The 64,038-nt window shown below is 47.4% G+C and overlaps 1 protein-coding gene across 1 annotated transcript; it reads left to right on the top strand.

Moving 5' to 3' along the window:
- Positions 1-33,181: 33,181 nt before the first annotated feature.
- Positions 33,182-59,263, top strand: RHCG (Rh family C glycoprotein). Its single transcript, XM_023553030.2, has 10 exons — positions 33,182-33,368; positions 44,257-44,443; positions 45,944-46,094; positions 49,349-49,496; positions 50,525-50,691; positions 52,169-52,306; positions 52,502-52,638; positions 52,945-53,069; positions 53,273-53,346; positions 58,963-59,263. The coding sequence occupies exons 1-10, from the start codon at positions 33,182-33,184 to the stop codon at positions 59,020-59,022; spliced, it is 1,374 nt and encodes a 457-aa protein (XP_023408798.1). The 3' UTR covers positions 59,023-59,263.
- Positions 59,264-64,038: the final 4,775 nt, after the last annotated feature.

Genomic DNA, 64,038 nt, shown 5'->3' with positions numbered 1-64,038 from the left:
ATTTAGATGGTAGTCAGGGAAGGTCTCTCTGAGAAGGGGCCTTTTATACTGAGATCTAAAGAAGGAGCAGCCACATGAAGGCAGGGAAGGGACTGGAAGGAGGACATTTATAGCCTTATAACTATACTGAATGTGGTCCCTGGCATCACCTGAGACTTGTTAGAAATGCAGGATCTCAGATTCCACTCCAGACCCACTGAATTAGAATCTGCATTTTAACAAGATCCCCAGTGAGTCATGTGCGCGTTAAAGTTTGAGAAGCTCATGACTTCCAGGAAGAGGGCAGAGGTGTGAGGGACAGGGAAGGAAAGAGCACAGCTAGCCATGCCAATTGAGTGCACACCTCACATCCTAGAAGTTTCTGCTGTGACCTGGCTACCAGACCAGGAGAGACTTTTGTCCTACTGCTCTGCACCCCCACAGGAGGGCCTCATATTTACAGCTCCCAGTGAGGATAGCCTTGGTTCAGCGGGTATCGCCAAGAGGGAAGCACCTGAAACCGGAGCTTGGCCAGGCTTGGCCAGGCACTTGCCCTCTAATATGTGGGGACAATACAATGGGGCCTCTGTTTATGCATACACAGCTCTGGGTGGTGACAGAGGCCAGTTATGGAGCACCCAGTTCTAGGGAAGCCCTGAAGACCCCTGGGAAGGCCAGACCCTCGGGGCTGTTTGGTCGTCTCGCCCCTCACCAGGTGTGGAAGGTGATAAAGAGTTCCCAGGTCCCTTCAGCCACAAGGCTCCAAAGAAGCTTTTCTGGTGGGTGAGTGGGTGACATTCAGCTGTCACGCTTGGGTGACCATATATCCCATTTGCCCAGGGAAGTCCTGTTTACACCTGCTGTCCTGGTGTAATTATTAATATTGCCTATTTTTACTCTCAAAACTGTCCCGGTTTGGATGATTAAAGGGTCACCCGCATCATAGCCCAAGTTTTTGCCACAACTGCAAGAAGATGACTCTGAGAGATCACTGGCCCAGGACTCAGGAATATGCACTCTTGGCTTGCCCTGCTGCTGATAAGCTGGGTGACTAGTTCCCTAGGGCAGCCATAACAAAAAACCACAAAGCGGCTGGTTTATAAGAATGGAAATTTACTGTCTCACAGTTTCAGAGATTAGGAGTCTGAAATCAGGGTATTGGCCATGTTGATTCCTTCTGAGGGATCTGAGGGAGAATCTGTTCCATGCTCTTTCCTAGCTGCTGGTGACGATGGGTGATCCTTGGCTTTTACATCACTCCAATCTCTGGCTCTGTTTTCACGTGGCCATATTCCTTCTGTGTGTTTCTGTGTCTCTTCTTTTATGAGGACACCAGCCGTATTGGACTGTTGTTGTTATTAGTTGCCATTGAGTTGGTTCTGATTCATGGTGACCCCATGTGCAGCAGAATGAAACATTGCCAAGTCCTGCACCATCTTCACGATTGTTGGCAATTCAAGTCCATTGTTGCAGCCACTGTGTATTTTGAATGCCTTCAAAAAAAAAATTTTTTTTTCCAATCTAGGGAACTCATCTTCTAGCACTACTTTGGACAATATTTTGTTATGATCCATGGGATCTTTACTGTCTAAATTTCAGAATAAATCACCAGACTAGGCCTTCTTCCTAGTCTGTCTTAGTCTGGGAGCAACCTGTCCACCATGAATGGTTCTGCTGGTATTTGAAATTCCAGTGGCATAGCTTTCAGCCTCATGGCAACACACAAGCACCATGGTATGATAAACTGACATGTTGGATTAGGATCCACCATATCCCAGTATGACTTCATATTAACTTAACTGATAACATCTTCAAAAACCCTCTTCCAAACCAAGTCACAGATACCGGGGGTTAAGACTTCAATGTATCTTTTGGGGGGACACAACTTAGTCTATCACACTGGGGGATCCTGGGCAAGTCTCTTTTCCTCTCTCACTGCCGTTACCTTATCTCTGAATTGAGGGATGGGTTAGAAGGCCCCTTATAGCCGGAGAGTTAATGAGTATGAGACCTTCACTCCCTGGAGATCCTTCCCTATTCATAGATTGATGAGGACTTTGCCCCTTCTCTAAGGAGCCCTGGTGGTACAATGGTTAAGCACTTGGCTGCTAACCAAAAGGTCAGCAGTTCGAAACCACCAGCCACTCCGCGGGAGAAAGATATGACAGTCTATTCCACAAAGATTACAGCCTTGGAAACCCTGTGGGGCATCTCTCCTCTATCTTATAGAGTTGCTATGAGTTGGAATCAACTCTATGGCAACACGTCAATGGGTTTGCCCATTCTTTAGTGTCTTTGACTGTATGTCTTCTGGGACCTCACATTCTGCTAGCTTTGCTTCTCCTGATCCTCCTTTCTTTGCCCGTAGCTCTCAGGGGCCCCAGACTGGTATCTCTGAGTCTCTGCCTCAGGGCTCCATGCCAGTGGAGGCTAACTGCCTGTCAGGCTGCCTTTGCACTCCTTCACTAGGTTCCAGTGGAGCCCTTCTTTACCTGCACTTTCTCATTGTGTTATGTTTGGGGCAAATTACTTAATCACCTGTGGCCATTTCTCCATCTGTCACAGGGGTTAATGATACAAATCTTGCAGGATTAGAGATAATGGATATAAAGTGCCCAGCTCAGAAAACATTTTTGGCTATTACAAATCAGACAAAGGTCTAATCTCTAAAATCTACAAGAAAATCCAACACCTCTACAACAAAAAGACAAATAATCCAATCAAGAAATGGGCAAAGGAAATGAACAGACACTTCACCAAAGAAGACATTCAAGTGGCCAACAGACACATGCAGAAATGCTCACGATCTCTAACCATTAAAAAATGCAAATCAAAACCACAATAAGATACCATCTCACCCCAGCATTATTGGCATGAATCAATAAAACAGGAAATAACAAATGATGGAGAGGCTGTGGGGAGATCGGAACTCTTATGCACAGCTGGTGGGAATGCAAAATGATACAACCATTTTGGAAAAAGATATGGCTCTTCCTTAGAAAGCTAGAAATAGAAATACCATATGATCCAGCAATCCCACTCCTGGGACTATATCCTAGAGAAATAAGAGTCATCACATGGACAGACATATGCATACCCATATTCATTACAGCATTGTTCACAATAGCAAAAAGATGGAAACAACCTAGATGCCCATCAACAGTTGAATGGATAAACAAACTGTGGTACATACACACTATTGTGTATTTATGCAATGATAAAGAACAACACTGAATCTGTGAGGCATCTCATAACATGGATGAATCTGGAGGGCATTATGCTGAGTGAAATAAGTCAATCACAAAAGAACAAATACTGTATGAGACCACTACTGTAAATACTCACGAAAAAGTTTACAATCTTTGATGGTTATGAGGGAGGGGAGGGGTGGGATGGAAAAACACTTAATGGACAATAGATAAGTGGAAACTTTGGTGAAGGGTAAGACAGTACACAATAGTGGGGAAGCCAGCACAACCTGTACAAGGCAAAGTCATGGTAGCTCCATAGGCACGTCCAAACTCCCTGAGGGACCAAATTTCTGGGCTTGGGGGTTGTGGGGACCATGACCTCGGGGAGTATCTAGCTCATTTTTATAAAGAATATGTTCTACATTTTACTTTGATGAATAGCATCTGGGGTCTTAAAAGTCTGTGAGCAGCCATCTAGGATACTTCACTGGTCTCACCCCTTCGGGAGCAAGGAAAACTAAAGATACAAGGGAAAGATTAGTCCAAAGGACTAATGGACCACGTATACCACGGCCTCCACCAGACGGAGTCCAGTACAACAAGATGGTGCCTGGCTACCACCACTGACTGCTCCGATCGGGATTACAATAGAGGGTCCCCGACAGAGCTGGAGAAAAATGTAGAACAAAATTCTAGCTCAAAAAGAAAGACCAGACTTGCCGGCCTGACAGAGACTGGGGAAACCCTGAGAGTATGGCCCCCAACACCCTTTCGGCTCAGTAATGAGGTCACTCCTGAGGTTCACCTTCAGCCAAAGATTGAACAGGCCCATGGAACAAAACAAGGCTAAAAGGGTGCACCAGCCCTGGGGCCGGGACTGGAAGGCAGGAGGAGGAAACATGAAAGCTGGTAATAGGGAGCCCAGGGTTGAGAAGGTAGAGTGTCGACATGTCGTGGGGTTGTTAACCAATGTCATGGAACAATGTGTGTACTGTTTGATGAGAAACTAGCTTGTTCTGTAAACCTTCATCTAAAGTACAATTTAAAATAAAATAAAATAAAGCACTCAGCTCATAGAAGGAATTCACTGGGTATCATCACTATGCCTTGTATTTTCTCCATTTTAATGGTAATGCCTTATATATCTCTATCTTAAACGTAAACCCCTGGAGGGCTAGGCCTGTGTCTTCAGGGTTGTTTGAGAACTAAAGGAGGTGATTTACTAAGAAGGTAAATCTCTGTGACACTCTGTAAGTAAAAGGATCTGTGAAAACTTTCATGCTTCAGCTCCACTTGAGTATAAATTCCTCCTGTCGTTTGGTTAATGAGTGAGGTGGAGCGATAATGACACCTTAATCCCTTGAAAATTATCCTATAGCTTCAGTAATCTTTATTCTGGTTTCCACCATGTTATTAAACTAAACTTTCTTCCCTGACCCTTGCTCTTTTAGTCTTGTTTTCAGGTGCTCTGCGCTACCAGAAAGAGCACCGCCTCTGCAGTCTGACATTTAACTAGCTGAAGATTTGCCATCTCTGAACCCCCATTTCCTCTTTTGACAAGGAAATAATTATCCACAACTCACAGAACAGTGAGGGTTACGTGAAGTGGTATGTGAAAAAGATTTGGCCCACAGTCCCAAAAAAACCCATTGCCGTGGAGTTGATTAGCACCCATAGCAACCCTACAGAACAGGGCAGAACTGCCCCCTAGGGTTTCCAAAGCTATATATCTTTATAGAAGCAGACTGCCACATCTTTCTCCAGTGGAGCGGCTGGTGGGTTTGAACCTCTGACCTTTTAGTTGGCAGCTGAGTGCCGCCAAATGCAGGCTTCCTTGCCTTTTATCCTGCTCCCTTTCTTATTGTGGAGAATATACTATTTTCTGTGGGGTAAGATGAGAAAGCAAACAAGTAAGAACCCTCCTTTGTTCTAGTTACTGTTGCTGCGTAATTTAGCAGCTTAAAACAATTCTTTTTTTGTTCCTGATTTTGTGGGTCATAAATTCTTAAAGGGCTCCGCTAGGCCTTTGTGCTGAGCGTCTTTCATACATTGTAGTCAGATGTTGGATGGGGCTGCGACATCTGAAGGCTCGAATGAGCTGGATGTCCATGGTGACTCACTCACAGGGCTGCAGTTGATAATGTCGGCTAGAAGTCCTATCTGGGACTGTCAAGTGGACTGCCTAGCTACTTGCCTCCCAGCTTGGCAGTCTCAGGGTATTTGGTCTTCTTACACACAGACTGACTTCCCGTTCAGGGTTCACAGAATCGATGCAGGTCGTAAGGCCAAAAATGGAAAATGGGCTGGAACCAAGGATCTCTGAAGGCTGGGCAACAAGTCTGACCACAAGACAGGAAGCATAAGGACTGCCTGGTCCAAATAGTCTGGCCCACCACTGCTAGAATAAACAGGACCTCCATGCACCCAACTTCCTTGCTGCGCTTGCTGAAGAGCAAAGCCCGAGGAGAGCAAGTTGATTGGTTGAGCCTGAGTCACATACTCGCCTCCTGATTGGGCCAGGAGAGACAGATGGTGGGTCTGTAGGGACTTTCAGCTTTCTTAGCGGGAGGTTTGGATGCCCTCTTAGGGAGATTTCCCGCACAGTGGTAGATTCGTCTAAGAAGCCAGGGTTGGGATTGGAAGCGGATGCTGGATATCACAAAGCCACAAATTTCCACTGCCTTAAACCCATGGATTCAGACACCCATTTGCACCAAGCACCCAGAGCTGAGAAGGAGCAACAGAGAGTTGAAGAGGATGCTCAGAGGGCACAGAGTAGAGTCTTAAAATATTAAAGGACTATCACTTAGAAGGAAACCCTGGTGGCGTAGTGGTTACAAGCTACAGCTGCTAACCAACAGGTCGGTAGTTTGAATCCACCAGGTATTCCATGGGTAAACCCTAAAGGGCAGTTCTACCCTGCCCTATAGGGTCACTATGAGTCAGAATCGAATCAATGACAACGGGTTTGGCTTTATTTGCTCACTTAGAAGAGAAATTTGACTGTTCTACATGGTCATAGGACAAATTTTTGGCTCCGTGTCAAGAAGAACTTTCTTTGTATTTTTATTTTTTTTAGGAAATTTTAAAAGAAAAAATTCCACCACTCTGACAAGATTGTTTTTATTTTTCCTTAATTTTCAGCCTTTATCAGATGAATATATAGTTTTACATTGTCGTAAGCAAATACTATATGAATATGTTCATTTTCACATTGTTTTATAAATAGCCACATGTCTGTTTAATTGTCTTTGTAGTATTTCATCTAATGGCCACATCTGTACTTACTTAACCAGTCACCTATTGTCAGACATTTAGTTGCCTTCCAATCTTCCACTATGGGAAGTAACACTACAGTGGATATCTTTTTTTAGGCTTTTTCTTTCTTTGAATTTTTTCCTTAGGAGGATTCTGTTCTCATATGATGCTTTGCTTTTCAGGAAAGCGAGGTCCATTCAAATTTTCTCCAGGAACTTGGGGAGGTAGCATTTATCATACAGATTTGTGTGTGAGGGGATCCAAGAAAAGCTAAACAGCTAGGCATGGCAGTGGAGGGGGTCATTTAATAAAGCCAGGCCACAGGGTCTTCTCTCGAGGGCTTTTTAAATTGTTATCATGGTAAATATATAGGTACGAAAACATTTGCCACTTCAGCAGTCTTCACATGTACAGTTCTGTGATGTTAAATATGTCCATCATGTTTTCAACCATCGCCATGAACCATTCCCAGTCAAGGGCTTGTCTTTTAACAGAACTACTCAGTTACTGCTCTGGCTGAGTGAGGCAGAAAAGGAATTTATTTAAGTGATTTGGGGTAGATCACAGAATTGGAAGAAAGAATGGAAGGAAAGAAGAGAAGAAAAGAAGGAAGGGAGGGAGCGAAAAAGGAAGGAAGGAAGGACTCTTTCCCTAAACTCATATGGATCAGAGAATTAGCATTGGAGACGTCACAAGAACACCGGCCAAAAGATCACATTATAGGACTGATCCAGGGAAGACCATCACAAGCCCTAGACACTACCACAACCTCATCACTACTGGATATGCCAAGAGACCGATGGCCACAACTAACCTGGACACCACATATGGTCACTGCTGCTACTCCCACCTGTCACCAGAGTGAATTGTACATGATCCCTGCTACTTTGGTTCCAGTTCCAAGTCTGAGGTTGATGCTTCCAAGCTGCAAGGGAAGCTGGGAATATGTCTGGCATTTTCCACTTCTGTTATAGGAGGTAAACACTATCTCATAAGAAAGGGCTTTCCCCAAATATTGGACAGGGATTCAGATGCTAGATAGCCAAAAAGAATGACAGATGTTTACTACAGATCACAAGCCCACTGAGGATGAAAGTCAACACAGCAATGGCAAACTCGCATGCCTACCGTGAGTAACCAGGCAGGTAATGTATGGGGTGAAGATGGCTGAGTGGACACTTGGGTAAATGTGTTGCCACGGGGGGATAAGCAGCCAGTGGGGCCACTTCTGGTTTTTTAAGAAAAGCCAGAAATTGAAAAAAATAGTATTTATGAGAAATCTCCTATTTTTAAATGTTGGCACCATGCAAGCCAAACAGGACACATCAGTAGGCTTGATTTGTTCCAAGGACAGCTGGTTTTTGACTTTTGTATAAACCAGGCTGTGTTAGTTATCTAGTGCTGCTATAACAGAAATACCACAAGTGGATGCCTTTAACAAACAGAAATTTGTTCTCTCACAGTCTAGTAGGCTATAAGTCCGAATTCAGGGTGCCAGCTCCAGGGGAAGGCTTTCTATCTCTGTCGGCTCTGGAAGAAGATCCTTGTCGTCACTCTTCCCCTGATCTAGGAGCTTCTCAGCACAAGGACTCCAGGTCCAAAGGACACACTCTGCTCCTGGCACTACTTTCTTGGTGGTATGAGGTCCACCTGTCTCTCTGCTTGCTTATCTCTGTCATATCTCGAAAGAGATTGACCTAAAACACAACCTAATCTTGTAGATTGAGTCCTGCCTCATAAACAAAGCTGCCACAAATCCCACCTCATTAACATCATAGAGGTAGGATTTACAACACAGGAAAATAACATCAGATGACAAAATGGTAGACAATCACACAATACTGGGAATTATGGCCTAGCTAAGTTGACACATATTTTTGGAGGGGCACAATTCAATCCATAACAAGCTCTTATTATCTGTTATAAAAAAAAAAAAAAAATTTTTTTTTTTTTAATTTTTTTTATAGCAGCAGAAAATTGATGACAAGGACCTTCTTCCAAAGCCAATAGAGAGCCTTCCTCTGGAGCTGGGACCCTGAATTTTGACTTCTAGCCTACCGGACTATGAGAGAATAAACTTCTGTTTGTTAAAGCCATCCACTAGTGGTATTTCTGTTATAGCAGCACTAGATAACTAAGACACAGGGAAAGTCCCTGGGTGATACAAAGAGTTAAAGCACTTGGCTGCTAACTGAAAGGCTGGAAGTTCAAGTCTACCCAAAGACACTTTGGAAGAAAGGCCTGGCGATCTACTGAAAAATCAGCCACTGAAAACCCTATGGAGCAAAGTTCTACTCTGACTCTCATGGGGTTGCCACGAGTGAGAATTGGCTCCACAGCAACTGGTTTGGGCTTCTTTTGTTTATAAACCAGAGTTTTACTAAAGGTTCAGGGGTGGAGCAGTTTCCCTTACAGAGGGCAGGCCTCATGATTGGCAGTCTTGTGCTCAGGTCCTAGGGCTTAATATGCACATTTTATAGATTTATCTGTTACTATATTTTGCTTAAAGAAATAATGTTCTTTTTTTTTCAGGTGGTAATTTATATACAGTAAAGTCATCTTTTTAGTGCACTGTTCTGAGAGTTTTGACAAACACATAGTTTTCTAACCATCACCACAAGCAAGATGTACAACAGTTCTGTCACCTCTCAGAATTCCCCATGCTCCTTGTAGTCAACCCCTCCCCCCACCTCCCAGTCCCTGGCAACCACTAATCTTTTTTTAAAGCTTATGGTTTTGCCTTTCCAGAATGTCATATAGTATGTAGTGTTTTGAATCTGGCTTCTTTCACTTATCGTAATGCATTTAGAATTCACACTTGTTTTATATACACACACACACACACACACACACACATAATATATACACATACATATATTTCCCTAGTCTAGGAGCTTCTCAGCACAGGGACCCCAGGTCCAAAGGACGCACTCACTCCCAGTTCTTCTTTCTTGGTGGTAGGAGGTCCCCTCCTCTCTGCTTGATTCTCTCTTTTATATCTCAAAGGAGATTAACTTAGATCCAACCTAATCCTGTAGATTGAGTCCTGTCTCATTAACATAATTGCCTTTAATCCTGTCTCATTAACATTATAGAGGTTAGGATTTACAACACAGAGGATAATCACATCAGATCACAAAATGGTGGACAACCACACCATACTAGGAATCATGGCCTAACCAAGTTGGTATACATTTTGGAGGGACACAATGCAATCCATAGCAACATATACATATATATACACATATATAATATACATATATATAATCATATATATACATATGTGTATATATATACACACAAATATATAAATATATATATATAGGAGCCCTAGTGGATCAATGGTTAAAAGTTCGGCAACTAACCAAAAGATCAGCAGTTCGAATCGACCAGCTGCTCCTTGGAAACCCTACAGGGCAGTTCCACTCCATCCTATAGGGTCACTAAGAGTCAGAATCAACTCAATGGCAATGGGCATATATATAAAAAACCAAAACCAAACCCAAACCCACTGCCGTCCAGTCAATTCCGACTCATAAGCGACCCTATTGGACAGAGTAGGACTGCCCCGTAGAGTTTCCAAGGAGCTCCCGGTGGATTCAAACTGTGGCCTCTTGGTTAAGAGCCATAGCACTTAACCACTATGCCACCAGGGTTTCCGGGTATATATATATATATAAATCAAACCCACTGATTTTTATTTTTTTATTTTTGGGGTTTATATATATATGTATATACCTGTTGCCATTGAGTCGATTCTGACTCATAGCAACCCTATAGGACAGAGAGCTGCCCCATAGGGTTTCCAAGGCTGTAAATCTTTACTGAAGCAGACTGCCACATCTTTCTCCGAAGGAGCATGTAGTGGATTTGAACCACCAAACTTTTGGTTAGCAGCTGAGCACTCTAGCCACCGTACCACCAGAGCTCCATGTATACCAAAAAAAAAAAAACCAAACACAGTGCCATGGAGTTGATTCCGACTCATAGTGACCCTATAGGACAGAGAAGAACTGCCCCATAGAGTTTCCAAGGACTGCTGGCGGATTCGAACTACCAGCCCTTCAGTTAGCAGCCGTAGTACTTAACCACTATGACACCAGGGTTTAGAGCTCCATATATACATGAGATTACATATATATATAAAAAAAAAACTATTGTTATTTATATATAAACAGTACTGAGATCTATATATATATGAGATTATATATGTAATCTCATATATATATAGATCTCAGTACTGTTTATATATATGTAGCAATAGTTTTTTTTTTTTTTTTTCTTTTTATTGGCTGCACCACAGTTTGTTTATATATTCCCCACTTGAGAAACATACATCTAGGATGTTTCCAGTTTTGGGTGATTATGAATAAAGCCACTATGAACATTCACATACAGATTCTTGTGTGAACACAAGCCTTCACTTGGGTTAAATATTTAGGAATAGCATTGCTGGGTTGAATGGTAAGTGTATGCTTAACTTTGTAAGAAACTGCCCGTCATGGATTGAATCGTGTCCCCCGAAAGATATGTGTATTGATTTAGGCCATGATTCCCAGTATTCTGTGGTTGTCCCCCATTTTGGGATTATAATTTTATGTTAGAGAAGATTAGGGTGGGATTGTAACACCCTTACCAGGTCACATTCCTGATCCAATGTAAAGAGATTTTTCCTGGGATGTGACCTACACCACTTTTTATCTCTCAAGAGATACAAGGAAAGGGAAGCAAGCAGAGAGTTGTGGACCTCATACCACCAAGAAAGCAGCCCTGGGAGCAGAGTGCCCCCTTTGGACCTGGGGTCCCTGTGCCTGAGAAGCTCCTTGACCAGGGGAACATTAATGACAAGGAATCTTCCTCCAGACCCGACAGAGAAAGCCTTCCCCTGGTGCTGACACCCTGAATTTGGACTTGTAACCTACTAGACTGTGAGAGAATAAATTTCTCTTTGTTAAAGCCGTCCACTTGTGGTAACTCTGTTATAGCAGCACTAGATGACCAAGACACTTTCAAACTATTTTCTCTAATAGTTGGACAATTTTTAGTTCAGTTACTCTGCATCTTCTGCAGCACTTGGTATTGTCAGTTTTGTCTTGTTTTTTAATTAGCCATTCTAATAAGTGTGTAATGATATCTCATTGTGGATTTAATTTGCATTTCCCTAACAGCTGATGACGTTGAGTATCTTGTCATGTGCTTGTTTGTCATCTCTATATCTTCTTTTATGAAGTATCTGTTCAAATCTTTTGCCCATTTATTTTTTTGGGTTGTGTTTTTTTTTTTTATTAGTGAGTTTTGAGAGTTCTTTATGTAGTCTGTGTTATGGATTGAATTGTGTCCCACAAAAATAGGTGTTGGAATCCTAATCCCTATATCTGTAAATGAGGAGCCCTGGTGGTACAGTGGTTAAAGTGCTTGTCTGCTAACCAAAAGATCGGTGGTTTGAACCCACCAGCTGCTCTGTGGGAGAAAGATGTGGCAGTCCGCTTCCTTAAAGGTTTACGGCCTTGGAAGCCCTCCATATGGGGTGGTTCTACTGTGTCCAGTAAGGTGGCAGTGAATCGGAATTAATTCATAGGCAGTGGGATTTCTTTGGTATACCTATAAATATGAACCTGTTTGAAAATAGGGTTTCTTTCTGCTATGTTAATGTGGTCATACCAGTGTAGGGTGTGTTCTAAATCTAATAACTAATGAGTTATAGAAAGAATAGAATAAATATACACACACACAGAGGGAACATAGGTGCCTTGTGAGGACCTGTCTTTAAGTAAAGGCATGCCAAAGATTGCCAGAGACACCAGAAACTATGACAGAGGCCTAAAGAAGGAATACACTCCGCCAGGACCCTGGTGTAGACTTTTAGTCTCCAAAACTGTGAGAAAACAGATCCTGTTCTTTAAAGCCACTCATTTGTGGTATTTCTGTTACAGTCTCCCTTTCCCCTCCTGGCCTCTCTCCCTCCTCCCTACCTTCTTTCTTCAGTCTCCCATTCTTCCTCCTTCCTTCCTTTCTCTCTCCCCAGTGCTTGCTTCCTTTTCCCATTCCCTCCACATCTCCAGAGCACCTGTCAGGCACGAGGAACACAATGATGAACCACCCACAGTCCCCTGTCTAGGGGTCTGCAGTGGGAACCCACTGAGTCCCAGGTTCATTGTCCAACACTCAGTGCCATGGTGGAGGGCCTCCTGGAGGAAGTAGTACCTGCACTGACTACTGAAGGATGCATAGGAGTTGGCCAGGAAAGAAGGTGGACAGGAACCCAATCCTGCTTCAGGTTCCCCACTGGCTCTCCTGCTCACAGAACCAGCCCTGTCCAGAATCCCTCCCTGGCTGGGGCAGGCTCCCTGACCATTGCATGCCACTGCCTCCTTGGCACCAACAACTAAGGCCTCAATGGCCATGACTGCAGGGCTTGGCTCAGCATCACCCTGAAAATGCTGCTGAATCAGTCTCTCCGTGTTCAAGACTTCCCAGAAAGGGTCTTGCACAACTGTTCCTGCCAGGTCATGTCCAGGTTCTGTCGTTCCCACTGTCACGCTGGTAATTCTTCCTTATTCTGAGCCCAGGTCTTGCCAGCTGCCTTTAATCCAGTGTCATTTGTTTTATCTTCAAGGCTTTAAAAAAGATGAAGAAAAACTAGTCCTTTTGTAGAACAACCCCAGGGTTTCCAACTTCATCTTCTAGAAAGCTGTGATTAGGCTTGTCCCTTTGTCTTTGTTAAGCTCTTGGAGGCGGCATTAATTAAGCAAGGCAGTGAGGGAGCAAGAATGTGTTTCAGACCTTCCTTGCTACTCTCACCTAGGCCAAGGACTCCTCCTGGGTGCCCTGATCTCTTTACCATCTGTGGACGTGATTCGATAGATAAAGCCCATTCAAGGGTTATTAAAGTAGCCCTGGTGGTAAAGTGGCTAAAGCGCTGGCTACTAACCAAAAGGTCGGCAGTTCGAACCCACCAGCCACTCCACAGGAGAAAGATGTGGCAGTGGGCTACTGTAAAGATTATAGCCTTGGAAACCCTATGGGGCAGATCTACTTTGTCCTATAGGGACCTTATGAGTCAGAATCAACTCAATGGCAATGGGTAGGTGACACAATGGTTAAGCACTCAGCTGCTAACCAAAAATTTGTGAGTTTGAACCCATCCGTGGCTCCGGGAGAAAGACCTAGCAATCTGTTCCTATAAAGGTTAAAACTCACTGCCATCGAGTCAATTTTGACTCATAGCGACCCTATAGGATAGAGTAGAACTGCCCATAGGGTTTCCAAAGCTGTAAATCTTTACAGAAACAGTCTGCCACATCTTTTTTCTCACAGAGCAGCTGGTGGTTCAAATCACTGACCTTTCAGTTAGCACCTGAGTGCTTTAACTGCTGTACCACCCCCCATAAAGATTATAGCTGAGGAAACCCTGTGGGACAGTTCTACTCTGCCACATGGGTCGCTATGAGCAGAAATCGACTTGACAACACCTAAGAACAACAAAAGGGATTATTAGCCCATATGGAATATTGATTCTGTGAATAAATCCAGCATCTTCTCCATGTGTCTCCTGGTAATCGTTTTAAAAAGTATCCCATATGAAGACAGCCCTTTCAGGAAGAGGAGGTCGGTTTCAGAATGAATTGACCTTGAAGGTTAGGTGTGGGTGCTGGGGACCAGGACAAGCGGTTTGGAGCAAGCACAAGGTGACAGACCCACTGAAACTGTTTAAAGAAAGAAAAACAAATAAATATGCATTGTTGTTTAATAAACAATAAAGTTTTAATAAATTATATTTGGAAAAGGAGGGAGAGAGGCTGGACTGGGAGGGGGAGGTGATCAGAAAGGAACACACAACTGGGAGGTGGATTTGGAAACGCCAAAGTATGGATGCAGGGGGCTTTCATCAGACGGGAGGGGGCCTTTTGCCAGGATGGAGCAGAATCTAAAAGAGCTGCCTGGACAGACCTCCCACTAGAGCTGGTAGGGACAGAGGGACCTGGGTGGAAGGAGTGTGGTCTAAGTTTGGGGGATGCCATCTTCCCTGGAGCAGTAGTAGAAGGTGGCTGTTGGTAGCACATGGTTCACTCTAGGAGGGTGGCACTGTGGCCCAGATATTAGAGGCCAGAACACCTCAGCCACCCAAAGGAATAACTTTCTAGTGTAGGACTTTGGGGTTAGAGTGACTACACTGGCGACCCGTCCTTCCTTTACTGTTATCACTGGTGACGGCCTCAAAGCCCTTTGAGCACATCTCGAATGCTCTCCAGTCCCAGGGCCCAACCCACCTAAGTTCCTGCAAAAGGAGCTGGAAAAAAAAGGTGCGACACAGGAACCCATGAGACCTTTGCCCTTTCTTTGGGCTTTTAATCTTAAATTCACCCCAGGCACATAGGTTCCCCTGCCTGTGCTCAGGACATGTTTTCGCATTTTCCCGCATGACAAAATCAGCTCAGCCCAGAGAGGAGGTGATCATTGGGCACCACGGGGCACATCTTCAGGCTTTAACCAGCTGCTGGTTGTGCGTGCAGAGCAAGCTGTGCCCCATCTCAGGGCATTTGCTCTGTACTCAGGGGAAGAAGGCAGCCCATGCCCCAACTCCCTCATTCCCCACAAACCGCACTCCAGACGGGGCCAGCAGGAATCTGTAGGCCTACAGAACATGGGTTCTCTCTTCCTTGAGACACCCTGGCATAGTGCTCCCCTGGAGACAGCTACACTGACAGCCCCATCCTCCTAGTCTACTCTATACTCATCCAGCAAACATTTACACAGCCCTATAGGGTCGCTATCAGTTGAAATCGACTCGACGGCAGCGGGTTTTGGTTTTGGTTTACTGTGTACCAAGCTCTCTGCTAGAGGCTGAGGATACTGGGCAAAATAAGACACCATTGATGGTAGCCAGCCTTCAAGGTGCTCCCCAGTGATACTTCCTGATATTCATATCCTGGGTGGTCCCCTCTCATTCTGAATCAAGGCTGGCCTGAGTGACCAATAGGTTATGGCAGAAGTGTTGGTGGGTGGCTTTTGAGGTGAAGTTACTCCTTCTAGGGAAAGCCAGCTGCCATGACATGAAGATACCCAAGCAGCCTGTGGGGAGGCCCATATGAAACTGAGGCTCCCAGCCAACAGCCAGCTCCAGCTTTCCAGCCGTGTGAGTGAGCCACCTTAGAAGTGGATCCTCCAGCCTCACTCAAGCCTTCAGATGAATGCAGCCCCAGGTGACATATGACTGACACTCCATGAGAGACCTTGAGTGAAAACTGCCTAACAAGCCACCCCAAACCCACAAAAGTATGAGAGATTAAAAAAAAGAAAAAAATCAGTTATAGCTATTATAAGCCACCATGTTTTGAGGTGATTTGTTCCCCAGCAATAGATAAGTAATACACCATCCCTCCCCTCCCACCACTCATCTGTCAGTTTGTCATACAGTGGTGGCTTGCATGTTGCTATGATGCTGGAGATATGCTACCAGGATTTCAAATCCCAGCAAGGTCACTCATGGTGGACAGGTTTCAGCAGAGCTTCCAGACTAAGGCAGGCTGGGAAGAAAGGTCTGGCAATCTATTTCTGAAAATTAGTCATTTAAAACCCTATGGATCACAATAGAATATTGTCCGGTATAGTGCTGGAAGGTGAGCTTCCTAGGCTGGAAGGCACTTGTCCTGGATTGAATTGTGTCCCCCCAAAATATCTGTCAACTTGGCTAGGTCATGATTCCCTTGTATGATTGTCTACCATTTTATCTTCTGATGTGATTTCCCTATAAGTTGTAAATCCTATCGGTATGATGTCATAGAATGGATTGGTGACAATTATACTGATGAGGTCTACAAGATCAGGTAGTGTCTTAACCCAATCTCTTTTGAGATATAAAAGAGAGAAACGAGCAGAGAGACATGGGGACTTCAAACCACCAAGAAAGAAGTGCCGGGAGCAAAGCGCGTCCTTTGGACCTGAGGTTCCTGTGCTGAGACGCTCCCAGACCACGGGAAGGCTGATGACAAGGACCTTCCTCTAGAGCCGACAGAGAGAGAAAGCCTTGCCCTGGAGCTTATGCCCTGAATTTGGACTTGTAGCCTACTCAACTGTGAGAGAATAAACTTCTCTTTGTTACAGCCATGCACTCGTGGTATTTCTGTTACAGCAGCACTAGATGACTAAGACAGTACTCAAACAAAATACACAGTATGCAACAATGGACTCGAGCATGCCAATAATCATGAAGATGACATAGGACTGGGCAACGTTTTGTTCTATTGTACATGGAGTCACCATGAGTTGGAGCTAACTCACCAGTAACAAACAGCAACAACATCCTTCCCCTCAAGGCACTCACAGTTCTGTTGACAAATGGCCTGTCTGCCAGGACAGCATTGACCAGGTCCAGTCAAGACAGTGTTGATTAAGCCCAGCCATGCTCACTAAGAATCAGTGGAAATTCATTTACTCTTGTCACCTTTGATTTCCTCTGATCTTCTCTTCCCTTCCCTTCCCTCTCCCCACCACTTCCCCATCCCACCTGACCTTCCTAGGTCTTCAAACTGCGCTAGTCCAGGGCACAGACCAGCCTCACTGCTCACTGCTGCTCCACCAGGCCCCCAATTCCCAAGGCCAGAAATCGAAAAGGGAGATAGATGAATCATGCTATCTTCCCCGCATTTGTGCTGTGCTTCTGTGTCTATTCTGTTCTTTTTATGACTCAGAAGTGGTTAGATTTAGGACACACCCTACATGTATATATGACCTCATTAGCATTACAAAGAAAACCCTATTTCCAAATGGGATTACATCCACAAGTATAAGGGTTAGGATTCCAACACATACTTTTTTGCAGGGGGAGGACTCAATTCAGTACATAACACTCAGTCAGTAACTGCCTCCACCCAAGACAACCTCTTTGCCCAAGTAAACTAAGCTGTTTCTTTGTCTTTAAAATCGCTGTGCTGCCCTTGTTTACTTCAAATATACTATTAAAGTGCAGGAATACGTACTACCACAAGGACTGGAGACAGGAACTTATGACCTGAAAGAGCTTGAACGTTCTGGACTTTTAGGAAAGTACTCTAGAAATAAATGCGTGTGGAGTCAATGTGTTTTGGGGGCTGACTGTGTAATTATAGAATACAATGTTCATTTAGGGATAAGTAATATAAATATAAATATGATAATTTTAAGTTTATATCTATCTATATTCTTAAAATTCAATGATAGTTGCACCAATTGTTTAGAACTGAGACCGATAAAAGATGTTTTAAGGGAAAAGATAGCTTATCACTGACATTGTTTAGAATTCCTGGTGCTGATATATGTTGATAATAAAAAGCAGATTGACTTTTATTACTACTGCTATTCTAAATTCGATTATCTATTTCTATTCTAAATTCTCTATAATAATATACCCGCCTATTGCCTGCATGTGAACTATGTGAACCACTATGTGAACGACAGCTACCGCCCTGTCCTGGATATATACTCAGGGCTGTAATTGCTGAGTGATAAGGTTGTTGTTGTTGTTCGGTGCCATCGAGTAGATTTTGACTCATAATAACCCCATGTGACAGAGCAGAACTGCCCCATAGGATTTTCTTGGCTGTAGTCTTCATGGAAGCAGATCATCAGATCTTTCTTGCCCAGAGCAACTAGGTTAGCGGCTGAGTACTTATGTACATTATCTGAGTTATGTACATTTGCACCACCAGGGCTCCATATATGTTTAGCTTTAGGAGCTACTGTCAAGCAGTTTTCCAAAGTGGGTTTACCATTTATACTCCCACCAGCAATGTATGAGAGCCCCGATTGCACCATGTCCTCGACAACTCTTGGTATTATCAGTTTGTTTGTTTTATGCCGTTCTGATGAGAGTATAATAGAATCTTTTTGAGGTGTTATTTTGCATTTCCCTGATGATTAGTGGTGTTGAGTGCCTTTTCATATGCTTATTGGCCCTTTAAGATGCTCTTCTACGAAATGGCTATTCAAATCTTGCCCACATTTTTGTTGGGTTAGCTGTCTTTTTCTTATTGACTGTAGTAGTTCTTTATATATTCAGGATATGAGTCCTTTGTCAGGTATATGTATTGTGAAAATCTTTTCTTGCTCTTTCACTCTCAATTTCTTAATGGTGTCTTTTGATAAACAAAGGTTTTTGTTTTAATGAAGTCTAATTTATCAATTTTTAAAATTTGTAACAAGTGGCTTTTATGTCCTGCTTAAGCTTTGGAGCTCTGGTGGCACAGTGGCTAAGTGTTCAGCTGCTAACCTAAAGGCTGGCAGTTCAGATTCACCAGCCACTCCTTGGAAACCCTGTAGGGCAGTTCTACTCTGCCCCGTAGGGTCGCTACGATTTGGAATCAGCTTGATTGCACTGGGTTTCTTTTGGTGTTTTGGTAAGAGATCTTTGCCTAAGCATGAAAATTCCCTCCTATGTATTCCTCCAGAAGCTCTATTAATTTACTTTTCACATTTAGGACTATGATCCATCTTCAATCAATGTGTCCAGTGTGAGGAAAGGGTCAAAATTCATTTTTTTCCGTTATGAATATATGAAGAAAAGACCATCCTTTCCCCCTCGGAACTGCATAAGCACCTTTGCTGTAAATCGAGTGACCATATATGTATGAACCTATCCCAAATAGTTTCCAGATCCTCGCTTCTCAATGTCCTCTTTTCTCAAATAGGTCTATTTGCCTCTGCACACAACCATCAGACCAGTTTTTCTTTTCTACCTCATTTATCTTTCCAAATAAGGTTTCGATCTTACCTAATCCCTGTCTGACTCTGGTGCATCATCCAAAATGTGTGCAAACCACTGGGAACCCAAACAACGAGCAAGTACAGAGTGCACATTCCTGAAGCATTGGCTACACATATGGGAGGGGCAGCACCTTCTTCATCTAAGAGACAAATTCTAGGCGACAAAGCTCTGCGTTGTCTATTTAGCTTAGAATTAAAATTTGAAAGCGAGATGGTTATCATGAGGCTATGCATTAACACCTTTATTTGAACTGAAAAATAAATTTGGATTTTTTTTTTTTTTTTTTGACAGATAGTAAGTCTAATTGGGCTGACTGGTTTAACAGTGAATTCTGGCTTTGCCAATTATCTTATATGGCAGATATTTTCTATAAACTAAATGGACCAAATCTGCACTTCTGAGACTCTGAGTAAAATATATACAATATGCAGAAAATTATATCTTTCGCAGCTATTAAAATTATGATAAGAACTTGAGACATCAACCTAAAACAGTGAAAGGGGGTATGTAGTTTTTCAAACTTCTTTTAGGGAACACAAGCACAAAAGTTTAAAGACCACTGATCTAGGGCAATGGCTCTCAACTCTGGTTGCAATTAAAATCACTTGGGGGAGTTTAAAGAACTATGATGTCTGGCCTCCAGCCTAAGTCAACTAAATCAGAATATTGAAGTGAGCACTGTTTAAAAGGTCCTAAACTGCAGCAAAGCTGAGAACCACTTGCTCCCTCCTCCACTGAGCCCTGTTCCCCTGTACTCGCCACAATCTCAGCCCCTCTCACTTCCTCATCTGCCATCTCCCCTCCACCAGCAACACACAAAACTGTCTCCCCACCACAGCACCCATACCCAGGTCTAGCTCCAGGACTAGACATTAACTGTTGGACACCCACAGGCCTCTCAAAACCAACCTTAGCATCACTTTGTTTATGTATTAGTAAAAAATGTAAGCGTGTACTCCAAAATATGTATACTGTCATAGTGAAGCACCAGACTTACACTTTGCTAGAAATAAAAGCAAACAGTTTTATTGAAGGATAAAAACATTTCACAAAACGGGATACCTACAAGCAAGCCCCCAGGCAGGAATGTTGCAGTGTGTTCCAAACTGCAGGGAAAACAGTAAGGTTTTTATCAAGTGGAGCAAACAAAAGAAGTGAGTTCACAGGCACCAAGGCAAGGCGGGGAAGGCGGGGTACAAGGGAAGGAAGAGGGAAAAAAATTACAAGAGGTTGTCAAGCTATAAATTTACTCAACATTCATCTCTAACCTAACATTAATCTCTCATCTCCTAGAAGATGTTTGACCAAAACATTCTTCTTAACATGGTCAGTGAGTCTGTTTGCTACATCTTGAGATTTGTTTGACAAAGCATTCTGTCAGAAATAAACTGAGTCAATTCTCTGTACAGCTGCAGTCTGCCTCTCCTCTTAAGGTAACGGGCTTACATCTTTACTTTAGTTATAAATCTACAAAGGGTCATCAGAAATGGAGCAGAAGATAGTGAGTGAAAATGATTAAGACTTGATTAATTGATGTTGACCTCATCTTGGTTACATAGTTATGAGACAATTGTAGACTCCATCCCCACCTTCATTTAACATTATTAATCCTATTTCTTAACCTCCGTTAACCGAAGTATCTTCTCTGAGGCAAGCTGTGTAAATATTCTTAACAAACATCCTTTTAACAGACTATTCTTCACATAAGCTAAAACCCTGATCCTCACTCTCATTGTGTTACGAGGGGTTAAACTGTTACAGGAAACTAAATTGTCTTGTCAGAGGAGCAGGAGCAGAGACTCTAGGCAAAAATGCAGTTTGATTCAACACGGAGTTTTAATTTAGGCTTGAAGTCACCCATTTCAGTTATACCAGCATCTCAGTTTTAAGGCTGGCATACACAATATTAAAAAATAAATATATATCACTATGTTAATACATATATCACTATCTTAATCTATTATGCGCATTAGTAGCTGTATGCAAAAATAGAAAATGTAAAAGCAGGGGACTAAAAATGAATGTAAACACAATTTCTAATATTTTCTCTTTACACTCTATGAATGACCTCTGTGCTTTCACATATGCTGGCTCCAGAACCTGTCGAGGGCAGCGCCTAGCACAGGACCTGGCTCAAGGTAGGCTTCCAATAATTGTTGACTGTTGGTATGAGCACAGGGGAGATGGTCAAAATATCTAAAAACCAGTAGAAGAGAAGGGTGAGGGTGGGGTCTGGAGGTTTCCTGTTAGGTATGAATTAACCCTTCGGTGGCTGGTTTAGGGAAGGCCATGAAGTCTGGGTCAGCTGGAATGGAGGGGGCACTTTGGGGCTCAGGACAGGCCATACCACTGCACGCTATTCGCAAATGGTGAGTTCCTGGAGATAATCTGACTGTCCAGGGCTCAAGGACTTTTTAAAATATTCTGGAAAGTAGCAACACCACCTGGGCTGCAGAGACCATCCCAGCACCAGACCCCTCTCTTCGGGACTCATATTCTGGGATTCCGGGCCTGGCCAGGAGGTCTGAGGCTACAGCTGGAATCCATTGAGGCTCCTCAAAGCAAACATTTTAATCTCCAGGTTACAAGTGGGGACATTGAGGCACTGCAGGGGTGACCTCCTCAGGCCTGGGGGTGACAGTGCTGAGCAAGGCCAAATCTGGCTTGGCTGCTGGCTCACTGGACTCGCCAATGAGAGCAGCCAAGGTGGAAATGGAAACAACGATGGTGTGAAATGAGTTGTCCCCAAAAATGTGTGTCAACTTGGCTAGGCTATGATTTCTGGTATTGTGTGATTGTTCACCACTTTGTCATCTGATATGATTTTCCTATGTGTTGAAAATCCTGCTTCTATGATGTTAACGAGGCAGGAGTGGAGGCAGTTATGTTAATGAGGCAGAACTCAATCTACAAGATTTTATCTTGAGTCAATCTCTTTTGAGATATAAAAGACAGAAGAGAGCAAAGAGTTGGGGGACCTCCTACCACCAAGAATGATGAACGAGGAGGGTAGTGTGTCCTTTGGGCCTGGGATCCTTGCACTGAGAAGCTCCTAGACCAGGGGAAGACTGATGGCAAGGACCTTCCCCCAGAGCTGACAGAGAAAGAAAGCCTTCCCATGGAGCTGGCACTCTGAATTCAGACTTCTAGTCTCCTAGACTATGAGAGAATAAATTTCTCTTTGTTAAAGCCACCCACTTGTGATATTTCTGTTATAGCAGCAGTAGATAACTAAGACAGACAGTGTAGGTGAAAAAGCCAGGTCCAGCCAGGCCCTACCCCCTGCCCACTCTCAGGTCACAGAGAAGCAGAGGACGAGACCCTCTAGCCAGGAGCAGGGCTGTGCCAAGAGCTGCCCTTCAGCTTCGGGCAGAATGTGGATGCTCTAGCCCAGTGGTTCTCAACTGAGGTGATTTTTTCTGCTAGGGGACATTTAGCTGTGTCTGGAGACATTTTTAGTCATCGCAACCAGGAGTAGGGTGTGCTACTGGCTACTGGCATTCAGTGAGTAAAGGCCAGGGATGCTGCTAAACATCCTACGATGCCCAGAACATCCCCCCACAGCAAAGAAATATCCACCCAAAACGTCAGTACACTTGAAGCTGAGAGACCCTGCCTTACACTTTCCCCCCTCCTCATCTGCATTCAAGTTGTTCCTTGTGCCCGGTTTACCCTCCTTCACTAAGCCAGCCTGTTAAACATCGTCACGGCCGAGATTGTGTCACCTCCTTTTCCAGATCTGTCACTGTCTTAGCTATCTAGTGCAGCTTTAACAGAAATACCACAAGTGGATGGCTTTAACAAACAGAATTTATTCAGTTTAGGAAGCTAGAAGTCTGAATTCGGTGCCAGGTCCAGGGGAAGGCTTTCTCCCTCTGTTGGCCCTAGGGGAAACATCCTTGTCATCATCTTCCCCTGGTCTAGGAGCTTCTCAGGCAGGAACCCCAGGTCCAAAGGACATACTCTGCTCCTGGTTCCCCTTGCTTGGTAGTACTGAGGTTCCTCTCTGCTTGCTTCTGTCTTTTATATCTCAAAAAAGATTGACTCAAGATATAACCTAATCCTGTAGATTGAGTTCTGTCTCTTTAACATAACTGCTGCTAATCCTGCCTCATTAAAAAAAAAACATAGTCTTTGCTGTTGTTGTTGTTGTTAGGTGCCATCGAGTCGGTTCTGACTCATAGTGACCCTATGCACAACAGAACGAAACACTGCCCGGTCCTGAGCCATCCTTATAATTGTTGTTATGCTTGAGCTCATTGTTGCAGCCACTGTGTCAATCCACCTCATTGAGGGTCTTCCTCTTTTCCACTGACCCTGTACTCTGCCAAGCATGATGTCCTTCTCCAGGGACTGATCCCTCCCTACAGCATGTCCAAAGTATGTAAGACACGGTCTCACCATCCTTGCCTCTAAGGAGCATTCTGGCCGCACTTCTTCCAAGACAGGTTTGTTCGTTCTTTTGGCAGTTCATGGTATATTCAATATTCTTCGCCAACACCACAGTTCAAAGGCGTCAACTCTTCTTCGGTCTTCCTTATTCACTGTCCGGCTTTCACATGCATACGACGCGTTTGAAAATACCATGGCTTGGGTCAGGTGCACCTTAGTCTTCACGGTGACATCTTTGCTCTTACAACACTTTGAAGAGTTCCTTTGCAGCAGATTTACCCAATGCAACACGTCTTTTGATCTCTTGACTGCTGCTTCCATGGCTGTTGATTGTGGATCCAAGTAAAATGAAATCCTTGACAACTTCAATCTTTTCTCTGTTTTTCATGATGTTGCTCATTGGTCCAGTTGTGAGGATTTTTGTTTTCTTTATGTTGAGGTGTAATCCATACTGAAGGCTGTGTATGGTCTTTGATCTTCATTAGTAAGTGCTTCAAGTCCTCTTCACTTTCAGCAAGCAAGGTTGTGTCATCTGCATAACGCAGGTTGTTAATGAGTCTTCTTCCAATCCTGATGCCCCGTTCTTCTTCATATAGTTCAGCTTCTCATATTATTTGTTCAGCATACAGATTAAATAGGTATGGTGAAAGAATACAATCCTGACGCACACCTTTCCTAACTTTAAACCAATCAGTATCCCCTTGTTCTGTCCGAACAACTGCCTCTTGATCTATGTAAAGGTTCCTCATGAGCACAATTAAGTGTTCTGGAATTCCCATTCTTCTCAGTGTTATCTATAGTTTGTTATGATCCACACAGCCTAATGCCTTTGCATAGTCAATAAAACACAGGTAAACATCCTTCTGGTATTCTCTCCTTTCAGCCAGGATCCATCTGACATCAGCAGTGATATCCCTGATTCCACATCCTCTTCTGAAACTGGCCTGAATTTCTGGCAGTTCCCTGTCGATATACTGCTGCAGCCGTTTTTGAATGATCTTCAGCAAAACTTTGCTTGCGTGTGATATTAATGATATTGTTCAATAATTTCCACATTCTGTTGGGTCACCTTTCTTGGGAATAGGCATAAGTATGGATCTCTTCCAGTCAGTTGGCCAGGAAGCTGTCTTCCATATTTCTTGGCATAGACAAGTGAGCACCTCCAGCGCTGCATCTGTTTGTTAAAACATCTCAATTGATATTCCATCAATTCCTGGAGTCTTGTTTTTCACCAATGCCTTCAGAGCAGCTTGGACTTCTTCCTTCAGTACCATCGGTTCCTGATCATATGCCACCTCTTGAAATGGTTGAATATCGACTAATTCTTTTTGGTATAATGACTCTGTGTATTCCTTCCATCTTCTTTTGATGCTTCCTGCATCGTTTAATGTTTTCCCCCATGGAATCCCTCACTATTGCAACTTGAGGCTTGAATTTTTTCTTCAGTTCTTTCAGCTTGAGAAATGCCGAGCATGTTCTTCCCTGTTGGCTTTCCATCTCCAGCTCTTTGCACATGTTATTATAATACTTTACTTTGTCTTCTCAAGAGGCCCTTTGAAATCTTCTGTTCAGTTCTTTTACTTCATGAATTCTTCCTTTTGCTTTAGCTGCTTGACGCTCAAGAGCAAGTTTCAGAGTCTCCTCTGACATCCATCTTGGTCTTTTCTTTCTTTCCTGTCTTTTCAGTGACCTCTTGCTTTCTTCATGGATGATGTCCTTGATGTCATTCCACAACTCGTCTGGTCTTCGGTCACTAGTGTTCAATGCATCAAATCTATTCTTGAGATGGTCTCTAAATTCAGGTGGGATATACTCAAGGTCATATTTTGGCTCTCGTGGACTTGCTCTGATTTTCTTCAGTTTCAGCTTGAACTTGCATATGAGCAATTGATGGTCTGTCCCACAGTCGGCCCCTGGCCTTGTTCTGACGGATGATATTGAGCTTTTCCATCATCTCTTTCCACGGATGTAGTCAGTTTGATTTCTGTGTGTTCTATCTGGCGAGGTCCATGTGTATAGTCGCCTTTTATGTTGGTAAAAGAAGGTATTTGCAATGAAGAAATCATTGGTCTTGCAAAATTCTATCATTCGATCTCCACCATTGTTTCTATCCCCAAGGCCATATTTTCCAACTACTGATCTTTGTTTCCAACTTTCGCATTCCAATCGCCAGTAATTATCAATGCACCTTGACTGCATGTTCGATCAATTTCAGACTGTAGCAGCTAACAAAAATCTTCTATTTCTTCATCTTTGGCCCTAGTGGTTGGTGCATAAATTTGAATAATAGTCATATTAACTGGTCTTCCTTGTAGGCGTATGGATATTATCCTATCACTGACAGTGCTGTACTTCAGGATAGATCTTGAAAAGTTCTTTTTGATGATGAATGCAACACCATTCCTCTTCGAGTTGTCATTCCCATCATAGTAGACTATATGATTATCTGATTCAAAATGGCCAGTACCAGTCCATTTCAGCTCACTAATGCCTAGGATATCGATGCTTATGCGTTCCATTTCATTTTTGACGATTTCCAATTTTCCTAGATTCACACTTCGTACTTTCCAGGTTCCAATTATTAATGTATGTTTGCAGCTGTTTCTTGTCATTTTGAGTCATGCCACATCAGCAAATGAAGGTCCCGAAAGCTTTACTTCATCCACATCATTAAGGTCAACTCTACTTTGAGGAGGCAGCTCTTCCCCAGTCATCTTTTGAGTGCCTTCCAACCTGGGGGGGCTCATCTTCCAGCACTATATCAGACAATGTTCTGCTGGTATTCATAAGGTTTTCACTGGCTAATGCTTTTCGGAAGTAGACTGCCGGGTCCTTCTTCCTAGTCTGTCTTAGTCTGGAAGCTCAGCTGAAACCTGTCCTCTTTGGGCGACCCTGCTGGTATCTGAATACCGGTGGCATAGCTTCCAGCATCACAGCAACACACAAGCCCCCACAGTACAACAAACTGACAGACACATGGGGGAAAGTCTTTGCTATCGAGTCAAATCTGACTCCTAGTGAGCCTAAAGTACAGAGTAGAACTGCCCCATAGGGTTTCCAAGGAGCATCTGGTGGATTCGAACTGCTGACCTTTTGATTAGCAGCCATAGCTCTTAACCACTACACCACCAGTGTTTCCATTAACATCACAGAGGTTAGGGTTTACAACACATATGATAATTACATCAGATCACAAAATAGAGGACAACCACACAATACTGGGAATCACGGCTTAGCCAAGTTTACATATATTTTGGGGGGACACAATTCAATCCATGACAGTCACCTACTAACTGTGTGACTTTAGGTGGGTGATTTGACCTCCCTGAGCCACTTTCCATCTTATATATATGTATAAAAAAAGTAGTAATAAACCCCTCCTGCATGGTGGGCCATCGCGAGGAGAAGATGAAGATGCCCAAAGAGTGCTTAGCTCCCTGCCTGGCCCCTGGAAAGCTCAGTTAATGGAAGATGCTGCTGTTACTGAGCTCTGATCTCACCTTCTCTGTGACCCCTGCACTTTGTTTGCGAGTCTCTGTGACCGATGTATACACAGCTAACTCCCCCACTGACCTGTGCACACTGAAAGAACACTGATGTCCTGGTGCCTGGTACAGTGCCTGGCATGGGGTAGATGCTGAGTAAGCGTTGAGCCCCTGGTATGTGCCAGGCCCTGTGCTGTAGGGAATGCAGAGAGCCTGGTGGGTTATGTGGGGTTTAATCTGCAGGGACAGGGGTGTGTGTGTGCCCCTCTGTGAGCCTATAACCCCTATGGCTTCTGCCTCAAGGCCTTGAGTAGGCAGATTTTTCCTAGTAGATACTGGACACTCCAGCTGACAACACCACGAGAGCTTTTCCCCAACTTTTTCTTTCACAAGTTTTCAAACCTACAGAAAAGTCTCAAGACAGGTACAATGAATATGCATATACCTTTCACCTGGATTCACTACTTTTTAAAAATAATTTATTTTATTTTTGTTGCTATTGAGAATACACACAGAACATACACCAATTCAACCATTTCTACATGTACAATTTAGTGACATTAATTACATTCTTTGAGTTGTGCAACCATTCTCACCCTCCTTTTCTGAGTTGTTCCTTCTTCATTAACATAAACTCACTGCCCCCTAAGGTTCCTATCTAATCTTTTGAGTTGCCGTTGTCAGTTTGATCCCATACAGATCGTTCTTAAAACAGTGCAATGCTCGAGGCAGACATTCTTTACTAGTTAAGCTAAAATATTGTTTGGTTTTAAGGAGACCTTGTGGGGATATTTCTGGTTTGAGGTTTAAAGATTATCTCAGGGCAAGAGTTTCAGGGATTCATCCACCCTCCATGGCTCCAGGAAGTCTGGAGTCCATGAGAATTTGAAATTCTGCTCTGTGTTTTCACCCTTTTGATCAGAATTCTTCTGTAAAATCGTTGATCAAAATGTTCAATAGTGGTAGGATGACTTGGATTCACTACTTTTGCTTCAACTCATATGTATATGTGTGTGCATATGTGTGTACACACATTTTTTTCAAAACCATTTGAGACTTGTAGACATCATGACATTTACTTCTAAATGTCTTAGGCTATATCTCCTAAGAACAAGGACATTCTCCTCTATAACCGCAATACAAGGACCACACTCAAAAAGCTTAACATGCACAAACCCTATTATCTAACATATCTTCCTTATTTAGATTCCAATAGTGTTTTTTATAGCTTTTGTTTTTATCCAGGAGCCATCAAGGATTAATCAAAGCATTGCAAGTACTAGCCATGCCTCTTTAGAGTCCCTGGGTGGTACAAATGGTTAACACACTCAGCTCCTAACTGAAAGGTTGGAGGTTCAAGCTCACCCAGAGGCACCTTGAAAGACAGGCCTGGTGATGTACTTCCGAAAAATCAGCCATGGAAAGCCCTGTGGAGCACACTTCTACTCCAACACACTTGGGGTTGCTATAAGTTGGAGTCAACTCAACGGCAACTGGCGTTGTGGTGGTAACCTAGAACAGTTCCCTCCCCCACTTTTTCTATCATTCTGGACACCCACGTTTATTAAGAATTCAGACCACCTTAAACCAAAAATATCACCTGACGTCTCCTTAAAACCAAACAATAGTTTAGCTTGACTAGTAAAAAATGCCTGCCTTTCCTAAATGCCACCAAGCGGCCATCTAAGATACATCAATTGGTCTCAACCCACCTGGAGCAAAGGCAAAGGAAGAACACCAAGGTCACACGACAACTAAGACCCCAAGAGACAGAAAGGGCCACATGAACCAGAGACCTACATTATCCTGAGACCAGAAGAACTAGTTGGTGCCCGGCCACAATCGATGTCTGCCCTGTCAGGGAGCACAACAGACAACTCCTGAGGGAGCAGGAGACCAATGGGATACAGACCCCAAATTCTCATTAAAAGACCACACCTAATGGTATGACTGCGACTAGAGGAATCCCAGAGACAATGCTCCCCAGAACTTCTGATGGCACAGGACAGGAACCATCCCTGAAGACAAATCATCATGCATGAAAAGGACTGGTCAGTGAGGGGGAGACAGATGCTGATGAAGAGTGAGCTAATTAAATCAGGTGGACACTGGAGAGTGTGTTGGCAATTCTTGATGGGAGGGGGGATGGGAAGATAGAGAGAGAGGGAAGATGGCAAAATTGGCACGAAACGAGAGACTGAAAGGGCTGACTCAATAGGGGGAGAGCAAGTGGGAGAAGGGAGTAAGATGTATGTAAACCTACATGTGACAGACTGATTGGAATGGTAAATGTTCACTTGAAGCTTAATAAAAATTAATTAAAAAAAAAATGCCTGCCTTGAGCATTATGCTTTTTTAAGAACGATTTTATGGGATCGAATTGACAATAGCAACTCGAAAAATTAGATAGGAACCTTAGTGGGCAGTGAGTTTATGTTCATGGGGGAAGGACAACTCAGAAAAGGAGGGTGAGAATGGTTGCACAAGTCGAAGAATGTAACCAATGTCACTGACTTTGTATATGTTTTGCTGTGCATATTCTCAACAACAATAAATAAAATTAAAAAAAAGAATCCAGACCAGTTTTGCAGAATGTCTTTCCATTTGTTTTTGTCGCATGCTTTCTCATGATTAGATTCAGGTTGTACAGTTTTAGTAGAAATACACAGATGGGAACCAGTGTCATTCTCAAGCAGCCCATCAGGGGGTATATGACATCTAGTTGCCCCACCCTGGGAGCTCTTAGTTTTGATCCCACAAGTTGTCATACAGAAAAGGGGTTGCAGAGAGGCATGCTTGCACCCTTTCCCTTGTTCCAGAGGCCAGCCACACTGGAGATTTCCCCATGGGTACGGGAAGGTGGCCTTGTCTGTGGCTTTGAGGGACTGAAGGGTATGGATACATGGCTTCTCCAAACCTCTTGGCCCCTGGGAAGCAGACAAGGCAAGGTGCCCAGAGCTGCATCCCAGGCGCCACACCCCCTCCAGGCCACAATTTAGGGTGTTCTGGGAGGCATGGGGCTTGCTCTCCTGGATCCTCCTTTGCAGGATTTCTAGAGGGCACCAGAGGGGAATGCCACCATTCCCTATCTTAAAAGCAACACTCAATTGTATTTCTGACACTTATTAATTTACAAAGGATTTTCCCATTCATTTCCAGTCACAAATAATAAGAGCTACTGCTTCATGGAGCACTTACTACCTCCGAGGCTCAGTGTTAAAAGCACCACATGCATTAGTCACGTATTCCTCACAACAATCCTGAGATGCAATACTATCACCCCCATTTTATGGATGGGGAAACAGAAGCCCAGAGAGGTTAAGCAGCTTGCCCAAGTTCACCTAGCTAGGAAGTGGAAGGGCTGGGACTCAAGTCCTGGCCCCTTTGAACCTCTGAGTCCAGGTGCTAAGGACCTTACTGCATGGTTTCCTTTGAGCCTCACAACAAGCTGAGGAGGTAAGCAGGGCACACCTGGAGATGTCATTTACAGACTGAGAAATTAAGGCCCAGAGAGGTGTGTTCAGATCAAATTTGTGGAACTGGGACCAGCCCCAAGAATTTCTGGCTCCTGGCCTTGTGCCCTCGGCACAACCTTGGACTTCCTGTAGCACCAGGGCCAAAGACGCCACGGGTGCTGACAGAGATCTGCCAATAGGGATGGGCAGAAAGAAGGGTGAGGGAAATGGCCATCCCTGCTCCACTCCTCCAACTCAGCCACAACACCCAGAGTGGGGAAACCTTCAGATCACCCCAGCAGGAGAATCTGAATCACCTTCGCCCCAAACCACAGGGCCCCGCCCACCTGCCAAAATGGCTGCCGCACCCAGCCTCTCCCCAAGTGGGAAAGATCCATCCATCTGACCCATCCACCAGTCATCCCCACTCATCAAGGCACCCATGTCTTAGGAGGAAGCAGCTGGCTCCCCAGGTTAACCCCTGCCCGGCCCAATAGACCGGCGCAGCAGGTTCCTTGAACCTGGTCTCAGAGCACAAGCCCAGGACTCCAGTCAGCTGGTAGCCCACGGAAGCAAAAGGGTGGGGAAGAGTTAAGGGAGGTGGCCTGGAATCATCTGGTGGAGTGGATACCCACCCCAAAAGCCAGGGGCACAGGGGAAAGTCTACCTCTTATCTGCCCTACACATTGTAGATCAAAGTTCACTTCCTCCATGAAGCCCACCCTGATCATCCCAGTGTCCACCAAGCTCTCCTCAACTACATAGGGAAGTGCTTGATTCTGCTTTCATCATGGGAGCAACTGATTTATGCTTCCTCTTGTGCAAACAAAGGCAGAAGGAGGCGTCTTTATACAGCTACTTGGGCCTAGCACTGAACTGTGCTTGCAGTGGGTACTCAGTAAATGCTTTGATTGACAATAAACTGAAAAAGTCCATTCATTCATTCAAAAATAACTGTTGAGCAACTGCCGTGAGCTAGGCTGTCTTCTAGGTGCCCTCGTTCAAGTGTGGCGAGATGACCACCCTTTAAACCAGTTGCCGTTGTGTTGCTTCTCACTCATGGCGATCCCATGTGTTACAGAGTAGAACTGTGCCCCATAGAGTTTTCTTGGCTGTCATCTTTACAGAAGCAGATTGACAGGGCTTTCTTCCTTGGCACTGCTGGGTGGGTTTGAACTGCCAACCTTTTGATTAGTAGCCGTGTGTAAACTGTTTATGCCACCCAGGGACCTTGAGAAGACCAAAGACAGATGAATGTAATGTATAATGCAAGGCCAAGAGCAATAAGCTCTAAGAATAAAGAGTGAATGAATGAACCCTGTGGAGGCTGGGGATAAGAAAGAGTGGATAAAAGGCCCAGGGAGAGAGATCTCCCATCCTCCTGCCATCCTGTCAACCCTCCTCAGCACCTGCCCCCCAACTCCGGGATAACCTGGGTGATCTACAGAGAGCCTGGGTTCACCTGAGGTAGGGCACCTGCTGGCCAGGCCTTATGTTGGCCAGAGAGAAAATGTTCTGGGAGTGGGCATTTTTCCTTGGCTCCGTTTTTTTCCGGGAGCAGTGGCCATTTTTTCTCCCAAGAGGACCAGAAATAAAACTGCTGGCCTCTGGGTGGTGGGATTACAGGTGATTTTAATTTTTTTTCTCTGTGCTTCTCTGTACTTTTCAAAACCTCTGCAATATACCTATGTATGTTACTTTTTGTTAGAAAACTAAGAAAATCAAATTTATTTTGACAAGTTACCGACTATAGATTTAACTTAAATTATATGATTAGCTCGTGTCAAGATCATGTATATTAACCAATAGATCATTCCTGACCATAGATCAATGTACTTGTGAAAAACGAACTGTTCTTCTATTCTTTTATACATGGTGTCACTTTTTCTTAATAAGCTTTTTATTTTGGGCTAGTTTTAGACTTACAGAAAAGTTGCAAAGATAGTTCCCGAATAACCCTGGCTTAGTTGCTCCTGCTGTTAACACCTTATATAACCATGGTACATTTGTCAAGATTAAGAAACCAACGTTTTACTATTAACTAAGCTTCAGAGTTTATTGGGATCTCACCAGCTCTTCCATCCATGTCCTCTTTCTGTTCCAGGGTCCAATCCAGGGTACCATATCGCGTTTAGTTGTCATGACTTTTTAAGTCACTTTTGGTCTGTGACAGTTTCTCAGTCTCTTCTTGTTTTTTATGTCCCCTGTATCATGTTTGTAATCAGAAAAAGACTAATTTTTTTTATTTTTTAAGAGGTATCGTTTGGTTGGCACCACTACATTCGTTTGTCTCCGTGCAGGCAAATGGTCCCGCTTTTTCTTTCTCTGTTCACCTAGACAAAGAGGGGAAAGAAAGGCAGGGGTGCCAGATACGGACAGCATTCACAGAAGATGGGGCGTCCTGCGCCCTGCCCCACTGCCCACTGCCTTCTCCTCCCACGGCTGTCCCCCACCCCAACGCGGCGAGCTCCGGGTCCCTGGACTTCCGCGGGCGTCTGATGGGGACGAGCCCGGCTACTGCGTCGAGGGTTGGGCAAGCGCGCGGCCAGACGCGGATCAACTGCTCGGCCAGGGGATTCCGGCCGCCCCGCCTCCCGCCCGCGCCTTATAAGCCTCTCCCGCCCTCCCTGCGAGCTTACGAGCCGCCTGCTGCCCGCCCGGCCAGGCGCCCCCTGCAGAATGGCCTGGAACACCAACCTCCGCTGGCGCCTGCCGCTCACCTGCTTGCTCCTGGAGGCGGCCATGGTGGTCCTCTTTGGCGTGTTTGTGCGCTATGACTACGAGGCCGACCCCCACTGGCCCGAGGAGAAGAGACACAAGAACATCATCAGCGACTCTGAGAACGACTTCTACTATCGCTACCCGAGTGAGTCCCGCCCTCCCTGGCAGACCCACCTGAGGCATCTCCGTGCCATCCCCACCTCTGCCTTCACACCTGCCTGAGGGCCCTGCCTGGTAGCACCTCCCCCCCAGCCAGCTGCTCGGGAGCTGCGGGCAGGGAGGCCAGAGAGGAGACGCTGCTCCCACAGCCCCCTGCGCCAGCCCCACTCCAGGCCCTTCATCTCCAAAGGCACCACCAGCCTCAGGGGATCATGCTTGAGAAGTGGTGGGATGTGCACAGAGTAGCAGGGAAAACTCACTGGGTGAGCTTGTCTGAATGCCTCTCTGCCACCTGAGGCCATCATTCCTGTCAGGGAGCCCTGCTCCTCATTCTGACTCAGTGTCTTCAAGAGTCTCAAGTTCTACCTCCATCAGCAACCAGCTGGGTGACCCTGGCTCCCTTGTCCAGTGGTGCTGTGCTTTGCAAACACGGGGCAGGTACAATGTCATGGGCTGCAGGGGTGGCTGCTGGCCTGCCAGCCTTCCTGTGGGAGCCAAGTGTGTGAGACCAGGGGTGGGCCAGGAGGCCATGGCACCCACCTTCTTTTAGCTTGGGCAGGGAGAATGAGCACCCCAGATTTTGTGGCTGGGAAGGGGTCTCCTGAGTTCTCTGGTATTGATGTTGCTGCGGTTAAGAGTGTGGGCCTTGGGATTAACCTGCAAACCAGTTGGGTGGCCTTAGGCGAATGTGTTAACCTCACTGAAGCCTCGCAGGGATGGAGAGAGGCTGGCATGAGTTAATGCGTGGAAGGCCCTGGCACAGTAATGGAGCAATTACTAGAACGGCACCAAGCTCAGACACCCTGGGACTTAGGAGTTGTAAGAAGTGGCCCAGAGTCACCCTGGTCAGACCAAACATGGGCTTATGGTCACTCTGGACAAAGTTAAATAACCGAAGTCTCTGGCCCCAAAGGGCTCCCAGACTCAGTGAGTGCAGAGAGGTGCCCCCTGACACCAGGGCCTCACCAGGATCAAGTGTTCTAGGCAGAAATTGCTCCCAACAGAGGAGAGCAGAGCAGCCAGGGGCTGCTGAAAGGGAGTGTTGAGGGTAGGGGTGCGCGGCTCTGTGTGGCCTAAGGATGGGAGGGAAGTTCCTAAGGAGGGAAAGACAGTCCCAGCAGCCAAGGAGGGCCTTGTGTTTCTCCTGCCACTTCTGTGAGTGTTAGGGGGCTCTTAGCCATCTGAGTGGGAAGCGACAGATGCAGACAAGTGTCGGGAGAGAACCCTGGCGGGGGTGGGAAGTAGTGGCAGCTACACAGTGCTCACTATCTGCCAGGCCTGCCCCTTGATTGGAGCCTGCATGCGCTCCATTAATCCTTACCAGCCGCTTATGAGGAAGGCACTGTTATGACCCCCATTTTACAGACGAGGAAAAGGAGGCCAGAGAAGGGAAGTGCCTTGCAAAGGTCACTTGGTTAGGAAACTGGGGGCCAGGGTAGGAGCCCTGGGCATCTGAACCCACACTCCTGGACCACTCTCTACCCTCAAGTCTCCCTCTTCCACTTTCACCCTCCCCCACCCTTTGCAGGCCCATCAGGTCAGAATGGGTTAGGTGAATGTGGTAGGGGTTGGAGGGTACCTGACCTCCTTGCTCAGATGGGTCCCCGAACCACAGTTCTGGGAGAGTGAGATGACACCCAGGGTGAGGGGTAAGGTCTTTGTGGCACATTTCTTGTTCTTGGCTCGAGGCCATCAGCACCTGTGTGGGCCTCATCCCTACCCAGGGGATTAGTGGAGCCCATTGGGCATCTCCGGTTTCCGGAGGAGTCCAGCTCCAGCTGGCTGGGGCCAGGACTCAGGATGAGGCCAAAGAGGGCTCAAAGTACAGCTCCCCAAGCATAAGCCCCCAGGCAGGCAGCAGGCATAGAGCCAGCGGGGCACCCACCCTGGCTGTGGCTGGAGGAGGAGCCAGCAGGACTTGGGCTCTAGAGCTCCCTGGGAGGACCGAGGGAGGAGTGGGACACATTTCCAGGAGATGACCTAAGGCAGAGGATGTCCAGGTTTCAGACACCAGAAGGACTGTTCTGTCAGGGACCTGCACCTCAGACCCAGCTGCATTTAATAAAGGATGAGCTTTCAACAAGCAGAGGGCAGTGTGGCCTGGTGGTTTACTTTAGGATTAAACAGATCTTGATCCATTTCTGGGGCCCCCAGGGTGGCACAAATAGTTTACTCTCAGCTATTAACCTAAAGATTGGTGGTTCAAACCCAGTGGCATTGTGAAAGAAAGGCCTGGTGATCTACTTCCATAAAATTTATGGCCAAGAAAACCCTATGGAGCAGTTCTACTCTGTAATGCATGGGGCTGCTGTCAGTCCAAATCAACCTGACGGGAGCGGGTTTGGTTTTTTATTTGGATCCATCACTAAATGGAGTGAGCCAACTACCTAACCACTCTGAGCCTCAGTATGCTCATCTGTAAAGTGGGAATGTTATTTATTATGCAGGATCTGTGGGAAGACTCAAGATGACAAGTGACTGGGAGGGCACGTATCTCAAGACATAAAGTGAGAGCTTCCTCAGAAGGGAGTTGTCTGTCACCGAAGGTATTTAAGTGGAGGATCAGCGTCCTGTTAGAGATGTGGCTGAGAGAATGTCCCCACGAGTATTAGTTTGAACTATTATAGCATTTGGAAAGCCTGGTGGCATAGCAGTTAAGTGCTACGGCTGCTCAACAAAAGGTCAGCAGTTCGAATCCACCAAGTGCTCTTTGGAAGCTATGGGCAGTTCTGCTCTGTCCTGTAGGGTGCTGTGTGTCAGAATCAACTCAACAGCAATGAGTTTGGGTTTTGCGGGGGCGGGTATCATGGCATTTAAATTCTTTGGGTCTGTCCCCAGTTACTGAGTGCTTTCTGCATGCTCAGCCAGGCAGGGTATTTATTATTTGCACTTCATGGAGTAGGAAACAGGTGTAGAGAGATGAGCTCAGCGCTGTCTGCTGGCCGACGGCACAGGCAGGGATCAGCCAAGCCCTCCTACCCCACCTGCTTTCCCAGGGACACTGCGGCATTACCACCTCCTGACAATCTCCCCAGGAGATTTTGCTGTGATGCTGTGCTTCAGTGGTCAGGCCTGAGGTGTGGGAGAGGTGGAACATGGAGTCTTGAGGGGAACCAGAACACTAGGTCTCAAAGAAATCAGTTTAGACTGGGCTGGACCGGCTCATGGGTGGAAAGGGTTAAGACACTGCTAACCAAAAGGCTGGAGGTTTGCGTCCACCCAAAGGCACCCCAGAAGAAAGTCCCAGTGATCTACTTCCGAAAAGTCAGCCACTGAAAAGCACAGTCCTACTCTCACACCTGTGGGGTCACTATGAGTTGTAGTGGACCCGATGGCAACCGGTGCTGGTGGTCTTGGGCTGGCCCATGTTGAATGGGAGCCAGCAGTACCCAGCTCCCTGCAGGGCAACACACTTTTTGTGCAGATGCAACCGAGAGGAGGGTGCTGCAGTGGTTCATCAGCTTGGCAAACGTTGTCCTCCAATTCAGCAGATTCAGCTAGCTTCAATGGGTCCCCAATCTGGGAGGGAAGAGGGTCCTGGTATGCAGATTGGGAACTGGGGCTGGAGAAGGGAGAGTGAGAACAGCTGTACACTGGCACCCCCTGGTGGCAGCTCTCGGAGACATCAACCTGCCCACCGTCCCAACAGGAACCTCCAGGTTGAGGGAGCAGGTTCTGGTCAGAGCCGCTTAAGTCACCCCAGGGAGGGGGTAGAGATGGGGGAAATCTAATCAACTTCCACCAACCCTCAGAAAATCACCAGCCCAATGCAAAGCACCCAGTCAGTCTTCAAAGGAAAAGAGAAATAGTGACTCGAGTACTAAAAAAAATACTAGTAGTAGCTAAATAATCAAGCAGTTGGTGAAGAGCAGGGCCCCATGCCCAGGGGCTTGCTTGGATTATCTGTCTAAATGTGCACTGCAAACTTCTGGGCTGAGCGCTCTCCTGAGCACTGTTCTTATCCGCCCCCCACCCTTTTTACCAATGAAGAAACTGCAGATCAGAGAGGTTATGCTCTTGCTGAAAGTCACACAGTTTGGACCTTCAAAACATTCTCATTAAAATCATTTTTTGTAGCACCAAATTTTATCATACATAAATTCATAAGCTGATATGATTTGGTTCTAAATTAAGACCAGCTGCCCAGATAAAGGGAGTTCCTGGGTGTCGAAAACAGCTAAGCACTCGACTACTACCTGAAAGATTGGCAACTCAAACCCAGCCAGAGGCTGCTCGGAAGAAAGGCCTGTCAGTCTGCATCCATAGAGTCATTGTCCTGAAAACTCTGTGGAGGGCAGGTCTACTCTGCGTATACGGGGTTGCCATGAATCAGAATTGACTCAATGGCAACTGCTCTGGTTTGATTTGGTTTGGGGAAATAAAGAGAAAGGGAGCAAGAGAACGCATCAGGGAGGTGCCCAGGGAGGGGGAAGCTAGTGTCCGCATACTTGAGGGAGGGGAGAAAAAGAGACACTCCCAGAGTTGGTCAGACAGAGAGCTCAGGGCACCCAAGGAAGGACAGAGAAGTGACTAGAAGGGGACAGGTAGGGAGGGAGGACTGCTCTTCTCTTCGGCCACAGGGTGGCCAAAGGCAGCCCCCAGACTGCAAATACCGTGCAGTTGGTGGCTCCCATGATCCACCCAGCTCAGCCCCTGGCTGCGTGGCTCCTCAGTGCCATAGGACAGAGGACACGCCTCTCCTGGAAGGGCCCCCACCTGGCTTATGTAATATTGCTTTCCCCTGAAGGCGCGTCTCAGCTGGCACCTTCCCTGACTTGTCTGCTGGCTTCACGGCAGGTCAGTTCTCAGCCTCTGTCTTTCCCTGTCATCAGTCCCCACTCCAACTGTAGCTCTATTTGCAGGACTGCCCAAACTCGGGCTCCCACTCCAAACCCATACCCAGGTTCAATTTCTCCCACGCAGCTCCATCCCCCACCCCGGCCAGTGGTCATCTCAAACTCACCATGGTCAGAACTAGACTCAGCACCCCCCTCCCAAACTAGCAACCTCTTTCTTTCCACTCCTCCGTGCTTATCAACAGAGTGCTAACAGTTAACATGTTCAGCTGCTAAAAAGGTTAGAGGTTGGAGTCCATTCAGAGGCATCTTGGAAGAAAAGCCTGGCAGTCTACTTCCGCAAGATCACAGCCATTGAAAACCCTGTGAAACCTGTTCTACTCTGACACACGTGAGGTCTCCTTGAGTCAGAGTTGAATCCATGGCAACTTGTGGTGTTTATCAACAGTGTGGCCATCCTGCCAACTCTCTGTCCCCAGTTCTGAAGCTGTAGACTGAATGTGTCTCCCCTCTCTTTCACACTCTTTCTCCAGTCTGGCACCCATCAGTTCTTCCTAAGAATAACCATGAGACTATTTATGATATTTCACTTCCATTAGCTACATTTCCCGTACGAGAGTTGGAAACGTGATAAATCGTGAAATGCGATAATACACGGAATCAGCCGCACGCATTGTGAAACCTAAGACCAAGTGCTGTTTGTTCTGGGCATGTAAAGTCGGAACATGTCTCCTCGAGACCGAAGCAAAACTGGGGGGAAGGCTCAGAGCACCACACTGGGCCGGGACCCGCAGCTCTTCGGCATCAGCTTGTACACCCTCTACCCTTTCCCTGAATGTGCCAGTGCCCCCAAGCCTCCCTCAGGCAGCTGCTAATGCAGCTGTGGCCTGGGCCTTGGAGAAGGCAGACGAGGGCAAGCAAGGTCAAGGCAGTGGTAGCAAAGCGTTCCCCTCCCCTTAGCCAGGCAGCTGTGGGCACCAGGGCCTGTCCACACTGTAGGTAGAAGGTACTGGACTGAAGAGAAACTGCAGCGGCACCTGACTGTGAAATTCAGCCAAGGCACCCTTGACTACTGCTCAGCTGGCATTCCTGGGTGCTGCTGAGACAACCACCACTGCCATTTATTCATGGATATTTATTTATTCAGAGTGTACTTTGATGGTCTTGCCTTCTTGGAGTTTTGTAGTCTAGGGGGCTAGACAAACAAATAAACATACAACTGCAAATTATAAGAATTATGAGAGAAAAGAAATGGGGGCCATGAAGGAAAGAACCTATTTTGAACTGGGTGATCAGGGAAGGTACCTCTGATGAGGTGACATTTTGCTGAGACCTGGAGGAAGAGAAGTTGTTGGCTGTTTTTCAGACTAGCACCCCAGGTGGACGGAATGCCATGGGCAAAGGGCCTGGAATGGGACGGAGGAACAGAAGGGAGAGCAGTGTGGCTGGAGCACAGAGGCGAGAGTAGGAGTGGGGAAAGTGAGACTGATGAGGCAGGTAGGTGGGGCCCGGCCAGGCCTGCCAGGGCCCTGTACTTCCCCCGTCCCTTCTTATTTTTTTTAAGCTTTTTAAAAAACTGCGGCAAATACGTAAGTAACCAAACATTTGCCATTTCATCATCCTTCAGATGTACAATTCAGTGACATTAATTATGTTTATCATGTTGTTCAGCCATCACCATTATCTACATCCAGATTTTTCCATCAATATACTTGCCTATTCTAGATAGTTGGTACAAGTGGGGTCATAGAATATTTGTCCTTTCATGGCTGCCTTATTTCACTCGACATGTTCTCAAGATTCGTCCACGTCATGGCATGTGTCAGAACTTCGTTTCTCTTTATGGCTGAGTGATATTGTTTTATTATTCGGAAATAATTGCAAATTTACAAAGAGTTGCAAAAACAGAAACATACACAGAACACTATAAATCCTTTTCTCAGACATTACTCGGATTCATCTATTTTCTTGCCTTACACACAAACACACACACACATTTTTTTTTCCGAGCCATTTAAGAGTCAGTTACATACAACGTGACCTTAAATACCCCAATGTATATTGCATAAGACTAGGAATGTTCTTTTCTATAACCACAGTCATCAACTTCATAAATTCATACTGATACTTTAATCCATATCCAATTTTGTCACTTGACCCGATAATGACCTTTCTAGCATTTTCCCCTCTAACACAGGACCCAGTCTAGAGTTGGGTATTGCATTTACTTGGGTTATGTCTTTAGACTCCTTTAATCTGGAACATTTCCACAGCCCTTCTTTGTCTTTTATGACATTAATATTTTTAAAGACTATGTCTTCTCCCCTTTTTATTTATTTTTACTTTTTTTTTTTTTAGTTGTGCTTTAGGTGAATTAATTTCTCATTAAACAACTAATATACAAATTGTTTTGTGACATTGGTTGCCAACCCCATGATGTGTCAATGCTCTCCCCTTCTCAACCTCAGGTTCCCTGTTGCCATTCATCCAGTCTTCCTGTCCCTTCCTGCCTTCTCAGCTTTGTTTTTGGGCTAATGTGCCCATTTAATCTCATATACGTGGTTGAACTATGAGTGTTATTATTTGTTTTATAGGCCTGTCTAATCTTTGGCTGAAGGGTGAACTTCAGGAGTGACTTCAGTACTGAGTTAAAAGGGTGTCCAGGAGCCATACTCTAGGGGTTTCTCAAGTCTGGTCTTTTGTGTGTATGTGTGTGATTCAGATGAAATTTTACAGAGCAAATCAGTTTCTTGTTAAAAAAATTTATACACAAATTGTTTTGTGGCATTGGCTGCAATCCCGCATTGTGTCAGCACTCTCTCTCTTTCCCGTTCCACCCCGGGGTTCACTGTGTCCCTTTGACCAGTTTTCCTGTCCCCTCCCACCTTCTCGTGTTTGTTCCTGGTCAGGTATTGCCCATTTGATCTCGTACACTTGATTGATCTAAGAAGCACATTTCTGGTGTGTCTTATTATTTGTCTTATCCCAGTATAGGCCTGCCTAATCTTTGGCTGAAAGATGGACTTGGGGAGTGGCTTCAATTCTGAGTTAGAAGGGTATCCAGGGGCCATAGTCTTGGAGGTTCCTCCAGTCTCTGTCAGACTGTTACCAATCGCCAATCTGACACAAGCGTCCTTGTCTTTTCCCGAGTAAGAATACACGCGAAAGACAAACTCTTCAGCAAGCTTTATTTTGCTTAAGTCAAGCAGAAGGAGTCAGTGGGGGACTAAGCCTCCCCAAAAGGCTGACTTGAAAAGGGAAGCAAAGCTAGGGCTTATATGGGTTTGGTGGAAACAATAGAGTAATGAATATTTAGTGGGCCTCTTTCAAGGGGGGTAGGTACTTCCCAGAATGGTGGTGCATGTTAATCAGGTTGCGCTTGCATCTGGAACCCAAGATGGAATCCGCTGGTATTCAAGATGGAGTCCTCTCGGCAGCCATTGGCATCGCTTATTATGGGATATAGTGCAAGCACACTGATCTTTGGCACTACATCGCCATCTTCGGAGGGCTAAGGAAGGTTAAACAGTGTTCACACTTTGTTCTGCACATGCAGGAGCCTGTAAAGGGGAAAGGGACTAGAAAAACATTAAGAAGGAGATAGTAATTCATGGGTTGTTTCAACCTTATCTCAAGTGGACAGGGTGTGGTTCTTGTTTACCCAAGTTCTAGATGGTGATCTTTTAACAGCTCTTTTGTTCTGCCAGCACAGTTAACCCTATCTGTCTCAAGACCAGCAAGTCTGGTCTTTTTTGTGAATTTGATCATTTGTTCTACATTTTTCTCCCACTCTGTCTGGGACCCTCTGTTGTAATCCCAGTCAGAGCAATCGGTAGCAGTAACCGGGCACCATCTAATTGTTCTGGATTCAGCCTGGTGAAGGCTGTGGTAGTTGTGGTCCATTAGTCCTTTGGGCTAATCTTTCCCTTGTTTCTTTGGTTTTCTTCATTCTCCTTTGCTCTAGACAGGGAGGGACTAGTAGATGTATCTTAGATGACTGCTGTCTTAGTTGTGTTGTGCTGCTATAACAGAAATACCACAAGTGGCTGGCTTTAACAAAGAGAAGTTTATTTTCTCACAGTAAAGTAAGTTAAAAGTCCAAATTCAGGGTGTCAGCTCCAAGGAAAGGCTTTGTCTCTCTGTCGGCCTTCACATTGATCTTCCCCTAGACGAGGAGCTTCTTTGCTCTGCTCCTGGCACTGCTTTCTTGGTGGTACTGAGGTCCCCAACTCTCTGCTTGCTTCCCTTTCCTTTTATCTCTTAAGAGATAAAAGGCGGTGCAGGCCACACCCCAGGAAAACTCCCTTTACTTTGGATCAGGGACATGACCCGGTAGGGGTGCTACAATCCCACTCTAATCCTCTTTAACATAAAATTACAATCACAAAATGGAGGACAACCACAGAATACTGGGAATCATGGCCTAACCAAGTTGATACACACATTTTAGGGGGAACATAATTCAGTCCATGATAGCTGCTCACAAACTTTTAAGACCTCAGATGCTACTCACCAAAACAGGATATAGAACATTTTCTCCATAAACTATGTCATGCCAGTTGAGCTAGATGTCCCCCGAGACCATGGTCCCCAGCTCCCAGCCCAGTCCCTCAGGGAGTTTGGGTGTGTCTAGGAAGCTTCTGTGGCTTTGCCTTGGTCAAGTTGTGCTGACTTCCTCAGTATTGTGTACTGCCTCTCGCCCCCTTTTTAAATAGAATATTCCTCATTTGGTGTTTGTCTAATGTTTCCTTACAATTAGATTGAGATAGTGCATTCTTGGCTGGAATACCATAGAGACATGTGTCATTTTCAGGGTGTCACATTAGGAAGCTCAGTATGTCCATCTGTCCTTCATTGGTGATCTTAATTTTAATCACCTAGTCAAAATGTTGCCTAATTTCTCCACTGTATAATTCCTCTTGTTTCACCCCACCCCCATTTGCAACTAATAAGCCTATTACTTCTACGCTTATATGTCTATGGGGAGACTCTTTAAGACAATGCAAACATCCTGCTCCTTGGCAAATTTTCCCTTTGGATTTAGCAGCCCTTGACCTCCATCTTTTGAGTTCTGAGTGGAGCAAACAGTTAAATGTTCGGCTCCTAACCCAAAGGCTGGGAGTTTGAATCTACCCAGAGATGCCTCAGAAGAAAGGCCTGGTGATCTACTTCAAAAAGATCACCCATTGAAACCCCTAGGAGCACATTTCTACTCTGATACACATGGCATCACCATGAGTCCCAGTCAACTCCGTGGCAGCTGTTTTTGTTTTTAATGATGGGATAGATACTGTGCTAGGTGCTTTATGTACATATCTACATTTAATCCCTGCAACATCTGGGAAGTAAGCATTAGAGAAGGCCCTGGGACCCAGGTGGTGAGGTAACTTTCCCAGAGTCCTGCACCCAGTAGGTGGAGGAGGTGGGGTCCAAATCCAGGTCTCGACGATGCTGTAAAGTGTACTTGCTAGGGGTGGGGGTGAAGGGTGGAGATGTCCCTTGAAGTGATCAACGAGTGTAGTTGGCCAGACCAAGGGACTCCTTGCCCAGGTGAGTCTCTCTTCTCCATAGCAGAGGAATGGGGTGAGGGTAGTATGGAGGGGGAACAAGGCATCATGGCCCCAAAGGTCTGGACTGTATAGCCTAGACCCTGAGTATAACCCACAGCCTGGCCCCAATTTCAAGTGCCCAGCTGCGCACCCCCTCTCCGGAAGAGCAGAGCCACCCAGGGAGGAGGGCACGGTGCTATCTCTCAAGGGTGGGGTCCTCCACCATCTCTTGGCGCTATAGCCCAGTGGTTTAAAGTGGGGGTCCACATCAGCCTCCCCCAGCCCAGGCCCATCTCGGAGGCCAGTATGAGAAGATGGTGGTGATGGTTCTAGGCCCTGCATTACTGCAGATGCTGGGCGGCGTGGGGTGCGGGCCAGCATGGTGGGGAGGCGGGGCTTGGAGGGCTGCCCCGGGCCTGGCCCGTGGCGGGGAAGATAGAGGCGCTGCCCCCACTTGACAGGTCCCGACCCAGGGCTATCTCAGGCCACCGCTAGGCCGCTGAGACCCCCAGCTGCGCCCTCTCCACAGGCTTCCAGGATGTACACGTGATGATCTTCGTGGGCTTCGGCTTCCTCATGACCTTCCTGCAGCGCTACGGCTTCAGCGCGCTGGGCTTCACCTTCCTGCTGGCGGCCTTCGGCATCCAGTGGGCGCTGCTCATGCAGGGCTGGTTCCACTCCTTCAAAGACGGCTACATCCGCATAGGCGTGGAGAGGTGGGGTGGGGCAGGACCCAGGGAGCGGGCTCACGGGTGAAGGGGCAGGGCCATGGGCGGGCTAGCTCCTTGCCGTCCAACCCGGGTAGACCCTGCCAGCTACATAAACCTGCTGATAACAACTTCCTGATCAGAGACTCTCCGGGTGGGAGTTTTAATGATGTCCAAGTATTATGGGAGGGCTTCCCCCTCCCTATGGCAGAGACCACAGGGACCCAAGGCCAGATTACTTTCCAGGGGCTGGGCTCAGACCCTCCACCCTGGCACATCAAAATTGCCCTGGCCTGAGCTCTGAGAAAGGAGCCCTGGTAGTGCCGTAGTTAAGCAGTGGGCTGCTAACCAAAAGGTCTGCAGTTCGAACCCACCAGCCACTCGTCAGGAGAAAGACATGGCATTCTGCTTTGGTAAATATTGCCTTGGAAACCCTATGGCGGCAGTTCTGTTCTGCCCCAGAAGGTCACTATGAGTCGGAATCAATTTGACAGCAATGAGTTTGGTTTTTGGTATTGGTGTGCTGAGAGACCACAGTCTATGGGACCTGAGTGGAAGAGCTGGGCTGACTGAGCCAACCTCAGGAGGTTAGCTGTGCAGGGAAAACTGAATGGGGAGCCCCCCTGCTGTCCCCACAACCACCCCATTAACTCTCTTGGCCCATGACCACACTGAGGAGCTGCTCTGGAATCCCACAGGACAGCTTTGCTGCTGGCAGGAGACAGGGAGGCCAGTTAGGGAAAGTGGGCCGGTGGATGGAATGAGGGTCTACTTGGGTTCACAGCATCCACCTGGCTTTCTGCCTCTCCACCACCCTTCTGCTGGGCTGTGCCAGGTTTTCTGGGTCCAGACTGGAGGAGGGCCTATGTGCTCCATTGCCTCCATTCTTTCTGATGGTCTTCCTGCCCCCTCCCTCCACCCAGGTCCCTCCCTCCTGCAGGAAGGCCCCTCTCTTCCCCCAGACATAGATCTTCCCTCCTGGCTAAAATGAAGAGAAGGCCACCATAGCTCAAACCCAAGCAAGGCCCTAGTGGCCAACAGAGAGGTATAGAGTCAGAGAAAAGGGTCTAGGGGCAGAGACCTCCTCTGACTGGAGGAATCAGAGAAGGCTTCCTGAAAGAGGAGGCAGTGAGTGGAGGTTCTGGAAGGGCAGGTAAAAGATGGAGAGCAGGGCAGGCCCCCAAAATGGGGCATGGTCAACAACAGCAGTCAGGTCTCTTGGGTTAGAGCACAAGCTGCCTGCAAGGAGCGGAGCCTGGGATAGGGGCTGCAAAGGGAGGGGATGGCATTTACTGTGTGCTGCTGCTGTACTGGGCACTTCACATGTGTTATTTCTTTTATCCTTAGAGTAGCCCTACGATGTATGTACCCATTGTCACAGATAGTGAAACTGAGGTTCAGAAAGATTAGGTCACGAGCCCAAATCCATAGAAACCCAAAGCCCAGATTCAAACCCAGGGCTGAGAGTGCTGCTTCTTGCTGCCTACCACTCCACCTGTCTCCCCACAGCCTCATCAATGCCGACTTCTGCGTGGGCTCTGTCTGCGTGGCCTTTGGGGCACTTCTAGGCAAAGTCAGCCCTATCCAGCTGCTCATCATGACTCTCTTCCAAGTGACCCTCTTCACAGTGAATGAGTTCATTCTCCTCAACTTGCTGCTGGTGAGCAGGGCTCAGAAAGGGGGTAGTGGGCACACTTGAGGGGGCAACAAGGGGATAAAGAAAGAAGGGGTTGAGGAGACATGCCTGCCTAGGTTCAGTTGAGACCTTGCCAAGTCTCTCAACTTCCTGAGCCTTGGTTTCCTCATCTCTAAAGTGGGAGTAATGACATCTGCCAAGCAGGGATGATAGTCTGCTTAACAAAGTCAGCCCAGAGCCTGGGCAGACCAGGGGCTCCTTGTATATTGGTTTTCTCTCTTCTTTCTCCTTCCTGTACATCAGATAGAAGGACTGAGGTGCATACGTACCACATTCCCAGATTGTTCAGACAAGAAAAGGAAGTATTAAGGGGCAAATCTGTAAGGAAGGATCCCAGGAGAGTGGCCAGGGCAGCCATGTACAGCTGCACGGATTGCGCATTGTACAACTCCAGGGGTGCCACTTTCATGGACTATGGCAGGAATGATGCCCCCTGGAGTTGGCCAATTCAGTGACCAGGGTAGGAGGCAATGTAGACCTCTCTGGCTCTAGCTCAGAAACCTCCTTGGTGCCTTTGAGGAGGTCTTTCAGGGACTCCACCTGTTTCTTAGCTCCCTTCTCCTCTACAGTTGGACTCTGCCTAGGAAATGTCCCCTAGATCTGGGGCCACCTAAATTCAACCATTTGTTTAGTCATTCTTTCAGCCCCTGTACTGGCCCAGGAAACCCTGGTGGTATAGTGGTTAAGAGCTATGGCTGCTAACCAAAAGGTCAGCAGTTCAAATCCACCAGGTGCTCCTTGGAAACCCTATGGGGCAGTTCTACTCTGTCCTGTAGGGTCGCTATCTGTCAGAATCGACTCAATGGCAACAGGCTACTAGTCCAAGTCACCATCACCCCTTCCTCCTGACTCATCTCCCTGCCTCCATCTTTGCCCCACTTGTCACCTCAGGCCATTATTTACCCAGCAGCCAGGATGTCCGTTTATCAATGTAAATCAGACCATTCCCCAGATTAAAACCCTCCAGTGGTCTTTTATTTCACTTAGAATAAAACCCAAACTCATTATAGGCCCTGTATGTCCTGCCCCCACTTTCCTCTTCAAGCTTATCGCCCACTCTCTGCCCATCTTGCTGTTCTTTGGCCAGACCCTACTGTCTGCTCCTCATGCACACCAAGCATGGTCCCACCTCAGGACCTTTGCATGTGCCTGAACTACTTGTCCCTCCATCCTTTTTATTACTCAAGTCTCTGCTTGATTATCACCTCTCAGAGCGGCTCTCCCAGATCCACCCTATCCAGGGCTACCCTCCGCCTCCCAGGCACTATCTATCACATTGCCTTGGTTTATTGTCACCATATCCTTATCTGATAAAGAGAGGAAACCTTATCCTTCTGGACCATGCCTATCCCCAGCACCCAGCCCAATGCCTACTAGTATTCTTTAGATATTTGTCAAGTGGGTGTATGCTGGAGTCTGACTGCCTGTTGGGCACTGCTCCAGGCACTGGGATAAGAAAGGAGCAGGACTCACGTGATCCCCAAGGAGCTCACAGTCCAGGGAGGGAACAGAGAAGTAGACAGTGACCACACGGTATGATAAAGAGTGAGCTCATGGGCTCTGTGGCCCAGAAGAGGGTGCCCAAGCAGCCTGGCAGGTCAAGGAGGCTCCCTGGAGGAAGACGAGCCAGCTGAAGTCAAGCAGGAGCTAGCCAGGCTCCTGGAGACTATGTTAAGGAGTCTTGCTTTTATCATCAGAGCAGTGGGGAGTCATAGGGGGTTTTAGGCAGGGGAGTGGTAAAAGTCTCTTTGGCTGCGGTGAGAACAGTTGGGAGGCAGGGAGTCCGGTTAAGAGGCTATCCTGGCCATCTTAGAGAGAGATAATGGGACCAGGACTGGGTTGGTGCAATAAGAAGAAAATGGATAATTTGAGAGATAAAGTGGAATATACAGGCCTTGGAGACTGACGAGGGTGGGGTAAGATGCAGGAGAGAAAGAAGGTCAGCGAGGTGGGAGGGTGGACAGTGGGGCCATTTGCTGAAATCTGAAACATGCTGGGAAGATGGTGTCTTGGGGTGCGTTAAGGGTTCTTTGATCTTCAAAAACCCTCCCCAGTCTGCTATAGAAATTATTCTGTATGACAGCCTTTCAGCCTCTATTGGAGACAAGTTCAAGTACAATAATCATCACTGACATTAAGGAGCACTTGCCCTTCGCTGAGCCCTGCTGAGAATGCTTTACGTGGGTTAACTGGTTTCATCCTCATGGCTGGAACAGTCATTTACCCCATTTTACAGATGAGAAAGCTAAGGCTCAGAGAGGTTAAGTGGCTCACCCAAGGTCACATAGCTAAAACCCATCTCTGTTGAAAACCAGCTCTATGACCTTGGGCAACACATTGACCTCCCTGGCTGGGCTTCCCCATCTAAAGTGAAGGGGTGACTCTGAGATTCTGAACGGAATTCCCTTTGAGATTAGTTCTCAGTGGAGAAGAAGAGGAGGCAAGAGAGAGGGAAGGTGGGGGGAGGCTAACATCAATCAAGCACCTGCTGAGTTCCATGGCAGTCAGGTGCTTTACACGCTTTGTCTAGTTTCATCCTCACAACGGCTCTGCCAAGTCACTATGCTCTCCCCCACTTTGTAAATGAGGAATTTGAAACTTAAAGGCAAGTGAGAGCCACAGAATGGGGTAGGGCAGGAGGCACAGGAAAGAGCAGATGGGGAGGGGACAGGGAAGGAGAAGATGGGATGTGGTTGGCTGGGACACTGAAGGACAAAAGGGATGACAGAATGCAGGGGAAGGCGGGTAATCAAAGTCTGAATGGAGTGGTCTTGAGCCAGGGTGGTTATGTAAAAGGCAGCACAGCAAGGGGAGATCCAGAGGAGAGACTTCCCCAAGAATTAAGACAAGGTGGAAGCCAGTGGGCAAAAAACTACATGGAGGGTTCTAGCTGCCCTGGGTTCTAGCTGTGCTTCACCTCTTCCAGCTTTGTGACTCTTAGCGAGTCCCTCTCTAAGCCTGGGTTTCCCCGTCTGTTGCAGATGTGATGAGGTGGCCTAAGTACAGTCCTGGCATTTTGCTGACAGGTTTACAGCCTGAGTTGAGGGATCACCATCTTCTCTCCTTCCCATCTGATTGGTCTGTGGGGGCCCCGGGCTCCATCTTACAGCCTGTGGAGTCACAGACACCTGGACCTCTGTATCTGTGTGTGTGGGAGGGGGTGCTACAAGGATGGAGGGAGAGGAAGAGTCAGAGCCTGACAGGCCCTTGCACCCTAGGTGAAAGATGCAGGTGGCTCCATGACTATCCACACGTTTGGTGCCTACTTTGGACTCACGGTGGCCTGGATCCTCTACCGACCCAACCTACAGCAGAGCAAGGAAAGGCAGAGCTCTGTGTACTACTCGGACCTCTTTGCCATGATTGGTAAGAGCTGCCATGAGGACTGAGGGCAATCATGATGGGTGAGGCCTGTCATCATGGGTGAGGACCACCATCATGGTGAGGGCTGCCGTGATTGGTGACAGCCACCATGATGAGTAAGAGATGCACTGATGAGTAAGGGTGGCCGTAAGAGGTGGGGGTTACCACGATTGGTGAGGCCTGACACATGAGAGCTACCGTATGGGTGAGGGCTGCCATCATGGGTAAGGGCGCAATGATAGGTAAGAGTGCTACCATATGGGTGAGGGTTGTCATTATGGATGAGGGTGCCATAATGGGTGAGAGTGCCATGATGGGTGAGGGCCACCATGATGGTAAAGACTGCTTTTATGGGTAAGGATGGCCATGCTGGGTGAGGACTGCAATGATTAGTGAGGACCACCATGATGGGTGACAGTGCCATGAGTACAGGCCGCCATAATCACACCTGGTCTAGTGGGTGGCTGTCATTTCCCTTTGGCGAAAGGGCAGAGGAGGGTTGCCTGTAGGCATTTCTAGGATCCCAGATGTCTGCCCTTCTTGCCTATAGGGCTGGGAGAAGCCAGTCACTCATTTGGTGTTTTCCCCAGAATGCAGACATAGTGGTATCCAAGAACAGGTCATCCGTCCCTGGGCTAAGATAGACATGCATTCCTACTTCCTATGTCCATTCATTCAAGAAGACAGGTATCAGCCCCCACTCTGGTCTCTTAAAACCCAGCCCTGCTCTCAGGAAGCTCCTCACAGTGTAGTAAAGGGACGACAAAGCCACCAGATCATTACCTTGCAGTGGAGAAAAAGATTCTCCCACGTGGTGCTGCGGTAGCAGTCCTGGGGGTCAGGAGAGACTTCCTGGAGTGGAGTGGAGTGGAAGGCAGAAGTTAGCTAGGCGAGCACCAGGCACGCCTAAAGCTGCAGAGGTGGGCAACAGCTGGGGTGTGGGCATCATATGGCATCTCTGCAGCCCAGTGGACAGGACCTCATCAAATGTCTCATCTCCCCGGCCCACCAACCTGTCTGGGCTGGCTCAGGCACCCTCTTCCTGTGGTTGTACTGGCCCAGCTTCAACTCAGCTGTGTCAAACCATGGGGATGCCCAGCACCGGGCTGTCATCAACACCTACTGCTCCCTGGCTGCCTGTGTGCTCACCTCAGTGGCGCTTTCCAGTGCCCTGCAGAAGAAGGGCAAGCTGGACATGGTGAGCGGGGAAGGGGGGTAGAGAGGGGTTTGGGGGAGGGGGTGGTTATGATGGCCTGTGCCCAGTGGGCACTGATCACCACGCCCTGCCAACAACTCTGTGAGGCAGACAGCAAAGCATTATCATACCCATCTTGCAGGTGAAGAAACTGAGGCTCAGGGAGAAATACTCTGTCCAAAGTACATAGCTAGCTTTCGGCAGAGTCCAGACCCAGATCCTAGAAGGTTCTGCTATGCCCAGCTGCTCTGGATGAGCTGGTTCTTCTTCTTCCTGGATCTCCTCCCCACAGCCTGGGGTGCAAACAGGTGTTCTGAGTTGAGCCTGCTCAGCAGGGTAGCCAGGGACACCTCCCCTCTGCCAGGCATCTGCTCCAGGCTTCCTCCAGGTCTGCTCCTTAGGCTCTCGGGCTTCTTAATGCTGCCCCACATGCCCCTTGCCACACACTTGGGGTGGGGAGGCTTTGATACCTTGTCTACTCCTCTGGGAGGTTGTGGGGGCTATGGTATTGCACACCAGGGGGACAGCTATTTCTGACAGCCAAAGCCCATGGGTGCTGGTAGGTTCTTCTATAGAAAGAAAAGCAGAGACATCAACTCTCTATCTCATAACTGACAGAGCTTATTGTCATGGGCAGATGTGTGCTGAGACACTGCCAGGGGTACCTGTTGTATGGGGACACTTCCACGAGCCCCATGGATGCACTGGATATAGACATGTAGACTTTGCAGAGAGGTGGATGGGAACTCAGGCACATGGGAGGAGAGAACCAAACATGCTGATGTGGGCACCCCTCGGTGCATACCACACCCACTTGCAGGAAGGAACTTGAACTAGGTCAAGGACAGGCACTTGGGTCCATGCAGACCTGGATCAAGATACCTTTCTTCTTGTGGCCTTAAGTCATTTAACCTCTCTGTGTCTCAGTTTCCTCACCTGTAAACTTCAAAAGACAACTGTAATTACCTCATGAGATTGTCATGGAGATTGAATGAAATAATCCCCACCAACCAGCAGCTCAGGGAGTGTCTCCCCACCAGCCAGTGGCCCAGGGGGTGTGTCCCCACCAGACAGCGGCCTAGGGACTGTCAGCCGATGCTGTTATTATTTTGAGGTGCACAGGGTCTCTGACATGGTATGTCAGAGCCACACATGCCTGCCCTGGGCATGCATGTAGTTAGAGGACATTGGGACATGTGTGTCTGGGCACAGAGCATATGTGGCCCACATACAGAAAAGAAACACACGGATGTGCTGCAAGGCTCACAGGCATGTGGAGTGCACGCGTACTCCCACGTGGACATGTGTGCACACAGGAAACTCCCAGACCTGCCGGTGTGGGGGCACATGTGTGCCAAGCCCGGGCCCTCTGCATGCTCCTGGTTTGCGGAGGACTCTGGACCCTCCTCCTTCTGAGGAGGGGGCAGTGCAGGTGCTACAAGGAGAGGACTGAGTCGCGCCCGCTCTGCCTCCCGTTCAGGTGCACATCCAGAACGCCACACTGGCGGGCGGGGTGGCTGTGGGCACCGCTGCCGAGATGATGCTCATGCCCTACGGCTCAATCATCGTTGGCTCCATCAGCGGCATCATCTCCACCCTGGGCTTCACGTACCTGACGGTGAGGGTCGTGGGTGAGGGGCCCAGGGCCAGGGGCTGTGGGCTGGAGAGTGCTGAGCGTGAAAGGGGTCCCTAGGGAGGGGGCAGGGGACTGGAGAGTCCCAGGTCTCTGTATTTGAAGGCCCCCAGAATCCTGGCCTCCCCACACCCCCGCCACAACCCCTGGGACTGAGCAGCGCCTTCTCCCCATCTCCAGCCCTTCCTGGAGACCCACCTGAAGATCCAGGACACATGTGGCATTCATAACCTGCACGGTATACCGGGCCTCATCGGTGGCATTGTGGGCGCAGTGACGGCGGCCTCTGCCACCTCCGAGGTTTACGGGCACGAAGGGTGAGTATGGGGGCTCAGGGGAGTCAAACTCCCTCGTTCCTTCTCCATGCCTACTCTCTGGGATCCAAGAATGTGTCTCTGTCTCCTTTTTTGTCCACTCTGGACCATTATTGACCTTTCTCTCCAACCTCCACAAATGCTTTCGAGACAAACTGACCTGTCCAGTGTTCCCATTTTGCAGATGGGAAGGCTGAGGCCCAGAGTTTAGCAAGTCTGTGGCCTTGGTGCCCACTCATATTTGTGGGGTACAGCAATGGTGACTTGCCTCTCTGTGGCGCCCTGACCTGCCCCCTGTCTCCATCCCAGGCTTGTCCACGCTTTTGACTTGGAAGGTGGCAAGTATAACAGGACCACACAACTTCAGGGCAGCTTCCAGGCTGCCGGCATCTTTGTGTCCCTGGCCATGGCCCTGGTGGGCGGCGGCATCGTGGGTGAGTGAGGGTGGCTGGCTGAAGAGGTGGGGCCACTGTGGGACTCCCTGGGCAGGGGACCCAAGAGTGTATCCCAGAGGTTAGCCCAGCACTCCCAGGTACCTCCTCATTGCTACATTCTTGGCTGTGGGCTGTGGAGATCCCAAAAGGGGTTTTCCCAGAGTGGTGTCTCCTGACTTCCTGTGACCTCCGACTTTCTTTAGGAATCATTTTGAAACTTCCATGCTGGGGCCAGCCCCCTGATGAGAACTGCTTTGAGGATGAGATCTACTGGGAGGTAAGTTCTGTAGACATGTCCCCCTGCACAAGGGGGCTGGCTGGGGACTGGGGGCCAGAAGCCGGGATAGGAGACAGAGCCTGCATCGGCCTGCACCTTACTGGGAAGCTGAGTCTCCTGGGCCATGAAGGCTCCCTCCTCTTGTCCCCCCAAGACTCCAGGGTTTGGAGGGGGTGGCGTGTACAGACCTTTCTTTCTACACAGAGAACCCATAGCCACAGAAGTGACCCATAGTCTGGACTGCAGCTGGAGTTTACTTGTGTCCCTTAAGGCCTCAGTCAGCCATATTCTAGGTCAGTGATTACCAGGGTGTGGTCCCCGGACCAGCAGAATCAGCCTCCCCTGGGAACTTGTTACAAATGCAAATTCCCAGGCCCCACTCCAGATCAACAAAATCCAAATCTCAGAGGCAGGGCCCCACGCTCTGTTTTAACAAACCCTCCAGGTGAGGCTGATGAAAAAAGCCTCTGCAAACCACTGCACTAGGCCAATAGTTTTCAGTCCTCAAAGCACATTGCAGTCACCTGGGGAGCCTTAAACCATTCCAGAGTCTAGGCCTCAGCCCCCAGGGGTTTGGATTTAATTGCTCTGGGGCAGGGCCTGGACATAAGAATTTTTTGTAAGCTTCTAGATGATTCTAATATACAGCCTGGGCTAAGAACCGCAGTGCAGTGCTCAACTTTAGTCTCCATAAGAACCAGCTGGAGACCTTGTTAAAATGCAACCTCCCAGGTGCTGCCCCAGAGATTCTAATTCAGTAGGGCCTGAAACTCTGCATGTGAAGAAGCCCCCCGGTTGATTCTGGCCCAGAAATCAAGTTCTGAGATATCCCACTACTTTCAGCATCCAGAGCAGGATTAGTGCAAGTAACCAACTTGGGAAGTACTGTTCTAGAAGCTGAAAGTAGTGGGATAATCACAGAACTCAGTTTCTTTAAAAACGTGATACATTTGGACTGTCTATGAGTTTAGCCAGACCTCCCTCCCCACGCATAATTATTGGAGGTGTTTACCTGCTGCATTGGAGAAAATACTGAAGTTGTCAGGATTTCATTTTACCTGGATCCACAATCAATGCCCACAGAAGCAGCAGTGAGGAAATCAAATGACATATTGCATTGGGCAAATCTGCTGCAAAAGACCTCTTTAAAATGTTAAAAATCAAAGGGTTAAGGTGTGCCTGAGCCAAGCTATGGTGTTTTCAACCACCTCAATTGCATGCGAAAGCTGGACAATGAATAAGGAAGACCGAAGAAGAATTGATGCATTTGAATTATGGTGTTGGTGAAGAATATTGAAAATACCATGGACTGCCAGAAGAATGAATAAATCTGCCTTGGAAGGAGTACAGCCAGAATGCTCCTTAGGAGCAAGGATGGTGAGACTTCATCTCACGTACTTTGGACATGTTATCAGGAGGGACCATTATAAACCAAATTCATATGCATAACTAGTTATCCTCTTAAATTTACTCCTCTTAAATGGTTTTTTGAGGAGCCCTGGTGGTACAACGGTTAAGCACTCAGCTGCAACCAACAGGTTGGCAGTTCGAACTCACCCACCTGCTCCACGGGAGAAAGACCTGGTGATCTGCTCCTATAAAGATTAAAAAAAAACAAACCTGTTGCCATTGAGTTGATTCCGACTCATAGAAACCCTATAGGACAGAGTAGAACTGCCCCATAGGGTTTCTAAGGAGTGACTAGTGGATACAAACTGCCAACCTTTTGGGTAACACCCAAGCTCTTAACCACTTCACCACCAGGGCTTCCTGTAAAGATTACAGCCTAGAAAACTCTATGGGGGATTCCTCTACACCAACAAAGAGAACATCAAAGAGGAATCATCAAATCAATACCATTTACAGTAGGCCGCAAGAAGATAAAATACTTAGGAATAAATCTAACCAGAGACATAAAAGACCTATACAATGAAAAACTACAAGACTACTGCAAGAAACCAAAAGAGACCTACAGAAGTGAAAAAACATACCTTGCTTATGGATAGGAAGACCTAACATTGTAAAAATGTCTATTCTACCAAAAGCGATCTATAGATTTAATGCAACTCTGATCCAAATTCTGACATTTTTAATGAGGTAGAGAAACAAATCACCAACTTCATATGGAAGGGAAAGAGGCCCTGGATAAGTGAAGCACTACTGAAAAAGAAGAACAAAGTAGGAGGCCTCACACTACCTTGTTTTAGAACATATTATTCCACTACCGTAGTCAAAACAGCCTGGTACTGGTACAACAACAGATACATAGACCAATGGAACAGAATTGAGAATCCAGACATAAATCCAACCACATATGAGCAGCTGATATTTGACAAAGGTCCAAAGTCAGTTAAATGGAGAAAGGACAGTCTCTTTAACAAATGGTGCTGGCATAACTGGATATCCATCTGCAAAAAAAATGAAACAAGACCCATACCTCACTCCATGCGCAAAAACTAACTCAAAACAAAGACCTAAAGCTAAAATGATAAAGATTATGGAAGAAAAAATAGGGACAACGCTAGAAGCCCTAATACATGGCATAGACAGTAAACAAAACATTACTAACAATGCACAAACACCAGAAGAGAAACTAGACAACTGGGAGCTCCTAAAAATCAAACACCTATGCTCATCCAAAGACTTCACCCAAAGAGTAAAAAGATTACCTGCAAACTGGGAAAAAGTTTTTAGCTATGACATTTCCCATCAGCGTCTGATCTCTAAAATCTACACGATACTGAAAAACTCAACAACAAAAAGACAAATAACCCAATTAAAAAATGGGAAAAGGATATGAACAGATACTTCACTAAAGAAGACATTCAGGAAGCTAACAGATACATGAGGAAATGCCCACGATCATTAGCCATTAAAGAAATGTAAATCAAAACTACAATGAGACTCCATCTCACTCCAACAAGGCTGGCATTAATCCGAAACACACAAAATAATAAATGTTGGGGAGGCTGTGGAGCGACTGGAACACTTATACACTGCTGGTGGGAATGTAAAATGGTACAATCACTTTGGAAATCGATTTGGCGCTTCCTTAAAAAGCTAGAAATAGAACTACCATATGATCCAGCTATCTCACTCCTTGGAATATATCCTAGAGAAATAAGAGCCTTTACACGAACAGATACATATACACCCATGTTCATTGCAGCACTGTTTACAATAGCAAAAAGATGGAAGCAACCAAGGTGCCCATCAACGGATGAACGGATAAATTATGGTATATTCACACAATGGAATACTACGCATCAATAAAGAACAATGATGAATCCGTAAAGCATTTCATAACATGGAGGAACCTGGAAGGCATTATGCTGAGTGAAATTAGTCAGTTGCAAAAGGTCGAATATTGTATGAGATCACTACTGTAAGAACTCAAGAAATAGTTTAAACAGAGAAGAAGATATTCTTTGATGGTTACAAAAGTGTGGGGAGGGAGGGACGGGGTATTCACTAATTAGATAGTAGACAAGAACTATTTTAGGTGAAGGGAAAGATAGCACACAATACAGGGGAGGTCAGCACAACTGGACTAAACCAAAAGCAAAGCAGTTTCCTGAATAAACCGAATGCTTCGAAGGCCAGCGTAGCAGGGCTGGGGGTCTGGGGACCATGGTTTCAGGGGACATCTAGGTCAATTGGCATAATAAAATCTATTAAGAAAACATTCTGCATCCTACTTTGGTGAGTGGCGTCTGGGGTCTTAAATGCTAGCAAGCAGCCATCTAAGATGCATCAAGTGGTCGCAAGGTAGTTATGAGCCCAAGAGACAGAAAGGGCGACATAAATCAGAGACTGCATCAGCCTGAGACCAGAAGATCTAGATGGTGCCTGGCTACAACCGATGACCTGACAGGGAACACAACGGAAAATCCCTGATGGGGCAGGAGAGCAGGGAGATGCAGATCTCAGATTTTCATAAAAAGACCAGACTTAATGGGCTGACTGAGACTAGAAGGACCCCAGAGGTCATAGTCCCCAGACCTTCTGTTAGCCCAAGACTGAAATCATTCCCAAACCCAACTCTTCAGACAGAGATTGGACTGGACTATAAGATAGAAAATGATACTGGTGAGGAGTGAGCTTCTTGGCTCAAGTAGACACATGAGACTATGTGGGCAGCTCCTGTCTGGAAGGGAGATGAGAAGGCAGAGGGGGACAGAAGCTGGCTGAATGGATACGGGGAATACAGGGTGGAGAGAAGGAGTGTGCTGTCTCATTAGGAGGAGAGCGACCAGAAGTATATAGCAAGGTGTATATAAATTTTTGTATGAGAGGCTGACTTGACTTGCAAACTTTCACTTAAAGCACAATAAAAAATAAAATAACTCATTTTCTAAAAAAGAAAAACAACTCTATGGGGCAGTTCTACTCTGTCACATGGGGTTTCTATGAGTCAAAAATAGGCTTGACAGCACCCAACAACAATTTTTTTTTTATTATAAATGATGAGAAGAAATAGAAAATCTGGAAAATAGAAAGAAGTTCCATCGCCCAAATTCAGGCACTGTTAATATTTTTGGTATATTTCCTGTAGTCTTTTTTTTTTTTCTCTGCATAAATGTTTCTTACACAGTTGAGCTCATATTAAGCACCCTGTTTGGTATCCTGCTCTTTCTCTCTAACTCCCTATCTTAAGAATCTTTTTGTGTTCTTACATTCTTAAATTCTTTTGGTTGCATAAATATTTTTATTCTATATTTGAAGTATTTTAGACATCACAATTAGAATCTCATAGATTTAATACTAATGAAATTAACTCTAAAATGTTATCAGCTCCCATAGATAGGAGCTCACTCACTCTTGGATCTCCTTTGATCTTTATAATTTATTCAAACTTCACACCTTCTCTAATCTCTACCCCTGCAAAAGCACTTGGTTGGGAACAATATAATTCCATGCTAATGGGAGTTCAGCACCATCAAGCCATCCCTGCAGCCTACCCCCTCCCCACCTCTGGGTGGTTTAGCTGGAAGGTGGGGTGGCTTCCAAGAAGATGAGGATGAGAGAGGTGTTCCCAGAGGACCACAGAATGAGGCAGTTTTTAGGATCAAGTCTAAGCCTTGAGGCTAAGGCAGGGCTGATTTGCCCCACCCCCGATTCATTTCCAGCCTCCCCTACACCTCCCACCTCTTTCTGACCTGTCTGCAGTTCAGGGAGCTTGTCATGCTGTCTCTTACTTACCACAGGCCTGGAGCCTCCTCCTCTCATCTGGCCCACTCCTACTCATCTTTCAAGAGTGGGTTCAGCACATCCTCCAGAATGGGTTATCAGTCCCTTGTGTGCATTTAAAAACTCTTACTGTCACTGTGTGTTTCACTTGAACACCCCCCATTGCCCTGGTGGGGAAAGGACTCTGTCTGGGTCCTTGCTATGCTCCAGCACCCAGGACAGTGCCTGCCTGGCGGGAAGTAGGGACTCTTCAAACTCTTGTGAAGGGCTGCCCTGCTCCACAGCGTGCAATGTGTACAATGACCATAAGGTGGCCCCCGCCACACACCATTTGCTGCTCTTGGCGTACCGAAGCTGATCTAGTTCCATCGGGGAGACTTACCCGGCTTTGGCCAGGGCCCTTGGAGCTGCCTCCTTTCTCTACAGATACCTAAGAAACAGGAGAACGCGATCTACCACCCCGAGGACCCGCCCTCAAGCCCGTGACACCCTAAACTCCCAGGGATGGTGAGAGGCAGGTGAGCATAGGTTTGATTTGTCCCAGGTTCTCCCAGGTAGGGGGCCAGCGCTAGCAATAAGATGTCACCAGCAAAAGGGTAAAAAGAAAGGCTCAATTAATAGGTACCGAGCTTCCGTTTGGGGTGATGAAAAGGTTTTGGAAATAGTGATGAAGGTTCCACAATATTGTGAGGGCAATTAATGCCACCAAATTGTACATTTGTCAAAGAATTCTCCTCACCCTAGAGAGTGAGCCTCAATTTCCTCATCTATGAAAGTGGAGATGACAGAACTGGCTGGCTCTATTCTATTTATCAGCTCAGGCAAGACCCTCCCTCCCTCTTTCCCCACCTCTGTCCCCCCCCCTTCCCTCGCTTCCTTCCTTTTTTCCATCAACTAACATTTCTTTGCCTCCTCTCCAAGCCCCTTCTCATGCTTTACTTATCTAACCCTCCCCCCCAAAAAAAAAACCCTCCCAAGAACTCTACAAATCAAAACCAAACCCCATTGCCATCAAGTCAATTCCAACTCATGGCAACCCCATGTGTTAGAGGGTAGAACTGCTATAGAGGGTTTTATTAGCTATAATCTTTATGGAAGCAAATCACCAGGCCTTTCTTCCAAGTTGTTACTGGGTGGATTTGAACCGCCAACCTTTTGATTAGTAGCTGAGCCCAAACCATTTGTTTGCACCACCCAGGGACCTTTTAGAACTCTACAAGGCTGCTGCAATTACTTCCTCCTTTTTGATAGATGAGGAAATAAAAGCTGGGAGAGGTTCAAGCTCTTCAAGGTCTCATGGCTGGCAAGTGAAAGAACTGGGGTCTGAACCCAGGTTATTATTATTGCTCTGATGGCCATTACTTGACCTCCTTGGAGGCCAGGACTGGAGCGATAAGCCGAGTGATGCGGCAGGAGAGAATGTTGGGATTTAAGGAAAGAGAAGAACAAGCTTGTGACCAGTTGCTTCTAATGCCCACCCCATCCAGGAAAGGGTATAGCAGGACTCAGCAGTGGCCCACTGCTCTTGGCTCTCTCCCCGCAGGCTCCATGGACTGTCCCAGGCCTCCAGAAGTTGCTAATGCTGGCCTGGCTGGGAAGACAACACAAGAGCAAGGCCAGCAGCCCCCTGCCTGCAAGCCTGCACTCCTCTCCTCCCTCTCCTCCAAGGAGGTCTGCCTGGGAATGGAGAAGGGGGATGGACAGACACAGTGGGTGTCCAAGCTACTTCTAGCTGCAGAAGGCCTGCTGCCTGGGGTCTTAGTGGCCACATCCTAAGAATGGCACGCCAGGAGTGGAACTGGGGTCTGGGAGTAGACCTGAGCACTCGGAGGGGACAACTTAGCTGCCAGCCACTGCTTGCTGGGCTCTTCCACCCCCTGCCTCCCATCCTCTGTGACAACCCAGATGGTGGCCTCCATGAATAAAGGCCTCAATGTTCCTTGTAGAACAGTGTGAATGCTCCAACAGGGCCAGTTTGAAGACCAGAAGGACCCAAGAGACCTAGCCTTTTGATCCAGCCCTGACCCCCCCACACACAGACACCCCCCACCCACTCACGCACAAGCTGCCCACCATCCCAGGCTGAAGAGGAATAACCCAGGGTCCTGAAGCCCACCTGTAGCCGGGGTCCCTGTGAGGGCTCAGCCTCTGAGCTGGGGTCTTTCTGCAAGGCCCCTCCTTGCCTTGTGCAAGGCTGAGGCCATTGACTGCAGCCGTGGTGAGCTGCGTTCCCAAAGGGGGAGGGGCCTGAGCAGCCATTCCTGAGCCCTCACCCCTTATGGAAATCACCATTCCTGCTGTGCTCTCCTTGAGACCCTGTTCTTAATCTTAAGGGCACACAGGAAGGGTGGGGGTAGGAAGGACTCCTTCGTGCCAGTCCCCCTCCCCCAACCCTTTCTTGCTTCCTCCCTGCCAAGCCCACCCTGGTCTCCCTCCACAATGGTGCAAGGCTTCAGCAGTTTAGATCTCATCTACCATCACTTTCTGAGCCCAGACTCCATGCCCACCATTGCCCTGGGCAGAGTAACACACAATTCCTGCCCTCAGGGAGCCCACAGTCTAGCTAGGGACAGACCTAATGCCCAGTACTCTGCCAGGTGTGGCTGGAGAGGTATTGGGTGCCCAGGTGGCTCCTCGAAGCAGGGTCATTTAAGCAGGGTTTTGGAGGCTGAATAGGAGTTTACCAGGATGGCAAGGGGCATGGGCAGAAACCCATGGATAGAAATCAGTGTGGTGAGGTTTGGTACGGCTAGAAGAGAGGTGAGGCAAAGCCTGACAGATAGAGAATAAGATGGAGAACAAGATGCAGAAGCCAGATCCTTTGTGGAGCAGACTCTGGGGAAGAGGTGAAGAGAAAAGGAGGCGAAGGTCTTTCTTGCCTACACCCTTCCCACTCCTTCCCACGCCCCCCCCCCCACCTCAGTTCACACACATAGACAGACTCGATCCGGGCTTCCATGCCTCTTATCCGAGGGGGCGGGGGATGAGGGAGAAGAGGGAAGGGGGAGGGGAGGAGGGAGCTGAAATGCAGCCTATTCATGTTCCCCTGCTGTAACACCCCTCATTTTCCATGCTGGGTAAAGACAAAAACCCTTTACAACCTGTTTCTGGAACTTGTCACCAGCTGCCAAGAGGAGCATGTTAATTAAACGTCGGCAAAGATGGAAGCCGGAGGCCCCGGCTCTAATTGGACAGTTTGCTTCCCCGGATTGAAAAACATTGTGACAAAGGAGGAGGTGCGCGGCGGCTCGGCAGGGGTGCGGCATGGCGCGGAGGGGAGCGGCGGCTTTGATTTCAGCTGATCCGTCCCCCAGCCTCTCTCCCCGGGCGGAGCTGGCCCAGCCCAGCAGGGCACGCCCACGGAGGGCCTGGGAGGGGCCTGGCGGCGCAGGGAGGGGGTGCTGGGTGGGGGAAGTTCTCGGGTGCTTGTCTGCCCTGACATGCTGCTAAAGGTCTGAGGCCCAACCTAGAGGGCTGCTCACAGGACAGGGCCCTGGCTCTCCTCACCTGGTCTGAGCGCTGTGCCAGGAGAGCACCGAGGACCGGGGTCCTCCAGAGGCCTCCAGGCAATGTGGAAGGGGAATTAGGTGCCTGAGCCCAGCTCCTCCAGAGGAAGAGATCCGGGCAGGGTTCCTCTCTCCCAAACCAGCTGTAGTACACGTCACCTGGGCAGGGGTGAGAGGTCTTAAAAATATTGGCAACTCTGGGCAGCCTTGTCCTGGAAACCCAGCTGTGAAGGTCCTTACTGAGCCCTGGAGAGTGGCAGGGGAGCACCAGAGACTGTCCCCCATCTCCATGTTTGATGGTTCTTACTGGTACTGGCTGCTTTTCATAGCCGGTGTTATTTCACCTCCCCAAACCCTGAGAGAACGAGCCTGTCTCAGTCCCATTTTACAGGTGGGGAAACTGAGGCCCAGAGAGGCTAACGTACCTGCCAGGGTCACAGTGCTATTGAAGGTGATGCTCCGGTCCTCCAGGTCCTCTGATTCCAGTATCAGAGTGTCTCTGGCTTCCGGCCCAGCCTGGTGTCCAGAGATGAAGGTTGGAGAAAAGGATAAGGGGGCCCTAAGTGGATCCCTCCAGGCTGAGGGTCCCAAAAGATAGGGGTGCAGCAGAGCTAGGGGGTCACTCTATAGGGCCCCATGCAGGTTCCGCACCCCCACATACATCCCCAACTTTCCTTCCCCGGGCGTGTTACCCCATTCGGTAACAATAGCAAAGTCTCCTCTGTCCCCACCCCATCTCTATCTCTTCATCTGTCGCCTTCTGCCCTGGCCCCAACTTTGCCCACCACCCCAGCCCCATCCCAAGATGCTGCCCTTGGGGGCCTCCATTTGGGGCTGGAAGCCAGGCTTCAGCCCGTGAGAGCTAGGAGCAAGTTTGAGAAAAGGAGCCATTGTGTCTCAGCCCAGGGGATTATGAGCTACAAATTGGATATGGAGGGCAAGGGCATTGGCTGCGGCCCCCTTGAGCGAAGTTCCTAAGGGGGGAGCAGCCGGAGCAGCCTGGGCCTGAGCATGGCCAGGCTGCCTGCTGGGCCTAATCCCCTGGGAGCTGAGCCCCAGGCACCCTGGAAATGTGGCTGCTGTGGAGACTGGGCTGCCCCTGAGGTTGTGGCTAAGGAAGCCCAGTATCATGGTCCTGGATGCCCGGGTGGCCTCGGAGAAGGGGTGGGTGGTGGGGAGGTGTACCCATAGGGGTGCGTGTGTTTCGTGAGTTCATACCCGACATGTGCCTCTGGCCCCAGGCATGTGTCTGTGTGGGTCACCCTAAAGGTGGGTGACCCAGTGTATTAGGGGCATTGTCAGCCCCTTGTCTGAGGTTTGGGGCATACCTTCTACAGAAATGGGGCCTGAGGGTGGCAACTGGGATGGCTTCAAGGCCCCTGGCTGAGGAAATACGGCATGGTGAGGGAGTGGGTGCTCTGTGTGTGTGTGTGTGTGTGTGTGTGTGTGTGTGTACTTGTATGCACGGAGTGGGATGCTTGAGAAAGGCCCTTCAGAGGCGGCTGGAGGGGCTCTGCAAATTGTAATCAGATTAAGGGGACCAATCACTTAGGGCTCTTGAAAAGGCCACAAGGTTTCTAATCAACCCTGAGCTCTGGGCCCACAAAGCTGGGGAGGAACTCGGAGGGAGCCGCCCACTAGGGGGCCGTGGGGGTGGGGGCTTCTTTCTTCCCTCTCTGTCTCTCATAATTATGTCAATTTGCTAGCCAAATTATTTGCTCGAGTGGACAGGGGGGCTTGTGCCCCATTCATGTGATAATGTGAGAACCAGCAGGCCTCCTGGCTGGGAAAATAGGAGGTATGGGACCCTTCTCCTGGAAGCAGGCAGGCCCAGGAGGTGTGGGGCACCCAGGCCTTAGGATCCCCAACCCCATCACCAGTGTAGGGCTTTTCTTCCACAAATTCCAGAAACTTCCAGCATGGGTTGTTCTCTGGGATGTTGTGTCAGGAGATGAAGGGTGGGGAGGGTTGCAAGGAGCACAGAGAAGGGGCTGGA

The sequence above is a fragment of the Loxodonta africana genome, chromosome 13 (assembly GCF_030014295.1).
Source record: "Loxodonta africana isolate mLoxAfr1 chromosome 13, mLoxAfr1.hap2, whole genome shotgun sequence".
Classification (NCBI taxonomy): Eukaryota; Metazoa; Chordata; class Mammalia; order Proboscidea; family Elephantidae; genus Loxodonta; species Loxodonta africana.
The sequence above is the reverse complement of the archived record's forward strand: the minus strand, read 5'-3'. Positions and strand labels throughout refer to the sequence as shown.

Coding starts and splice junctions, on each gene's coding strand:
- RHCG (XM_023553030.2), top strand. CDS start 33,182: ATGGCCTGGAACACCAACCTCCGCTGGCGCCTGCCGCTCACCTGCTTG. Junction 44,444..45,943: donor ATCCGCATAGGCGTGGAGAG/GTGGGGTGGGGC, acceptor GTCTCCCCACAG/CCTCATCAATGCCGACTTCT. Junction 52,639..52,944: donor GAGGTTTACGGGCACGAAGG/GTGAGTATGGGG, acceptor TCTCCATCCCAG/GCTTGTCCACGCTTTTGACT.